The sequence below is a fragment of the Tetrao urogallus genome, assembly GCF_951394365.1.
Source record: "Tetrao urogallus genome assembly, chromosome: 13".
Classification (NCBI taxonomy): domain Eukaryota; kingdom Metazoa; phylum Chordata; class Aves; order Galliformes; family Phasianidae; genus Tetrao; species Tetrao urogallus.
This window is the reverse complement of record NC_136826.1, coordinates 7,166,705-7,226,789: the sequence shown is the minus strand read 5'-3', so window position 1 is coordinate 7,226,789 and position 60,085 is coordinate 7,166,705. Positions and strand designations below refer to the sequence as shown.

The 60,085-nt window shown below is 39.5% G+C and overlaps 3 protein-coding genes across 3 annotated transcripts; all 3 read left to right on the top strand.

The window, feature by feature from the left end:
• Positions 1-5,886: 5,886 nt before the first annotated feature.
• Positions 5,887-17,995, top strand: LOC306951268 (homeobox protein CDX-1-like; the record flags this gene model as incomplete). The annotated part of the gene is made up of 3 exons (XM_079541727.1): positions 5,887-6,325; positions 14,895-15,040; positions 17,741-17,995. 3 exons carry the CDS (start codon positions 5,887-5,889, stop codon positions 17,993-17,995), a joined length of 840 nt encoding a protein of 279 aa, XP_079397853.1.
• An 8,858-nt stretch (positions 17,996-26,853) lies between these two features.
• LOC306951458 (homeobox protein CDX-4-like) lies at positions 26,854-34,923 on the top strand (the record flags this gene model as incomplete). The annotated part of the gene is made up of 3 exons (XM_079541961.1): positions 26,854-27,292; positions 32,100-32,245; positions 34,717-34,923. 3 exons carry the CDS (start codon positions 26,854-26,856, stop codon positions 34,921-34,923), a joined length of 792 nt encoding a protein of 263 aa, XP_079398087.1.
• Positions 34,924-40,416: 5,493 nt separating this feature from the next.
• Positions 40,417-57,311, top strand: CHIC1 (cysteine rich hydrophobic domain 1; the record flags this gene model as incomplete). Its single annotated transcript, XM_079541782.1, has 6 exons — positions 40,417-40,610; positions 47,619-47,673; positions 53,978-54,133; positions 56,118-56,174; positions 56,396-56,455; positions 57,261-57,311. The coding sequence occupies 6 exons, from the start codon at positions 40,417-40,419 to the stop codon at positions 57,309-57,311; spliced, it is 573 nt and encodes a 190-aa protein (XP_079397908.1).
• Positions 57,312-60,085: the final 2,774 nt, after the last annotated feature.

Here is a 60,085-nt window from a genome sequence, read left to right as displayed (position 1 = left end):
TGGCAGAGATTGATCACATTCTGCTACGGATTTCGCCTGCTGGTATGTCAGGTGTGTACTGATGAGAGGGAGCTACTTCTCTATGGGACAATTTTTCCCTCCTATTCTTATGTGTAATGTGATGGAAAACATAGCAATGATAGCAAAGCAACAAGGTCATAGACTGCAGCAAGTGAGAATTTGCTCAAATGCAACAGCCATAGACACAGAAATAAAGGAAAGAAGATGCTTACTTTTAGGAGGCCACAGGTATGCAGGGATCTCCAGCAAGATACCTTTGCCACCACTGCTTGGTCTGGGAAGGGGTGGATCCTGGCTGCACCCCATCTGCTCACTCAGGTACACTGCATACCCCTGAGCTCCCCTGGGTTGGCCCTGCCTTCCCACCAGGTGCTCAATCACTGCTTCAAGCCATGATTTAATATTTCTGCTACACTATGGAAAGCCAAATCAATGTCTTGAGGTCCGGTAAACAATAACACTGTGTAAGCAGACCAAAGCAGTAAACAAGGGCCAGAGATTTGTTTGTATTTTGTTTTTGAAGTTTCACTGAGCAGACCCTCTGGGTTTCTTCCTACATCCAGTATTGACTTACCAAGTGAGGTTTGCAGAATATCATCTCTTCAAATACAGCAAGTCAGTAGTATGACTCAGCCTGAGGAGATCCAGCACACATTGCAAGGTGCTAAAAATTCAAAGCACAGTGCTGCATTTGAGAATAACAGAAAAAGAGATTTTCTTTTCAGTACTAACATCAGTGCTCTTATGAGCTCTTATTACAGCAATACTAAGGCTATTGCAGTCAACATATATTAGCTAATTCATTTCACAAGTGATGAAAGAAAGAATCTGTATTATGTGCTCCCTGTACAGGATCTCTTTTGTGGCATTTATTAAATTAGATATGTATATGCCTACATAAACAACAGAAGATCATGAGTGTTATCTCTATTTACAGATAGATATGGAACACTGACTACTGCCCAGGTAGCCTAAGGTAACAGGACAAATTAATGTCACTGAGAATCCCTTCATTCTACCTTCCTGCCATGACATCATGCTATCTATTAGATACACCAGTTTGGCATCATTTTTTTTATCATCAGGTATATCTAATAACATAGAAAATACATTAGAAACACAACTAGTCCTTAAAGAATACAAGATAAAAATACTACAGCCCTGCTCTTCATTCTTCACTGCCATCACTCCATAAAATACTTCTGCTAGTGTGAAGTGGGTGTGAAATACCAGCATTCTGACTAGATACCATATTACATTACAGAATAATGTAACACATGTTACAGTGCAACAGAGACCAGCCCTATATAATCACTCACTAAGCCATATATCTATCTCTGTATCAGCATATTTCAGATTTTTGAGTACTTATTAAACAGAAAATCATTTGTATAAGCCAACTTTAAGAAGCCTGCCATATTCCACAACAGCATTATTTCAGGAGGAAAATAAGGGAGGGAGGGGGAAAAAAAGAAGGATTAATTATAAAGCATGACAAAAAATGTCTGCAACATAATCCACATTCCCAAGCCAGAAATCTTCACTAGCTGTGCAGCTTCCTGCATCTGAGCATGTGACAGGTATGAGTCACTCCAGGCACTTCAGTAAGGAGCTAACACAAAAAACCAGTACGATACAAGAGTGGTATTACCCACTGTATTCTGTACAGAACAGACCCTGAACTTTGAATAAAGGTGAGCACTGAAAATTTTAATTTTATTCTTGCCATTCAGCCAACCCACCACTAGCTGTCGCCATTGCTTCACAAGAAGGCAAGAGCCAGCGTTGCAACGATGAGACGATTTTCAGACAATGCTTACTTTCAAAAATGAGTGCTGCTGCTCTTGGGGGATGGGGGCGACTCGGAAAAATTGAAAGGATCTACAGGAGGATAAGAAAACAGATGTGTAGGAGAATGCCTACATCCTACAACAGTGATGTGGCTACAATCTGAAGCAGATTGGCACAGAAAGCTTGGAAGATCTATGATATTTTAGAAGATGTATGGAATGATAACAGAAATCCCTGTAAATCCACTCACATAGCAGAATAGGAACAATCAAAATGGACTGGGGCAAGCCAGTGTTCCTGTCTGCTTTCTGACTACAAGAAGTGCAGCAGCAGTATTGGATGCAATAACCTTAAGGGGTGTTTTGCCAACCATTACCTACAGTGGCTAGCTCCATCTCATATTATACAAACCACCCAAATTCAGAAATGGAAGATGCAACTCAATAAAGCCATAGGGTAAAAGTTTGTCGGTTTGTTTGTGTTTGTTTAGCTTTTGTAAATCAGCCCTATAATCTGCTTTATAACACTTACTTCTAAATGCAGGGACATACCAATGCCATTTCTGATGTTCTGGTGAACCCCTCTGGCCAGTGAAACCTCTCCATAGCATGCAAGTTAGCTTTCCATCAAATCAGATATTCAGATCAGAATCCACCCTCCTTCTTTGCTACATTACAGCCAAACTAAGCTGAGAAGGGTACAAAAGGTTGGGATTACAATACTCTTCAAAATACAGATATAGGAAAACATATACAGGAAAGAGAGGGTTATCCCTGCATATGTGTCAGAAGAGCTACCACAGTGTTTGGTAATTCATTGAAAAAAATGTTTAATATAAATGTCTGCATATCTTTTTACAGAGGCTAAGGTTTCCAACAGAAAGAAAGCAAATATCAAGACCAAAAATGACATGGAGAAAAAGAGAACATCAAAAAAATTAAGATGTATTTTTCCAGACATTATCTTGTATGTTGATGTTATATAGTAAAATGGCAAAACTGGATCAGCAATAGGAAGGAGAATTATCCTCACCTTACGACACAGAGCAACAGTTTTTCTACGAAAGACTATTGATTTGTTTTTATGAAACAGGGCAGTAGGCTTTATTCACCAGAACAAGCAGTGTACTCTCAATACCATACATATACAGTGCTGTGCACACTTTGCAGATGTAACAACTGATTTTGGAGAGAATACTGACTTTTTCCCCCTCAGAAGAGAGCGGTGTGTTTACAGAGGACTGGGTGTACAGATAGACTGATCTCTGCAAAGACACCTGCTATTGACAGATATTCTTGACAGAAACTATGAAAAGCAACTTAAATCCAAATCTTTTTATATTTTGTAGTTGTTCAAAAGCCTGTGAGGATGTTTAGTTTTACGTGAATTGTATCAACATTATTATTTATCTATTTCAGAAGTAAAAAAAAAAGCACATCTGAGGATACAGTTCAACCAGTAGGTAAGATTCAAGCAATACAAATGAAAAAATGTTGAACTAACAAAGTAAAATGCAGCTTTCTGAAATAATACCAACTCAGGGTTCTTGAGATTCTGAAAGAAATAGTTTCCTGCTTAGTTCTCACAGCATGTGCCAGAAGAGTAAAACAATGCCATAAGGTGTAAAGTACTTTCTTCAAGCAGTGCGGAACACAGAGAAGGTTCTCTTCCATGTCAGTATATACGTACTAGTTTAAAGCATCAAAAGGTATTTGTCATCATTGCTGTTTTTTTCCTAATCAACATGAATAGATACTATTTTACTTTCTCTTACTTCATGAAGCACATTATCTCATGAAAACAGAAGGGCTGCAACTAGTGCTTGGGCCAATGACAAAATGCTACTTCTTCATTTGGTTGATTTATTGATACACCTGCATTCAGGAGGGGTACAGGAAGTACAGAAATGCTTTCAAGGATGCACCTTCAACAGACTGGAAGGAAAAGAAATGTAAGTCAGGTTCCAATAAAAAGATAAATAGTCTTTCTTTGCAACCATTTCAACACAGTCTGAATTTGAGGGCTGCCAAACAACTGCATCAATCATTTACCGTGGGTGCTACAAAACGATTGAGGAATTAAATATTCTAGTTTTGTTTGTTTGTTTTTTAAGATTTATATAGTTCATGCTGCAGGATTTAAAGAATTTAAAACCCCATTGCATTGGACAGCTACAGTCACAGGCCATCTGGACTTCCAAAACATAGTTTGATCAATAGTTTTGTTGTTTTGCTTTGTTTTCCTGGTACAGAAGAATTAAGCCATTCAGTGACAATACAACAACCAGTACCTTCCCTAGGTGTGCTGAGCTGATTAGATTTGGCCATGCTGAGTGACAGCTATCATATGCATGAATTGCAACTGAACAAGCTCATGTACACAAACACCAAAGACAGCCTGTGCCAACCTCCTATGCCCAATGTTTTTAAGATACCTGTCAACAAGTTTGCCATGGTCCTCCAAAAGCTCACAGGAAGCAATACGTGTATGAGTACAAGACTTATTGAAGTACACAGTAGGAAAATAGTAACAAAGAAGTGAGAATAGAAATAATGATACTAACAGATAAATATATTTCAGCAACTACAGTTCATTATCTTGTGAATCCAGCCTAAGGAAACCATTCTGTCACACAAAGAAATGACAGTGTTGTCAGGTGGGCAGAGTGATTCTCCCCTCTTGAGAGCCAGGAGGAACCTGTAAGCTTAGGTGTTAAAGTGCAAAAGGCACTCAAAGAAAAAATACACTTCTGAACAATGAAAAAAAACTCATTATACTTTGCACCTGTTTAAGAAAAAATATTTAACAAATCGGTTTGTTAATAAAGGTGCAATTAAGTACTACATAATTAAAGAAATAGGAATGAAAACAGAAAATTCTCACTAAGAGAAAAGGTTAAAGTCTCTCATTAAAAACAAACAAACAAACAAAAAACCACTCTCCCCTCACTCATGGATACAGACAGTCTCCTAGGGAATTTGTTACTTATTAACATAGGATTGTTCCTAAAATTTAGGAAAGGGTTTTTCATTTTCTTTCTTTTTTCTTTTTTTTTTTTTTTTTCTTTTGTGTGTGTGAGCTAAAAAGCTAGTATTTGTTCTCAGATTTCCAAGAAAAGGTGCTACTTACTGTGAACAAACACAGCAATGAGAATAGAAAACCTTTAGGGAGAACCACTGCTCATTTCAATATCACAAACAAAACACAAGCATGGAGAAAGTGACAAATTTTGCATTCTCTCAATATTCTCTTTCTGTTAACATTGTAAGCTAGAATAAACTTCAATCACTGCAGCCAGCAGCCAGCTCATGAATAGGCTTACTAACATCAACAAGACTATTGGTATGAACAAATGCTCAAAATGACTATGAGACTTCTTGTATGCCCTTTGTAATGTTAAAAGCAGTAGGAATACCATAGCTTGCAAGTGCTCTCCCACATATAGTAAGAGCTGAAGGCAAGAGGAATGCTCATGTGAGAAAGTGTGGAAGAGCTATAGATAAAGGCTGAATTAGTCCATTGCTGCCAGTTAAAACTATTAGAGCATGTTCTAACAAAAAACTACCAGGCTAGCAGATTCCAGGCTTCACCTAACTAAAACCTAATGCCTGAAGTTAGATTCTGATGTGTACTACTCAAGTAAAGCATTACTTCTACAGTTTAATAGTTATTGGTTAACTGCAATTCTACTTGAAGAACATGAGATTTCAACCTACATTCAAAAAGCATGGAACCACGATGGTAACACATAAAGGTTCTGTGAGAAAGGAAGCACCAGAACTAGCAGCAAGGTGGGGTTGCCTGCATGGTCAGCCCTTCATTTGAATGCAAATGCAATTTTGGGGCAGGCAGTTATCTGTGACATCAGGCAGGACCTTAGTAAACTGTTACCACCAGCACCTGGTAAAGCCATTGTTAATCATGTGTAGTAAAGGGACATGAGGGCTAGCATGAGTCATTTATAGAGCCGGTCAGAGCTAGAAAAGAGAGAGAAAGAAAGAGGAGGGGAAGAGATCAAACAAACAGTGTGAGGAGCAGGATGTCCCAGCAAGACAAAGCCAGGCTGTGAGCACCATGTACGTGAGTTACCTTTTGGATAAAGAGACCAGCATGTATCCAGGACCCGCAAGGTGCAGCAACAACAACCTGCCAGTGCAGAACTTTGTGCCCGCTCCCCCCTACTCAGACTACATGGGGTACCACCACGTGCCAGCTCCAGACGGCCACGGACAGCCCGCGGGAGCCTGGGGACCCCACTACGGCCCCCAGAGGGAGGACTGGAACGCTTACGGCCCGTGCCCGGGGCCCTCCGGCACGGCTGCTGCCGCGCAGCTCAGCGCCTCGTCTCCTGGGCAGGGCTCCTACAGCCCAGCTGAGTACAGCTCCCTGCATCCCGCCGCAGCCGGGGGGTTACCTCCTGCAGGTACCGGTGGCACACAGCAGGGCTCCCCCACCAGCCAAAGGCACAGCTCTTACGAATGGATGAGGAAAACGGTGCAATCCACTTCCACAGGTATGGGGGCAGTGAGGCTATGCTGAGATTTCCCTTTTTTGGGTGGTTGGTTTTGGTTTCTGTTGTTTTGTTGTATTTTTTTTGCCAGGTTCCATACGTTTTAACAACAAGACGATTTGAACAAGACTCTTGCTAGCAGTGAAATATTGGTTCAATTTTTGGATGCTGTCTTTGATCAGCTGATGATTCCTTATATATCTTCCTTGACATCCATAGCTGAAGCCAATAAAAAGCAATGGCCTTTGACAGCATTTTCATTTGAGATACGTTTTTTAAAAGTTACATCAAATAATTGCTTTTAGCAGGAGTCCAATAGATTTTAAAAGTATGTCTGCAGAAAGAAATCATGATGAAAGCATCAAATTTCTCCACCATCCATGCCTTGCTTATTTTCCTTAATTTTCAGTATAGACATGAATAGTTCAAGTAAAACATATATAGTGTTGGGGTTGGAAATCCCCTTATATTAGATATAGCCCCCATAAATCTAAGAACAGTAAAATGAAATAGATGTAGGATCAAATGCTTGAAGGACAGGAACAACAAGGAAAGACTTGCCACTCTTCATAGCAGTAACTCAAAATACACAGGAATATAAAGATCTCTGGTAGCAAAATAAGTTAATGCTATGACAGGTCGATCTCCAATAGGAATGGACGATTAAAATAAAATGCTGCAGTCATGTTTAACAAGTAAAAATAAGAAGTCTGAGGAAATGATTCTCTTTGGTTGTAGGAAGCAAAAAAAAAAAAAAAAAAAGTACAACTATTAAACACCAAAAACATCTCTGTTCCTTGTATCAACAGAAAAAAAAAGTAATGAAACAAGGAAGGGGGGAAGGAAAGGCTGAGGGGCGCTGCCTGAAAGGAGCAGGGACAGTCTTCTGTAGAAGTGTGTGATCCTCCAAGGTTCTGAGCAGTTCTGACACGCACCAACACCAGTAGGAGTTAAGGACACTCCGTACCTCCCCCAGAGATGCACACAGTATCTCAGTGTCTCAACTCATGGAGGTTCCCTTCCTTCCAGGCCTTCCTCCCTTCCCAGTTTGGTTCCCACACACCTGTAAATGTGGTTTTCAAAGCCAGTATTGAATTAAACTCTGAAGGGAAAGCAGTTATTTCAACATATATTCTACATAAACGAAAGCAACTAAGCCTAAAAATTATCTTTGCCAAAATAATGCACCTATTTTGCACAGACACAGAGTCATACCTACTCCTGCTCAATGCAGCTTTAGCTCACAGAGAGTCCATGGATGATACTTGGACCAAGAATGTTCCTTACATTGGGTGAATAAGAACTTTGCAAATACAAAAGACAGAGGTTACTGAAGACTTTTTTATTTTAAAATATATCTCATAGCTGTTCTTCACTGAATGCTACTCAAGAAGAGGGCCAGTCTTGCAAAAACTTACTGCTTTCTTTTGCGTAGTCCTCATGAATACAGTGAGAATTCTCACAGGCAGTATGATTTACAGCTGGCAACATACTTGCTCAAAAACCACTACTATTTCTCTTTTCTTTACCTACCTGCCTCTTGCTCTTTTGGATTTAAATGGCAGCCTTACAGTTTCTGTCTTTTTGCACAACCATTAGGAATTTTAATAGAGATTTTGTAAAGGAAAGAAGAATTATGTATGTTGTTTATTGCCTCTTTTTAGTCCCTGTGAAAAAGACATGAACTACTGTTCCTGAAGATAGGAAAAATAAGGCTTAGACTTACCTGAAGGCACTGAAGCAAATTATAGAAATGAAAAGTATTATTTGTTCATTATGTGTTGCAAAATAATACTTATCAATAATATGATTTCTCTATAGAAATGATGAATATTAAGGCAAGTAATTTTTGCAAGATGTTCTTAAATGTCTGCAAGAAATGCTACTCTAATTATATCCCTTTAGAATCAGGAGAGACTCCTTCTGTAGACTGACTTACTTATATACCTCTTGGCAGCAGTCTGATCTGTAACAGCAACAGAAACAAGGCCTAGAAGCAATGACATTTCCATCTCCAGGGGTTTCATGGTTATTTTCTCTTGTTATGGTGCTTCCTGGATTCATGACCTGACAGAGAAGAAAGAAAAACACTTGATTGAAATTTCTCCCACTGTCTCATACCCACATCTTCTCATATTGTTATTTATACAGTTCATCTGGAACAGAAGAAGAAATGATTTCAAGTTAAATTTACTGTATGCAACTTAAAATACAACATTGAATACAAAACCAGGACTTCACCTGGTATTAAGCAAGGTTCATGAAATATGCTTCTTAAAACTACCAAAAGAACTCAGTAGTTGATGCAAGACTGTTCTGATATAGTGGTACTGGAATGCATTTCCCACATGAACGACCCAATCAGGCTTTCATCCACCATCCTCCCTGGTGAAGGATGTATGAACGCTCCTTCTGCAGCTTTCAAACTGGAGGGAGTAGGACTTCCTCCATGTAGGTTCTAATGCCTGCTCACTGCTTCCCTGAGGGTATTCAGGATACGGGAGAAAGCAAATGCATTCTGACTCAGACCACTTGAATAAAGGAGTATTTTGTATGGAGTATGTCTGAGTATTTTCATCCAAGAATACAAGTGGAAAAGACCCTTTCCTAACCCTTATGCTGCACCTATTTGTCTCAGTTGCTAAAATACCAAACAGAAAGGAAAAAGAAACCCACAGCTACTAGCAATAGCAACAGAGGTTAGAACCATGACAACAAGAGACGGCAATTCTATGTACACAGAGCATAATTACAGGCAAATTCTTTGATGAAAAACATAAGCCTGTCATCGAATAAACTACAAATCCCCTTACACTGATTTCTGTATTTTTATGGAAGCATGCAATCCCTTGCATAGGAGTAGCCTTTACTTTTAGCCCTTGGGAGAAAACAAAATACATCTGTGTAAACCTGTGCACAAAATCTAAAGTGTGAAGAGGTAACTGCCAGGTAGTTTCAGCAGCAACGAGAATTAGGTTTCTTAAGTATATCTTAAAATCTGTACCTATCTAATTATTAAAAAAGGAGGGAGCAAGTACAGAAACGGAGGGAAAGTAACTGTAAGCAGAGATGTCAAGTGCAGGAAACACTGTAGTCATTCAGTAAAACTTTACTCTGATGATTTTTTTGGTGGTGCTGACAGGTGCTGACAGTATCATTACCAAATGCTCTGTAAATGTAGAGTATCTAGAAGAAGGAAGAAGTTACATCAAATGTAAGAAAGAGAAGCAGCACTCTTAAGGAGTCATTCTTGCAAAATGCTGAATGCCTAAAGAACACCTGGAAAAAAAAGTCCAGGTAATCACTTGCTTTTTAGTTTATACAGTCACTGGCAATGTGACTTTTCCTGACCCTGCCATCAGAAAACTGCCTGCACTTTCTACAGCCTGTGTTCTTGTGCCAAACAAAACCCCACAGAGCAGTCTGTCCAGTTGTCATTTAAAGGTAACAAAATTATTTTGTTTTGGATTCAGTTATCTTCGTATTATGAAGATGAATTGTTTACACTAACCAAGGGCAGAATTGGCCAATGAGCGTTATGACAGAACATATCAAAATGGAAAATAATTGCACTTTAAATAGAAGTCAACTGAACAGAGGGGGAAAATCCCCTAAGTCCAATGAAAGTTTCTGATTCTATGATGCTACTCTATTCTTTTCACCATGAGTTACCTGAATGTGTATAATAAGAAAAAATGATCAAGATCCAGCAGAAAATACAAATACGGGATTTCAGCATCACAAACCTCTATGTATCCAACTTGGCAATATTTCTTTCAGCTCATTGAGACTTGAGGCAGGAATGCAATTGCTACACTGTGCAGGACAGCACCCTTGTAACTTCACAGAACTTCACGTGCAGCACAGTGTCCTTCTTCAAGACATTTATTCATTTAAATTTCTTTTGTTTCACAAATTCAATTAAATTGGTGATACTCCTTAGGGTGAGTTTGGACCTTTTGTTTCCTAAATTTTGAAGTGCATGAATATTGAGAAATCGCTCCCTCACCAAAAAGAAAAGAAAAGAAAAAAAAGAATCCACACCGCTGGGCCCTGATCTCCAGTGATCCTTTATTATTAACTCAAAAAACTAACTCTACTCCCTCTCTTAAAACTGAGCCACCATAAAGATGCAGATATGAACAGAATAAATCTTCAGGCCAGAAAACTATTCCACGTTTGAAGCTGACCTACTGCCTTTCAGCCATCATGTATAGACATCAACTCCCTCTGAACAGCACTAAGCTATGCAAGTGAGATGCTGATACTTGTAAGTAATCTGACACTATTCTGTACATCTCCTGTCTGAACGAGGTAGCTGCTGGATTTTATGAATGATGTCTTGTCAATTCAGGTAGACGAAGGATATTCCTGGACAGTTAAGAGAGGATGCACTAAAGAAGGGGCCCAGGACCAGTTCTCATGCTAATTTATTTTACTTTGTAAACTAGTTGTGAGGTCTGACCGTGTTGGTTTGGTTTTGTTTTTTTTTCCTCCTTTCCTGGGCTACATTGTCTTTGGTTTTGAGGCCTATCTGTCATATTGAGGCAACAGACCCTCTCAACACTTCTCTTTGCTTTGATATGCAGCCTTGTCTCTTCCTTCTCCCTTTTTTCTTCAGGAGTTATATTGCCGGAAAGGGTGATGATTTTCACAGCAAATAAAGAGGCCTTCTCCTAGCTTTATTGTCTTCAGAAGAAATGCTCTGTGAATTTTACGACCAAGGGGAAAGCTGTTCCCTTCCCCCAACTCAGAACTTGGCCAGTCACAAAAATTGCTGAAGAGGGTGTGATAAGAGAGGATTGTTAAACTTTATCTCAAAGAAGTCTTCTAAGGCTGAAATATCTTATTTTTCCCACTTTAAAGGCAGTCTTAAATAATCGCTACTTGCAAAATAGTTGCCATAGTTTTGGCAAAACTTGCTGTTCTTAAATAGCTCAACTCAGAAAATCAACCCCCTCAACACAGAGGCAGTTTGCAAAGCTCTTTATTTTAATTCCACCCAGCTACTGATAATCTCCCCAACCACCTGCAGCTCCATGCTATGACAATACATTCCCAATAAAACTGATTCTAAGTCGTCGATTAAAGTGATGATCATCCTTAATAAAAGGTTAACACTGTCAAAAGGTAAATGCTGGCCATTTCACTCACATGAGTAAAATCTGCAGCACTAAAGGATTGGATTAAAGTATTAACCTTTATCACCGAATCATTATATTTTGTCATTATCTACCAAAGAGATCTGACAAATGAGGAACATTCTTCTGCTCTGTTTCTGGGGTGATGTATCAGTTCTACCTCAGATTTTACCCAGGTAGTACTTCTTGAAATAAAATGCATCACTGTAATTGAAATGAGCAGATCAGTAAGATTCACAACAGAGTGCCATATATTCTGCCATATATATATGTTTAATAACAGGCTTTATTGCTATTAACTTTAGAACATAAATAAAAAATCCACTCTGCCTTTGGAATGAAATGCCACGTGCAGAGCAACTCCAAGACAGCATCCAACAAAGGGAATGCAAAAGTCCCTCGCAGACACTGGGACCTCATCAGGCCTCACCGAGAGCAAAACACAATATTGCTAGCAACAAGGGTTACCTCTGAAGACCTCAGCAGATCTCTACAGCTCAGATAAGGGTTTAAATACCTAAAATCAGGAATAGAAAGCTATATCTTGAAATTTTCCATCTTGTTTTGGCAACAGAAGCACATCTGATGTTTGACTGTGACTTCTGAATGAGAACAGAGCTGAAGATAAGATCACCTTTCTCTTTTGTGTTCTCCATCTTAACAACACAAAGGAGACTAAGGAAACATCTTAAATATTTCTGTCCCACAGAATGACCTCAAGTTCTCATTTGAAGCGAGGGGGGGGAAACAGGCCAGAGATCTAAAGTTAAAATATATCAAGTAAAGTATTAAAGCACCACAGGAGACCATATGTTAAACAAACAATTTACACTTCGAATGAATGAAAACAAATGTCGTAGTGTTTCTGTGGACTGGGCTGAATAATTGCCGTTCTCCAAGACTAACATTTTCACCATAATATTGTAAAATTAGCAGCACTTTTCACTTGATTATCTGAGTAAACACACTTGGACTGATTCTGCTTTTCACTACAGTTCTACAGTGATAGAAATGCTACTGAGCTGAGAATGTCTGACCCAGCCAAGCAGACACAGCGTCCACAAGAAAATTAAAAGATTAGTTTGACAGAGTTGTTTTGGCTGCACGGAGGGGGCAGAAACACCAGCATAGGCAACAAACAAAAATGTATGCATTCATTTTTCCTACCGAAATATTCCAAGTAAACACACTGATGATCTCCTAACAGTTGGAAAATATTCATATCACTGAAAACTCACTATTAGTGGCCAGTGCTTTCCCACAATCAAAGAGCAAGAAGTACAGAAGCTGACTGACCAAATTCTAATGTACATCTTGCAAAGAAAGCTGGGAGGAATCCCAGAGAAAGCCGATCACATACAGTGAGCCAAGCACTGCCTACAGTCAGAGGTACCTTGTTTACAGCACTGCAGTGACCAGGACTTCCAGTGCTAACCAACTGTGTCCAACATCTATACCAACAGCACAGAATGGGCCATCACCTTAAGAATTTTGTCATGCACGTAATACCTTAGTGAGCCAAAAATTCTTACAATTTGACAACAAGGTCAAATCCTGGAAAAGAATTCATTGCCATGTGGTGTATGCATTTAGATAACAAGTAGTAGGCAACGTTAACTTTAAACATATTCAGCTATCCAAACAATGAAACTATGCCTTTCTCCACTGGTGGGGAAAAACACATTAACCTGTGAAACCAAATCACGGATTGAAGGATAAAGTACTTCAAGATTCCACTACAGTTTTTTCTGTACCTTGAATTCTGAGCTTTGGAACTACTTCACAAGCTAGGGAAGCGGGAAGAAGGGGCTGAGGAGCAACCAGACTTTGATACCACCAATCAGCCCCCAGCTGTTCTGTGCTGCAGAGAAGACTGGGTGCTCAGTGGTGACACATCATGGGGAGCTGGAGCTGCTCAGAGAAGGACATTTTGCCAATTCACTGATAGTCTATTGTGGTGCTCTCCATTTTGCTACTCTCATCACCAGTGCAAGTATTATAAGTTTGAAGTCTTTCTTCTTCTGAAGAGTAAGGCATGCAGACATTGTTTGACAGAAAGCGATCTGTAAGACAAAGATTAAAAAAGATGAAGCTACATCTGCAGCACAGCCAGACTGCTACAGGCAGCAAGTCCCAGTATGCCTTCTATTTTATGTATGATCCCAGAGAATCTGACTCCAATCTGTTGTTCTTGCCCATTGGACAGGAAGGCACACAAAGCATAGTACTACACATAGCACGGATCACCAACTTCAGATGCGTTCTGTCCCAGACAATTTACAGACAAGACATATACATTTGAACAAGTGTCCAGATGAAAACAGACAAGGAAGCACAAAACAAACCAACAAGTCACTATTTGCAATCACTATAACATTGTTTTTAGCCCCGAAACAATCTAATCTTTCCAAATTGCAGGAAGACCTCAGGGCAGGGCTCAGGGGCCATGATTTTAGGCAGCTGTTGACCTCCAATGTTTTGATTGCCTAAAATGAATATTAATAAGAGTGAAAAGGCTGGTGAGAAGGGAAGCATCAGCAGTCTTCCTCATTCTCGGTTGTGTTTAATGACTGCCAACATCTGTCCACACAGATGATCCTGTATGAAATCAATACATTCCTAGCTACTTGCAGCTGTGTTCACTTGCTCATGTCATTTGCTCTTACCTTTCTAAAGACCCAGTTACTGCTGAATCATGTCTGCTTCAGCTGGCTGTACCCATATCTGAAACGTTACAGCAGTGCTGCCTGAAAAGGAACCAGTGGTACAATTCTAGCATTGCTGAACATCCTTTGTTAAGTATTGCATTCCTTTCCTCTTTTTTTATTAACTGCCATTTGAAAATGTATCTCACTATTCCCTGAGGTGATCAAGGTGTGGTTAGATTGTTTTAGGCTTGAAGAAAAAATACAGCCACCAAATTGCAATAACGGCAACAGTATTGTATCGATATCTTTAGCAACGGGATCTGAAGTCCTTTGGAAGCTCTCAGTATTTTCTGTGCAGTAAAACACCCTTCACGATTCATCTCTGAATTAAGTAGTAGTCAATCAGCTTTAGGGAAGAAAAAAAAGCAATTCGACACTGGGCAGTAAGCCTGCATCAAACTGTGAACAGAACCCAGGCTTTCTGGCTCCTCATTCTTAACAAGAACAACTTCTCTTTCCCAAATGATAACCCAAGGGTAATAAAGAATACAAGAATCAGTTTATCATCTATTTACTAAGGAGCAAATCCACAAGCTGATGTATTACCCTCTTGTGTTGTAAATTGATACAACTCCACTACAGTCAAGGAAGTTACTCTGGGTAAGTGCAGAGAACCAGGTTTAAAATACCCACAAACATTTGCCAAATGTAAAGTCTGATATTTTATGTTACTGAAGTTAAAAAAATTCTAGGTTGAAGCAATGTGTTCTTCTTTCAAAACAGGTAAAACAAGAACAAGAGAGAAGTACCGAGTGGTTTACACAGATCATCAGAGATTAGAATTAGAGAAGGAATTTCATTACAACAGATACATTACAATCAGGAGGAAGTCTGAACTTGCTGCAAACCTAAGACTTTCCGAGAGACAGGTAGAGTATGGATTGCCTGTTCAGAATTTCCTTTGCATTTATTACTGCTGAGGAGGAGATAACCACATTGGTCAAGAACACAGAAATGCTAATACCTCAGAAGTAACGTGACTGAGTTCTCTTTGCAATTTAGGAACTCATACTATCCAGCTGAATGGCTCGATGGCTTTGTTTGCATTCTTTCTGAAATATCCCATCAGCACTAGTTCAAGCACATAGCTTGCACGATGGCAGCAGAGAGCCATGCAGCTGCACAGAAAAGACAAACTGAAGTCCGACATACAGTCTTGTTCTGAGAAAATATCAACCAAATCCTGCCAGGACTTTCTGCTGTTCGGCTGGGTCAGTATTACTAGGGAGAAGCTTTTGCAAATATTTTCAAGTCCTGGTTCCACTGAGGTCAGTGGGAAACCTTAAACAAGGCCATTCTTAGTAGTGGCATAGGTAGTGAACATAAGTGATGAATTCCAGTATGCTCAGGACACTGAAGATATTTAGGTCTTGGCTACCTTCTACCTTTTGTTTAAAATTCCCTACACACCTGCTAATCCTTTCTCTTTTTCCTATTTCCCTCCATTCCCTGCAAATTCCATTCCCTCTCCCACAACTTAAATCCATTCTTCTTGACAAAAAGACATAAAGTACAATTTGCCCTGGAATGACTCGGTGCCACGTTCTTCAATCACGTAATTATTGTGCCTGTGCCACCTCATGCTACAGCAAAGCAGGAGCGCAGCCCCAGGCTCTCAAGCACCTCAGCTGACTCATGCCAAGCAAGATAAAATGCCCGTCTAGATCTCCAGTATACTGCTAACGTGGGCTGAGCATGTTCTGTCCCATTTTACTTGGGGGTTTCTTAACACAGTACACTGAAGTAAGCATTGATCTTAAAAGATTCATTGGAAGGACTCCACAAATAGATTATCTCAAGACAGAAGAACAAAGAACGACAAGTAAACAAGAAAGGGAAGAAGTAATATCTAATTCTTTCTTAAGTGACAAATGATGCACTTCTGATATAGACAGGATACAAAAATAAAGGACATGGTGAGGACAAGAAAGAAGAGCTAAAATCACACTTTGGGATTACTTGCACAACTAAGCATAAAAAAATACTGTAAAAGGATAGCAACAGGTAAAGAACAAGTCCACATAAATACAGATCTGCAAGGTTAGACTAATAGCTTACTTGCACTGGATAACTGGTATACAACCTTTACATGCCTACTAACATATCTCTCTGAATCTCTGCTGCAGGTCTGTACATCTAGTTTAATAATGAAAGAGAATAAACCCCTAAATTCAAAGCAGATATTGCCAAACACAGAGGGCAATTCTGAATCAGGTATTAGTTTGGATTTTAGATAGTTCCATCTCTTCATATATTCTGTCAAATGATGGGAAAAAGCTAGATTACCACAGTGCAGTCAGAACGTAGGATATTTGAGACAGCTTTAGTAGAACATGAACATCATTGGCTACTGAAGTGATATTTCAGAAATTAAGACAACAAAATGAACTGCCACATGTTTGAGATGGCAGCCTGGCACTTAACAAACTTGGGTTCTATAAGCTTTATGTGCATCTGGAATCTTCACATTCAGCTGGAAAATGGGTACAATAATGGCTCAAGAATAAGTGCACTGAAACTGTCAGAGTCCTTGTGATGTCTTGAGGGACTTCACCACTAGATTCTTTTAATGGCCACAGATACTACCACTTTTTACAGTTTTTCCTTGTTTCTGACTGTCAGTTATTTCTCTGCCAAGCAGCTAAAAAGGAAAAGAAAACAAAGCAGTATTTCTCAGCAAACCACAGATTTTTCTTTGGGTTATTTAAAATAGTTGACAAAAAATCCCACATCAGGAATTCGTATCTAAAGACATTTCAGTTGCCACAGAATAGTCACCTTTTCACACCTGAACAAATTCTACTACATTTTCAATTGAATATTGTTAGCTTCACCTCACATCCTCACCTGTTCTGTCCCAGTCAAAATCCATATATTCTTCAATAGTTCATCTCTTCCCAAAGATTGCATTTCTGTGACAGAGCAGTGACTAAGAAATAAAGTCATAAACCGTGTGGGAAATAGCAGCAGATTTTGACTTCATCTACATGTGCAAGAAAAAGTACGTAGCTACTAAGGCACCACTTCTGTAATACTCTGAAGTTAAACATACCTACAATAACACACTGGTGAATTTCTGCTCACAGGTGTATTTCTGTTGGCTTACACATTGTAGCAAAAGAATTAATGTTCAGCATCCAAACAGGAAATCTTTTTTCCGTTCATAGGCCAATCATAGGCTCTGAGTTGCTCTGACTTACAACATATAGTTTTCAAAGTAAAGATACTTTCAAATTCTTTTGGCCACCACTGTGATGCATTAGGTTCTATTTGACCTTGTACAAAACAAAACAAAAAAAGAATCAAACTCATTTCATAAATACTTCCTAGGAATAAATCGCTAAAAAAAGCTGTTTATCAAACAAGATATTTTATTATCAGAGAGGAAGGATTATGTATTTGGAAAAAAATACATAACAGCAAGCAAAGAGCTCAGCTGTCCTGTTTGCTACTGCCTTTCTCACTGGTTCTCATGCAGTTGATTTTCTCCTGTGCCCCTTGACTACACACATAAAGAACCACATGCATTCTATTAACAACTGTAAAAAATTTCCTCTGCTCCTCTGCAGGTGAAAATCTGGTTCCAGAACCGCAGAGCCAAGGAAAGAAAATTAATGAAGAAGAAAATGACTCATTTTGACGGCAGCAATCTTGGCTCTATGCAGAGTGACTCTGGCTCAGTGAGCCCAATGCCAGCTCCTGACCAACAGACTCACTCCGAAATGCCCAGCTCTTTGTTCCCTCCTCCACCTCCTCCAGCTCCGCTTGCAATGAACGGCCTGCAGCACTCTGGGAACCTGCAGCAGGTGGTGGCCTCTCAGTAAGACTGGCTGAGGAGCTGCTGCTTAACGAACGCTATGAACTACCGGTACACAGAGCACTACAGTACGAAAGAGGACATCTGCAGCTGTTTTGCAGGGGTCCCCAGCATGACACAGTTCTGTGCACATAAGCTTCAAGTTCAATAAATCTAGAGTCACTTGCTGGGTCTGCAGGATAGTGCAAGTTCCCAGCGGCCCTGGAACTGCTGTGTGTCAGGAGTCCTAGCTGCAGAGAGCCTCACAAGAGAACACCAGAAGGCGAGCATCCCTGCAGCAGGTGGGCAGGCACAGGAGAGGAGAAGAGCCAAGGGCTAGAATGGCCACTTGTTAACCTTATTCTCTGAAAAACAAAGCACAAAAGAGGCCGTAGGCAATATGACATGGCTAGGCTGTGATAGCAGCTTCACGCGAGTGCTCTGTCCCCTGCCCCTAGGTAAAGAGTGCATTCTTTCTGCTTCCATCTCCACACAGGTTCCATGTACTGATCTCACTTTCATCGACGTTACACGCGGACCTTGATAAATGACAACCTGGCTTAATTGTCTTGACCCACTTGATGGAAAGCCTGAGTTGTGGTGGTTGCACTCACTATGTTTTAAGAGTAAAGGTCACGGATGAGCTTTAGGGGTTTGTTTTGTTTTGACAGCTATGATTTCCAGTGCTCCCTATACTGGTACAAACATGCATGCATCAATCTTACCAATCTTTCCGGAAATGTGAATCTTGGCTTAAGTTCATTTTTGGTGGAGATTGCATTTTGTGAGACAGCATAACCCCTGGACAAAGATGCAATACTTGCATTCAACTAATTTTATATTTGGAGTGATTTTCAGAGCTATCGTGATACTAAAAAAAGAAAAAAAAAATTAAAAATTTGAGAAGCTAAATAAATAGAAGACAAAGCAAAACTATTTTACCTGGATATAAGCTCTTGCCAATTTGTAAGTGGGCACGTAATACTAATCTCCTAAACCCACATCTGAGAATCTAAATAGGAGGGTTCCAATTCCCAAATGCTGATCCCTTCCACACTAAGCAGACTTGGGAAGATAATCACTACTTAAGAACAATCTGGATATCTGCTTCCTGAGTTGACTACCAATTACACGTCCATAATCTCTGCCTGCAAAGAGAAAATGTTTGAAGCACTCGGGTAATTTGGGAAATTATACTCCCCTTTGCCAAAAGCTGTTTAGAAGTTTAGGATGCTTATCCTCATGAATTTCCATCGAAGTGTCCTCCTAAATTTCTCCAACACTGTTACAAATAAGACTTAGGAACAATAAGTCATTTCGGCACTACGTTTTGTTTTTTTCTTAATTATAACAAATAGTACTATTAGACCATCAAAATGTAGGTAATGTAAAGTCACTTTGTATATAGAGAACATTAAAATAAATGACGTTTTCAATGATCATTTTCCAATGTGATATTAGCTACTGTAGAAAATGAACATTTCCATGAACATTCTGTTGCTGAATTGCAGCGTCAAGTAGAAAAGCAGGGAGATGTCTAGAAAAAAACAGAGAATGGTAAAACCAGGCTGACTCAGGGAGATGGCAGCTCTCTCTCTCTCCTTCTCTCTCTCTCTTTCTCTCTTGATTTTACCTAGAATTTTCTGGTTGTAACAAGGACAGCACGAAAGAAGAGTAAACTTAAAAGGGATGCACATCTACATTGTAAAATTCCCACACTTTTCCTTCCATTGTGCTGCTAGCAAGAGTACTTTGAAGCTTTGTGTTGGTAAGATAAGCCAAATTAGATGAAGAAACTCAATTAAATACAATTCAAAGTTCAGCAACAGAAAAACTTCTAGTGCTTTTCACGTATTATGAAAAGCAGAACATGACAAATAGCACTTATGAACAGGAGGGATTTAACATCCACACTGATGAGCACAGCCAACAAACATCGATCTCTCAAGAGAGGAAGAATCCATTGGAAATGCACAGAACAGCCATTCTGCCTACAGAGGGAAACCCTGCAGATATTTTTCATACAGTGCATAAGCATATTTTAACATAACTGATACTGAAAGAGTTCAAGAGAAAAGCAATCTCAATTTGGCCAATTAAACAGAATTAGAGTTGTATACCAAAGAAAAATCAGTAAAAACGTCCAGATTTACAATTTAGAACTTGTCAGAATACAGAAAGCAGCTTTGTTTTTTGTCATGATATACAATAATTTGATACCTAGTTCTAGCTAAATGCACCAGAACCCCAGGATTTTGCAGTTCAAGTTCATTGTTAGATTTAATCACATTTCCACGACATAGGTTGATTTTGTAATTGATTTTTTAAAATAATATATTTTAAAAACATTCTTAAAAATGAAAAGAAAATAAACCTGAACTCAACTTCTTTCTCTTTAAAATTATTTAAACATCATTCAAAGAGTGAGGGATCCGGCAAAACGACCCGTTTTATCTTGTTTACATGTAGAAGAGTTATTGAGGAAGATAAGTGACTACTTTGAAGATCTGCCTCATTTCTGCCCCAGTTTGCTGAAAGCATGCTTGCTATAGGTTGCTATGCGTTTCCAATCAGAAGTTGTTAAGTACACAAAATAAGGCTGGATTTTATTTGCAGAAGCACATGTTCAAAGGTTAAAATTTATTGCTCCAAAAGCAGTATCTATAAACCAGGGTAATACCTTAGGGATTATTAACCCTCTAGTTATGCCAGTGATCGTTTTACGTGGTTCAATGTTTTGTTTTGTTTTTTAACTTACTAACAATCTATTCAAATAAGTATTTTCCAATGTGCTTTAATCCTTTAAAAAGTTGTTCACCAAGAAAACAGTAAGCTATTTTTCATTAAAAAGCTTGCAAAATATTATTGCACAGCTAAACTAAAAATGAGATGGATCAAATCAGAGGCAAATAACTGGAAGTATTTTGGTCCAACATTTTGAGTCATGAAATACCTCTGAACGCTACTTGCTTCCCCTCCAATGCTGGGCATATCACGTAACCCATCACTTTTAGCACATCTATAAAACTAGGGACACTAAAGCAGAGCTGCTGCGAAGATGGATTGGTTGTTAGCAAAGCTCCTAGAAGAAGAAAAGCATACCATGGGCTACATCACAGGAATATCTAAGCCCTTAATCCTAATTGTGATTAAAGCAACAATCAAGGTGTATGCAACTTCCAGAGGAATTCACTAACCTTTAAACCCCATTACCCAGAAGGAAGGGTTTGGCACAAAAAGATCAAGAACATACCTGGCAGGATCTCCTGCAAAAACTTAATGCAACTAAGAAAGCCATACAGTTCAAAATGACATTTCCAAACAAAAGAAAAAAACCCTTCAGATAGACAAATAGAGTCATTCTAGGTGTTAACACAAAAAATAAAAATCGTGCTATGTGCACTGAGATGGTGCATCTCTGAACAACTTAGATGGCCTGTCACGTTTTGGAAATGGCCCTGGATGTTATCAGTGGGCCTCAAAACTGCATTGACATCACTATTAAAAAAAAAAAAAAAAGGCACTGTTTTAATGGTGAAAATGTTTCCCAGCTGTTTTAACAATCAAAGAGCACAAATAACTTTTTTGTACGTTTTGTAACAAACCATTCTGTGAAGTATGTCAAAATGGAGAGGTTTAACTTCGATTTATCCTGCATGCTCTTGGTCCTCCAGGGCAGGAGGGACTTTATACACACGACCTCTCATCTGAGAGCAAGGAAGAACAGTTAAATTTCTGTGACAGAAAGGCTGGTCTGCCAGGAACATAAGCCACGTGTATAGCAAGAATTGTAAACAGTAAAAGCGATCAAATCCTTTGTTTCCTCATGAAAAACAAAGACCACACTCAAGGAACACCCAAAGGACTAAATACTGAGCACCAAACAACCCCCACCTAGCTGTATTCCAGTCAGGAGGAATTAGTACAGTAAGTGGGAACCCCACACCGCAGGTTTAGGAAGGAAACCGAATCTCAACAGATCTGCTGATCCTTTTTTACAGCTCTGCTAAAAAGGATCAATTTAACCTGCATTTCACATACAGATTCTTTAAGACCTGCTGCACTAAGACTGTTTGCTGAGCAGTTAGACACACTTTTATTACTGTTTGTATTAATTTTGTAACAGATCTTAAATTGTCTCGATTTCAGATCAGAAGACACACTTCCCGAGCACATGCAACACTGGTGCCAATCATACATGACACATACTGCCACGGCCTTAAGGAAGGGGAAAAATTAACATTAGGAAACGAAAGCTAAATCACTGTTAGCAGCAGTCAGAAAAACAGCTATAAGGGGCCGAAGGGTAAACATGATTACCATACTCCCAACAATTCACTTTTCAATATCAATAATTTTATAGAAGGATTTGTTAACAAGCAAAATCTAAGAGTATGGAATTCAAAATTGCAGTACTGAGGAAGGCTTCATGGACATTTCCATTTCTACTTGTTGGTACGGAGTGGAACTACCAAAATCTCTCTCTTTTCTGCAGCAAGTGAAAGTAACTCAGTTACCATGGCTGATTCAGCTCTCTGAGCTGTACCACACTCATCAGCAAGGAGAAAATTTGTCATGGTCTGGCATCTCATACCCTGAAAATGAGACCTAACTAGACTGTCATATATTAAACCATCCCAATTAAAAAGAGTAAATAACATCTTCAGAATGGTTGTGTTTCTGGAAGCTCCCATGAAAGCAAGATCACTCTCTTCAGTGGTTGTTTTAAAATTTAGAAGCCAAAGCCTTCATTCCTGAATTAATAGACTGTTTTTTCCATCAAAACTGACCTCAGCTGACAGCACACTCTGTACTGACTGTCCTTTCCCTCAGATTTATACAGCTATTAGTTATGAAGATTGAGTGTGCATTTAAAGCCTGGTTTGAATACAGGGTAACATCTCTGGAATATTACATTAAATCCATCATTAATATGATAGCTCCCTAGCTAACTCCTTAGCCAGCCATTCCACTGAAACTGTAGGCATGCAGTTATAAAGGTGCCAGCAAGAAGTATTCCCAAGCCCTACATTATTGATGTGTTACTGGAGCAGTCCCCTGGAGGCAAGGAAACAAACATCTGTTCCCAGCACCTTAGCTGGGATGAGACATACTGAGCTTGTATACTTTCTTCTCCTCAGAAACATTACCCCAGAAAGTAGATTGCACAGAATTTTCAAGTGTCAGGAATATATTTCTTATCTTTATATAAAAAGGAGAGTGACTTTGTGAGGAAGCATTCACAATATGCTTATAAAAACAATCACAGGTATAAACACCTTTCATTCACACATTGTACAGGCCAATTTTAATCTACCAGTACTGCTGAAATTGCAGCTATAACACTTGCCATTAAAACACCTTACCCACATACTTGTGGTTATGCTGTTACTGCTGGCATTGGAAATGCTCTTTAGAGCAGCACCCATACTACGGTACACAGTCACTGCCTGCGAAAATAAAACCTGCATGGTTTCAATGGCTACCACTACATTTGTTGCTCTGACTCCATTTTCATCAACTACTTATTAGAAAACTAGACAATTTTCTTCCCCAAAGAGAAAATGTACAAGAAAACATGAGGGCTGCTCCGAAAGTAATGCCTCCTATTTTTATTATGTTGGTCCATGATGTCAGAGGCGCATGTTGACGGTGCAGCAGTACAGGTCGAACCTTCCTACCAATATTCCTTTACGTGTTGTTGCTGTGTGGCAGATGGCAGCAGAGGGGCAGCCTGACACAGTGGCGTCTAACACAGAAGTGCATATGAAACAAAAGGGTAGATGTGAATTCCTCCATGCAGAAAAAATTTTACTCACTGACATTCATCAGAGCTTGCTAAGCATTCAGGGAAGCCAAGCAGTGGATGTGAGCACAGCGAGGCAGTGGGTGATGCATTTCAGCAGTGGATGGCCAGGCAAGTTTTTACAAACACAGCACGCAGGCTCTAGCTTATTGCTGGTGAAAATGCATTGGTAATGGAGGTGACTATGAAAAAAAAAAAAAATAGGGGTTTGTATCTGAGAATTTGCTCTATCAAATGGTATTATCGCACACTTTGTAGCTGTTGTAGTTTCCATGGAAACAAATAGGAGACATTGCTTTCAGAGCTACCTAAGTATATTTAATTTTACACACAAGCCACTTCATTCCAACCAAGAGCTCAGGCAATTCCCCGTTGCTAAATTAGACATAATATTTGATGGTTGGAGTAAAATGAAAAACAGTCACCTTGGAGCTCAGTTCTCACTCCGTCCACCAGGGTCTCTGAAGCATGCCAGCAGTCTTGCTGCCAGTACCTTACCAACGATTCTTATTCTGCCTTTTATTGCCCACTGCTGAAAACTGTATAAATTATAAGCTTCTGTATGGATGGGACTCCTAGCCCACTGCCTCAGATCAGCTTCCCCTTTCTTATCATCCCAGAAGGGCAAAGAGTGACCATGGTGACACGACAGTTCCACAACCACTTGGAACAACCATAAGTAGCACACTCGCCCTTGCTTTCTCACCAACAACTCACTGCTGCTCCATCACAATGCAAACATGGACAGGGAAAAGGGTTTCTGTCACTGCTACACTGAAGCTGATGCAGCTCTGTGGCTCTGAAGCTAATAGTAGGGTGGATTTGAGCAGAATGACACACGGGTGGCTGAGAAATTACTCTTGGGAAGGCAGACTTTGATTAACAGTCAATTAGCTCTCAAAACCCATCAAGTCCAAAATTATGGTATCCTTAAAATACTAGACTGTGAAAAGATGTGGTTCCTTTCTAATGATCCACACAGTTCTTTGATACGAAATGGGAGACATAAGAGCCAGGCTGTGGGAGATGATGTGAATGCTACCATTTTAGTTATCTTATTCTCACTCTGGTGTTAAAAAATCTGCAGTCTTACCCAGCAATCTTATCCTTCTATGTAAATCTTTTTAAACAAAATGCCTTATTCAAAGCTTACTATTGTCAACTGATATCAAATCAGTACAGCAATTCGTGATCAGTGTATCTTGATCTAATTACTTTCTGGAAAGAATCGAAATAGATCTAAAGAAATTTCAGATAATGGAACAGGCAAAACAAGAAAGGGAAAGGAGGAGCATAAACAAAAGATAAAAGAAGAACAAGGAATGAAGGATAAGGTTCTGAGATACAAAAAATAGGATCAAGTGATAGCGAAATTGTGGTGGTATGAGGAGAAGCATAAACAAAGGAAGATAGTTAAAAATTAAGCTGTTAGTATGTACACGTATTGTATATAATAGCATCAGTATTTTGTTCAAACTGAGCCATGCTCACTGAGGCCACACGTGTTCTTTTGTTTTTACTTTTATTTTTTAAATAAGGAGCATATCAATTAGGGCTCTAACTTCCTCCATGTCCTATCCCAACATTCCTCAGCATTATCTCATGGATCAAGAAATAAATGCATAAATAAAAAATAATAAATAAATAAATAAATAAATAAAAACAACCTTAAAGACCACAGCATTTATTAATAAAAGGTCTTTTATTTTAAAAAAATAAAAATAAAAATCCTTCCTCTCTAAGTTCATAGAATCTGTTGGTACTGAAATTAGAAGAGATGTGCGAGTATAAGCAGCGCCAAAATTCAAAGGCTGCTGAATGAAGATCCACACCTTCATAAATGGAAACGAGTCATTACAATTTGCACCTCTTTTGCAAATGTATCCCCTGACAAATAGCTCATAGCAAGTAAATTAATCCACAATAAAAATCTGATATCAAAGGCACTCTACAAATTGTAATGAGGCAATTCTCAAGTCATAAAGAGTGGCCTACGTCTCCCACATTAATACCTAATACTAACATACAACAACAAATTTGGAATCATTCCTCTTTGTGAAAAAGCTCACCTGCACAGTACCAAGTGCCAAGCACCCAACAGACGCTCAGCAGGGCAGTTCTGACCTCTGCCAGAGGATGCAGCCACTTCATGCCACTGTTCCAGCTGCCACCACTGAACAAACTACACGAGTTTCAGAGGAAGGCCTTTCAGATACATAAGAGTTGTCATCAACTTGAATCAGAAGCCAACAATATTTCCAGGCCTAATAAAAAACTTTATTCGTGGTTGTTTTTTTTTTTTTGTCATTTTCTTTACTTATCTGCTACTGTCTTTGTTATAGTTTTGGCTTATTGTCTACTTCTTAAAATTTATCAGTATGCAGCAGCCAAGAGATTTCTTTAAACCACCACATACGGGGAGAGCATGAACATACTTGTGGCAGAGAGAGTTTTAATTACTCCTACGCTGGAAAAACTTACAAACATCAATAACAAGTGGGAAATTTTTGAGACAGTTATTAGTGAAATTGACTGCATCCATTAATAAGAGAATTCAGAATGAGCATCTGAGAAATTAAGAGAGTAATAGATTTACTTATTGATTGACAATATGTGACAAAAAATATATATTCCAGAAAAGAATCATTTAAACTATAATAACAATGTATGGTATTTAGACAATTTTCTTTTCAAAAAAGTCTATTTACTAAGTTCCAAATACGAGTAAGAGTTGCATCACATTACAGGAGTGGAATCACTGTTGAATATCAGTGAAGGGTAATGGCATAGATAAAAGTTTTCTAAAAGAGAAAGCACCAGAACTAGCAGCAAGGTGGGGTTGGTCAGGCCTTCATTTGAATGTAAATGTAATTATGAGGCTGGCAGTTTGGCTGACGTCAGACAAGATCTTGGTAAACCATTACCACCAGCACCTGGTAACACAGTTGATAATAAAAGAGGATGAAGTAGAAGATTCCAAGCAGTTTGGCACTATTAGCAAAAATCAAGATTATTTTTAAGCAGCAAAAGAAAATACAGAAGAGCAAGATGTTGTGACAACACATTCACATTCCGCAAGCATGTACGTGAGCTCTCTCCTGGATAAAGAGACCAGCATGTATCCAGGACCCGCAAGGTGCAGCAACAACAACCTGCCAGTGCAGAACTTTGTGCCCGCTCCCCCCTACTCAGACTACATGGGGTACCACCACGTGCCAGCTCCAGACGGCCACGGACAGCCCGCGGGAGCCTGGGGACCCCACTACGGCCCCCAGAGGGAGGACTGGAACGCTTACGGCCCGTGCCCGGGGCCCTCCGGCACGGCTGCTGCCGCGCAGCTCAGCGCCTCGTCTCCTGGGCAGGGCTCCTACAGCCCAGCTGAGTACAGCTCCCTGCATCCCGCCGCAGCCGGGGGGTTACCTCCTGCAGGTACCGGTGGCACACAGCAGGGCTCCCCCACCAGCCAAAGGCACAGCTCTTACGAATGGATGAGGAAAACGGTGCAAGCCAACACTACTGGTAAGCGCATACTAAACTTTCCACCTCAAAAAGAACTTTTCTGCTATCACTGATCTTAGAAATAATTAACTTTACTTAAAGCACATATGTTGGTGGATCATCCATGACATTTATTTAACCTACTACTGCTTAATACAGTTTTAACTAAATTTGCACTAGTTTCACTTTCACCCCATAAAGGTTTTATATGATTACAGTAGAATGGCTGTTGTGTTTACACATGGCTACATCTAACTCACGCCTGAGTATCTTTGTTCTAACAAATACAAAGCATTATAGATGAAAACTGACACCTGAAAACATTGCTTTTAGCAGTTAAGTGCAAAACCACCGCATAATCATTTTGTGCCACAAGGTAAAGATCAATATACAAGCTGGCTGATCTTAAACCTTTGCAGACTTTTAAAACTTTAAAAGAAAATTATGTGATAATGCAATTTTCATCTGTTGATCCTGTGATATTTATCAGATGAGAAGAAATATCCCTAGACAAGTAATCTGACTCAAATACTCAGTGTAGTCTATTTTGTTTGCACACCACGTTATCTCTACCAAAGCTTTTGCTTCATTCACATTCAAATCAAAATCCTGCAGCTTGTTACTATTAGACAACTAAATTCATTCTCTTCCAAGTGTCATTCCTTGATGTGCCCGTTTCAGTCACAGGCCACGTGCCAGAGGAACTTTTCTGTGTATATTCCCAAGGTGTAAATAGTGTGTAGCAAGGTTTGTTAAATCCATTGTTAAGGTTAAAAGTTGTAAGTGCATGTCAGAGAGCATCAAAGAAAACACTCTAAAGAAGTAACTGCAATGACAATTGGAGCAGCTCTAGAAGACAGAAAATCAGCAGTGCCACTTGAGAAACAATCTTTCCACTCAAGAGTAAAATTAGTTCAATAATTGTTTCTCAGTTATAAAGTAGACATGTGCTGTTACCTCCTTGCTACAAAGTATAAAATGCCTAGAGGACATTAAGGTGTCGCAATCTGTAATTTCCACTGGAAGCCTTCAGGAAGGTCTTCAAAGCCAGGCAGATTTCAAGTCTATCCCCCCCAACTACGTATCCTCATGTAAATCCGCAGTAACTTCATTAACATTATTGGAGTTTTCCAGGTGTAAAAGTGATGCAAGAGCTAAGGTAGACCAGAAGCAATTGAGACAGTTGCAAAACCAACAAGCCAATTCCTCCTGCCGCGTCACTAAAGTTTAAACATGCTAGGGTTTTTTAAAATTAAAACACACAACATCTAAACCTTAGCTTTACACCTAATGCACAGACAAGGAAGACACTGCAAAGTTCCACCCATGCTCAATTTCATGAAATGCATACAAAACTCAGGAAAGCTGTTATGTGTTTCAGTCCATCTCTGGTCTGAAAAGCACAGTTTACACCCATGCTGACATACTTCACGAACAACACTGGACAGGTGAACTGGGGGCTGTGCATAGAGAAATGTCCTGAGGCTTTACAGTCCGGGAGCCCAGTCCTTTGAAGTGTTACAAACAGCTCAAGACTTCACTGAATTTGACTGAAGACAGCAAACCTGCTTAATGCAAAGGGTTTGGGAAAGTAAAACACAAGCGTGGCTATTTTGCAAAACAAGGAACGTACCAAATTACATTTGGCTCTTCAGCAGTGCTTGTATTACAATGTTAAAGTATAAAAAGTGGAAAAATTTGGCACCAGAAATTTCATGAAATTAAATTCCAAAATTATTGCAAAAATAAAATTACGCAAGTAACTACATATTAACTTGTCAACCCCTCCTCTAGAACATAAAACCTTCTTGATGCCACTAACCACTCTTTGAAGCACACTTGCTCTCGACTGGCTCCTCCCCTTCAATCTTACTGCTGACCAATATTGCTCTTTTTCTAAAATTTCAGGATTATTTAGCCCTGAGTTTTACAAATCTTTATATACATACCTATATCCTTAGCATCACTTACAGTGCACAGTCACACAAATTTATGTGAGCAGCATGGAACAAAGAAATCCAAGCACACCTAATTAAATGAGGGAGCCTACTAAAATACTAACGCTGGGAACTATTTCAAGAAACAGAGCGTTAATTGGATTCTTTCCCTCTATTTACTCTGACTCAATGTATTTGGCATTTTATACAAAAAAAAAAAAAAATCAGGAAGGCTGAAGCAAAAAGTTATCCGAGCAAGAAAACCCGTAGGGTACAGCAGCACCACAAAGACAGCAGTGCTACGCGCTTACAACAGTCCAAATCTGGTTTGAAATTTTACTGTTAATGTATCTTCTAAGTAGAAAACCGTAACTGCATGTTCAGAAGAAACATTTTTCTTAAACATACAGACATTGCAAATGCATTTATCAACAAGAAAGAGAAAGTTTAAAAAACAAACATTCAAAGCAGACGTGGTAAAGGTATCTCCACATACAGGCTCCAAAACTGAGAAAAAGCACACTTTCCATGTGTCCTAACAACTGCAATTATGCAAGACTAAAACTTTGGACTAAATCATATCTAAACCCTGTAAGCTCATGTGTAAAATGTGCAATTCCATGAGAACAAATCTTCAAGGCATGAAACTTACTAAAGAGACCATATCTAAACAAAGGCCAAGAACTTTAAATCTTTACATTTATACAAAATTTCAGCTGGGAATAATTCTTCTCAGAAAAAGAACGACTTCAAGGGAACCACGGAAAAGGACAGGAGTTTTTTTTTTATATTTTGCAAGACCAGCTTCAGGTTGCTCAGTGTTTTCTGTTTGTTTGTTTTTGTTTATTAAAGTACACTCAATACTTTTATGTCATAACAAGCACTGACATCCAAATAATTCAGATTACATCACAGCAGAAGCACAGTTAGCAAGACAGAAAAGCAAGAAAAATGGCCAAGTCTCTGCTCTAACACTAATTTATTTTAATTTGTAAACTAGTCGGGACATCTATTTTCCACTGGGCTACATTGTCTTTGGTTTTGAGGCCTATCTGTCATATTGAGGCAACAGACCCTCTCAACACTTCTCTTTGCTTTGATATGCAGCCTTGTCTCTTCCTTCTCCCTTTTTTCTTCAGGAGTTATATTGCCGGAAAGGGTGATGATTTTCACAGCAAATAAAGAGGCCTTCTCCTAGCTTTATTGTCTTCAGAAGAAATGCTCTGTGAATTTTACGACCAAGGGGAATGGGCGAAAACTGCTCCTTTTCTCCACCCCTTCAAATCATGGCTATATTTGCTGATTATATTGAATCCGGAATAACCCTGTTGAATTTTAACTCCTTTTCAAAGATTGCCTTCTAAGCCTTTAGTTTACAAGGAATCTGAATATCTATGCTCTTGTTAGCATTATAACTATCATCTAGAGCAAATATTTCAAAGCCAAGAAATTGTAACTTCTAAAAAAGTAAACTTCAACTTAATGAATGTTTTCACCCTGCAAAATTAAGAAGGAAAATCCTGTAAGCTAGAAATCAGAGCAGCACAGAAGTTAGGAAAACACCCTTCATTTTCTGTATTTCAGAATGTCTTAACCTATGTTTCCTTCATATAAAAATATCTCAGTGTATGTACGATTGCCCTGAAGAGAACTGAAGAAAAAATAATCGATTTATTTCTGTCCTTTTTTCTTCTGCTAAGATGAAAGAGTCTGACATTTGTTTAGGGCTTGTAAATTCCAAACCAATTGGCTTGTGTTTCTGAATGTAAAAGCAGTTCTTGATAAGATCTCCTTGTCGCTCTTTTGTGTGGCGTGTGCTTCATCTTAACACCTCAGTGGATTTTAGAGAACCACTTTAAAGGAGCCTTTGTCTTACAGTTTGTCCCAGAAAGCTCACATCAAAAAAGCAGAAACCTGGGAAGATGAAAAAGAACAACTACCTACTTGGCTGTTAAAAGGGAAAGAGGGAAGAAAATCAGTTGAAAAGCGATCTCTGTTACACTAGACGAATGTTTAATTGTGTTAATCGTGTTAATACTAGACGAATAATTGTCTTAAAAAGTGTAAGAAATGAAAAATACCTTCTAAATTTTTGCTAAACTTTTCTCTTAACACTATTCATCCAATCAAAAGAAAAGCATGTTACAAGCTTTTTATTGTCTAGACTTATAAGTTGTCAAGGGCACTCAGTTTCAGATGGAAACTCAGCACACTGAGTAACCCCAGCAGAGCAGTACATGCACTCAGCGTCTTGCAAGATTGCACCTTACTGGAAAAAAAAAAATATCACATTATTATTGAACTTCTAAGTATAACGAAATGGATGGGGGACACACTTCTAGTGGATGTTTCTTTGCGTCACAGAAGTGAGCTATAAAAGCCCAGATAAAAAGTTAGGACGTGGCACAAACAAACAAATTGTGACTGAGAGTCAGTCTTGAAATTCTGTGATATTTATGTATACGTAGATTTAAATAGAGGTCACTTCCATGAACAACGACATGAAATCTGGAAGTCAGATATATCCAGTATCAACTAAGGTACTGCTATGAATTTAGGATGCTTCAGGACTTTTTTTTTTTTTTTTTTTTTTTTCCCCATAAGAACTTTATATTTAGATGTATGTTTACAGGGAGAGAGAGAGAGGGAGATAGGGAAAGAGAAAGAGGTTAAAAGATAACCAATGTGCTCCCAGAACATCTAGGAAAAAATACTTATTTACTATGCATCCCATATTCCTTCTCTGTAAGAAAGAAAATTACCTCAGAAAACAGTCTTATGCAAGTACTCTGTAGTTTTAGTAACCGTATGTAAATTGTTTGAAAGGTGTGAAAGAAAGATGCTACAGAAAATCAACTGGAATGAATGAATAACATTTCTTTCTCGAACAGGTAAAACAAGAACAAAAGAGAAGTACCGGGTTGTTTACACAGACCATCAGCGACTAGAACTGGAGAAGGAATTTCACTGCAACAGATACATTACAATAAGGAGAAAGTCAGAACTTGCAGCAAACCTTGGACTATCTGAAAGACAGGTACCAGAGACTAACCACCGCCTGCACCCCTTCACCAGACACGGCTGCTGTCAGAAGATACAAACAGCATTCTTGTTCTGTGTGCAAGAGTAGCGCCAGGGCAACCATGATAGTTTGCGAGTGTATCAGCACGCAGTGAATACACCACACAGTTACAGATAACACATAGGGTAATTTGACTGAAACCTCTGCAGTTACAGGTAACTAAGCATTAGGAGTTCATCTGTAAAAGAAGTATTGAAAAGTAGTTATTTTTACTTGCAAAATAGCTTTCGAGGCAGCTAGGAATTAAAACAGTTTGGCTTAACATTCTCTTAGCTAAGTCCTCAATAGTTATGACATGCTCCATTTTATTTTGGCACGTGCTAAGGAGCTTTTACAGGTGATTTTCAAGTCAGGATTTCATTTGGCTGTCATATTCACAGGTCTACAAACACACAGTAAGTTTTAGGCTATGAAATTTGGTGCCAAATGTTTATATCTGTTACATATAATAGACTATCTGCTCCTTACATTTTCAAGTGCATACTTAGATCAATTGCTTACTCGGAAAGCACCTCCGCATTCCAGTTAAGTACCTAATTAAGCACTGTCCTGAATAAAGACAGCCTCCTGAGCCATCCTAGTTGTGTTCATGCAAGGGTCAGAGGAATTCAGAAGGGTTTACTAAAATCACTGTATTGGAGAGCACATTTATGAAACGCCTGCAAGTGTAGCAACTGTTGCATCCAGTCCTCCTTATGTAACAATTTCAGTGTTCTGCTACAGTTGGAAGATAAGGGAAGATTGGTGGTACTGAATAAAGCATCTCAAACCTTAGCAACCAGACATTGCCCCCAGGTAAATTTAAGTAAGAGACCTTTCTTTTTAGAATTTTACAAACTATTGTATACATACTCAATCCTTTAAAATATCCTCCTTTTTTGCATCAGTCTGTGCAAGGATGTGGAACAGAGAGGGATCATTGAGGCTGGAAAGTGTAAGGATGAGTAGGCAAGTAATAGGATTTTAGGCTCAAGCACTGGGTTTTTAGAGTCATCTCGTAGTGCAGCGATGTTCAATCTCAAAAACCAAACAGCACACAGACTAGACTCCACAGACTGCAAGTGACATTGGATATTAGGAAAAAGTTCTATATTGAGAGAATGGTTGGGTACTCACAGCATGGGGCAGCAGTCACAGCACCAATAAGCCATAGGACAACGATCACAGGCATTGTTTAAGTTTTAGGTAGCCCTGCGTGAAGCTGGGAGCTGTACTCAGTGATCATCGTGAGTCCCTCCCAACTCGGGATATTCTGTGGCTCACTAAGCAGCTCTGGGAAGTAACTACAAAAACAGTTCCATCACCAGAGCACTTCCATTTGTTATACACTAGGATGTAGCTCTATTGGACAATTTTCTGAGAACTGCAGTTATAGAAAACTCAACCCTCCTGTTCTATTGCTACAAGCATGTTACAAACGTTCCAGTGATTGAGAACAAAGACATACCTGGAGTAACCGCAGCGTAAAACCAGCAGTTAGTTTTATCTAACTGTTGCTCTTAATGCCATCCAATTGTTGATTGGTAAATTTTCTTCAGGTAAGACGTAATCAAAACATGACCTATTTCTATCAGCTGCTGACACAGCTAAGTGTTTCTTACTGTCATTACCTGTAAGGCAATAATGAAATAACTACTTGAAAAATAACTGATTACCTACAGCAAAGGTAGAACTTTCTATGTAGCACTGCATTCACTGTATCTTAAAGGATGTAACAAAAACAGTGAAGTCAGAACAGGAAATTAACATTAAGGAAAACAAATCAAATTTTCTGTTCATTTACACCCTCACAGAAGGAAAAAAAGAAAAAAAAAAAAAAGGCTAAAATTGGGTTTCACATAGGTATGAGTCTTTCAGTATAAACAATCAGTTTGAAACTCATCATCCTCAAGTAGCACTGACATAACTGTACACAGGACATACCACAGAACCAGCTGCCTATTCAAAAAATTAAAAACAAAAGAATATGCATCCATACACAAATCACAACAGAAGGAAGAAGAAGCACTCTCACTATTTAGGTTTGAATTAATCTTTACCAGAGATGAAGAAGAAACCTTAGAAAGTATTTTCTAATTGAATCTTCCTTTAAGTATGGCACACACGACTGTCCAAGTTTAGATGATGAACAAGGTGGATGCTGAGTATAAGCAAGAAATTTGTATCCTATGTTCCTAAATAAGACACAGCAAGGTCACTTTATACCACATCTAAGAGCAGCAAATAATTTCCTATTGATTACAATGCAGACAGTGAATACAGAGTAACTTCAATATTTTCCACAGCACAAGTCCAGCATGGGTTTTTGGGAGTTGAACTGGGGGTGTTGGTTTGTTTTGCTCACATTTATTTTTTTCATTGCTACACTTGCTGTAAAAAGTTTGACTACTTTAAACTAATCAGACTTATAACTTATAACATTGCAGGTAAAAATCTGGTTCCAGAATCGCCGAGCCAAAGAAAGAAAAATAATCAAGAAGAAAATCTCTCAATTTGATGGCAGTGGGGGCTCAGCTCAGAGTGACTCCAGTTCACTCAGCCCAAATGAAATAACAAGTTCCCTGTTCCCACCACCACATGGAATAAATGTATTACAGTCTACTGACATCCATCAGGTCATAGTTTCAGAATGAACAGTGAGGGAAAAAGAAAATAAGAAGCTCGTTTTGTTTTTTAACTCCCTGTCTTGAAAACTCAGCTTTGCAAAGGACCACTCTTGTGTAACTACCTTCAGAATACTCATTTACGCAGAGGACCTGGGACTATTATAAAAATATTTCAATTAAAGAAATCTCAGGGAGCTCGTGCTGCTGCTAGTACTCATCACTCACAATCTTTGGAATAGGAGATGATTTACTTCAGATACCGAAGCAGAAGAAGATACTACTGGAGATTCAAGTAAACATAACTCGTCTGCTCACGTATGGTCAGTGAAAATTGTCAGTGAATTGATTATAGAGTAATATAGCATAAAACGTTAAGATGCTGGATGTATTTACTTTGTTACATTTTATATAATTAAACAGTAGATTTTATAAGTATTCACACTTAACGTGTACTGAAAATTAAGCCATTTTTTGTAAACAACTTTTTAAACACTTAAATTCTCAAGAAACATAATGTTACACTTGGTGACACATCGCACCCAGCAAAACAAAACGAGTGATCTTCGTACTCTATGAAGCTCCATCCAAGCGTGCCGATCTCCTAAACAACAGATACTTAATATCACACCAACCTGCTAAAATTTGTTCACTTGTAAGAAATGCAACAAACTGTGATGCACATTAATAAATTCCAAATAGTTTGGAAGATGTAAATATTACTTGTACTTCCACCTTCTATGAAGGCATGTAATACCATTGAAAAGTTAAAGGACAAACGTAATGGAAAGAGAACTGTTATTACTGTCACACTACCAAAAATTAATAACTTGATTAATGTCTCTACAGCTTTCTCAAACAGCAGACGTGAGCCACCAATTTTATATGTGACACTTATTTCAGGTTAAAAGGCAAGAAACACCCCAACGTAGCAGACTTTGCATTTCAAAGCTGTTATTGAGCAGCTTAGCATTCACTGTCACAGCAAGCATGTACCAAAAGTGCACTCCTGAAGGAGGACAAATTTGGGATAAACATGCTCACAGTGCAGTTAGCTTTTATTGTTGGTCCACACTGTCAGAGGAGACAGCATCAGTATCTAGAAGGCAACTGATGAAGACTTAAAAACATAGCAAGAAAGCACAAAGTGCTAGAGATAGAGACCTTTCAGTAGTCCCACTTATGAGCATTTCCTAATACAAGCTTCACTGTTACACAGAATTAAGTGCTCCAGAGAAAAGCCTTCCTTTCACTGGAAAGGTTATCAGAGAAGAAAAATAGAAAGTACTGTTATCTGGCATATGAAAATTCACTCTATTTCAACAGCATCAAACTCTTGGTCTCAGAAATAGTAGATCAAACTCTGCTTAGTGTCACCAAGCACAGATAAAGCACTGAACAACAGGCAGAACTTGTCAAAGCCTTTATTACCTTGTTTCAATACATCAGAAAACTTAAATTTCCCAATTATTTAAAAATAACTCTCTTGGAGTAACTCTGTAAAAATAATTCTGTCATGAATTACTAGAATAACTTCTCTAAAAGGCATTCTGTGGGTGGTTCTCCAATGTATTTCTATTAATCACCTACCCATGTGGCTGAAATAAACAGACATACATTAATGTAAAGAAACCGCAAGTGGTAAAACATACAAATATAAATATTTGTAAAAACTGAAGTCTGTGAGAATACGAGACTGTGTTTGGGCATCTGCAATGAACCTGGGGTATTCTCAGACTGCTCACTTGGTTACAGTGCGTGTGCTTCTGCGTGAGCATTAGAAAATAGAGCAGCATGTCATAGGGCATACATACAAATACTTCTGTTCACATGAACAGAGGTGTATCTACTAGCAGACTTCTGGACACATACAGGCTGCTTTGCTCTTCAAATAAATTGGTATTTGCTACATAACAGGTCTGGGGAAGGAGGGATTCATAGTTCCACCATCCTCTCTACCTATGTTTGCTGTTGATGCATGAAGAATGTAGAATATTAAAAAAAAAAAAAAAAAAATCATGAAGAAAAAAAACTGTCATACTTGACACTTACAGGAAACAAAAGGACTATTATCTTACTAATCAGCTCCAACATGGAAAGCCCTGCTGCCACAGAAGGGTAGGTGACAGCATTTCTGAAGGTATCTGTGACAGAAACAAAAAGTGAGACAAAACTTTCTCTATTTTCTAGCTGTTTTTGTTTTCTTTTCCCCAAATTTTACTACAAATGGAGACTCTAAGCAGCACCACAGTGATTTGGCTTCATTAACTAATGAACTAATTAACTTCTAAATATGAGTCTGGGAAGAAAAGATGTACAGATTTATTTAATCACCGTAGTTCTTATTTTACAGTAGATATCAGAAAGGATCCTATTGGAATATACTTAAAAAAAAAAAAAAAGAGTAATTCATAGATCAGAGCATAATCAAATCCAGATTTGGCTACTACTAGTAATAATGCAGTAGCAGAAATAAAAACCTGGATCATAAAGTTGGCAACTTCTTGAAACTAAGATTATTATTAAAATTATCTACCTCTACAATAGGTATTTTCAGTGCAATCACCAAGTAATCCAAGTCAAATCATGGATCTGAAAGCTGTTATTAGCTGCTGCTTCTCTTGTGCAGTTGAGATTAAAAAGCATCTAAAATGCCAATCAACTTCATTCCATGAACTGAAACTCCCTAGAACTTGAGATCTTCCCTGTGTCTCATATCAGAAACAGAGCAAATAAACATGAAACATCTAAACTTAGTGAAAACTCAGAATACCGCCTATGAGTATCTCATACAAAGACAAGATACAGAACAGCAGACCAGTAGAAAACTGAACATTTTATCAGGCAATTTCAGACAGCCAGTGCAACTTTCTCTGAATGTGGTACACATCTGTCTCAGGACACTGGAAAGTACATGCAGGGTTTTAGTAGCACACATTTTATGATTCATTTCCACGTTAAAAACTCAATGGTTAAGAGGCCATTTTGTTGAGGAAGAAATCTGGCCTAGGTCTTCAGAAAAAGGCCAACAAAGCAACATTGCGGTTTATGTAAGCTTTATGCTAAATGTACTTTGCAGAGGAATTCAGAAGCAATTGGATATGAAATAGGTCATTTTAAAAACTATGTATACAATGAAAAGCTGACACAAGGAATAAAAGCAATTCAGAATTTGATAACAAGTACCTAGAAGAAGTGTTTTGAACAGAGTCAAAAGCTTGACTGTCACCAAGCAGGCATTCAGCACTGACTGCACTGAAGGCAGCAGCACAGCAGCACAACTGTTCATTGGGCAGCTGGTTGGTTCAAGAATTTTCAGGGGCATAAGGCTGCCTGCTAATGTGACACTATTCCTACAGCATTCAGTTTGGCTTTTAAGGGCTCTCTGCCTCCAGCAAAACAAAACAGACCCTGGTACTTCAGCACACACCAGTACATGGCCACTGACCTTTGTCCTCCACACACCTAGCTCATCGTCCACATCCAACGCAAACACCTTTCTATTCAGTCACACGTGTGAATCCTGTCCAGACTCTCACAGAAAGATGATGGCTCTAGCACAGCCAGACCAGTTTTTATATTGAAGGTTTGTGTTTGGACATTCCTATATGCATTCCAACACAGAGCTACTGCTTACTGCTACAACCTATTCTTTAATTATGATGTGAACTCTGTGCTCAGATAGGACCATATACTCCACCTTCCTCTCTTGATACAAGAGAAAGTGCAAAAATCAGATTGGAAGGTAAGAGAAGTCACTAGCACCCCAGCACACGGGCTTTTTGTTGTCGTTGTTTTAAAGCATTCAACAGATACAGTGCTGGAAAATGCTTCCCTAATAAAATAAGACAGCATTTTAATCTACTCCATGGATTACTCCAAAACGCTTCCTGGACTGTCCAACTTCTGCTCAGCAACAGCAAACAGCCTTGAACTCAAGTGCCTGTGCCCAGCTCTTTTCCATAGGAAATGCTGCACAGGACCCCCTGTTACATCCCCTGCAGTTATATTTTACACATTACCTTCTTCCTGGACAATTCACCAAAGCTGCCAAGAACGACAACAATAATTATTAAAATCTGTAGAGTTGATGCATGCACCAAGCCTGTAATTTCTTATAGTGCAAACTCAGTCATGATTGAAAGTTGTAAGTCTTTGACCTTCAGTTCAGTGAAGGCAGACACTCCATTTAGATGACAACAAAATAAAAGCTGGCACATTATTAGTAACCTGTATAAACCTTTACTTCAGTGGTTTCCAGACCTTCTTCCCAAGGATTACAATTAGTAATCTTGCATACACAATAGAAGATGAATAGAAAAAAAATTAGATTGCCAGTTGTAGAATTATTTTCACTTTCTCAACTTGTTTCTAAACAAAACATCTTTTTTAACCTGATCAGTGTCAGGGAGGAGTGTTCTGCCCCATTTACTTTTTCTGTAGTAAATCACTTTGACAGACCCATTCGATCAGCACAGAACACACAACTCCTTTTCTTTGTAGAGCCATTTCTCCCAGTTACAGTTTTTCCTCACATCAGGACTTGCTCTAGCAGCAGCTGCACACACGAGGCGCAGCACACAGCACTGCTGATCTGTACCTCATGCACTTCTGCATGCAGAGGCAGTGAAGAGATCCAAAATCAAATCCAAATCCAAAATCATTAGCTTTTTGCTAATGTCCAGAAAGCCCTGAAAAATACTGAAGACAATTTATGAGGGAAGCTTTTCCCAAGAACAGCTGATGGGAACAGAAATCTTTCTCCTTTTTTTTGCAGGTAAAGGACATACATGGTGAGCTCTCTTCTTTGTGATACACCAAGTCCCTTTGCAATACATACTCTTAAAAAACAAAACCAAAAACAAATAAATCTCTCAGAACTGTGTGTCTACTATGGCAGGTGGCTGCCAGCCCCAGAACCCTCCTGGGGGCTCTTCTCCAGAGCACTCCTTTTCCTCTCAACACCCCATTATTCTGCACGGGGATCGATTTCCAGAGTGATCCAAAAACCAGAAACCAACCAACCAAAAAAAAAGAAAAACAGGCAACCAAGCCTCGGGAAAACTGCGTGCCTACGGAGCTCAGCCCGCTGCACCTCAGCCCCCAACCAACAAACCTGCGAGCGCTGCGAGGCAACAACGGGTAAGCAGACAGCTGAAAACGAAGGGGCAGGAGGAAAAAGCCTGATCTCTGCTGTTTTTACTAAAAGAAACCCTACAGAAGTACACTTGAAGCAGGGGTCAGGAGTCAGCGCAGCGCGCTGCACTCTCCTCAGCAGCGCCTCGCGCCCCTGGAAAGGGCGGGAAACGAAGAGGCGCGAGATACGCGCCGAGGAACCGCCACAGCACCGCTCCGGTACGCGGCGGCGGCGGCCGCAAGCAGCGCGACCACGTGCACCCTCGCGCACAGCGCGCACAGCGCGCACGCGCACCCGCCTCTCTCCGCCCCTGGCCCGCGGCGCTCCGCCCCCTCCCTGCGCACTGCGCAGACGCGCGGCGAAGCCGCGTCGGGGGTGGGGTTGAGATGAGCGTGCTGCTCCCCAACATGGCGGATTTCGACACGATCTATGAGCTGGAGGAGGAGGAGGAGGAAGAAGAAGAAGACGAGGAGGAGGAGGAGTCGTCCGAGCCTGAGCCCGTGGTGCGGAGCCAGGAGCTGCCGCGGCCCCGCGACGCGCCGGATCCCGTGGTGGTGCGGGGCGCCGGGCACATCACCGTGTAAGGAGCGGGGCTGCGGGGCGGGAGCGAGGGTCGGAGCTCCGGGGGCAGCGAGGGGCAGCGCGCCTCCCTGCCGCCGCGGCGGCCCCGCGCCGCCCTTCGCCGAGGGGCGGCCGTTCGGGGGGAAGGCGCCGGCCCCCGAGGGCTGCCGCGGCTCGGGGCGATCCCACCGGTGAGCGAGCGGCCGGCGTTGAGGTCCCGCGGCGGCCCCGCGCATGCTGCCCACCTGCAGAGCGGAGCTGCGGTCAACCGCTGTCCGTCGCGCGGCCTCACCGCCGCGATCGCTGGCACGGCGGGGCCGGGGAGGCCCGGCGCTGAGCTGCGCTGCCCGGGGCCGCGGGCGGCCGCGCTGTCATTCGCCGACCCCAAACTTTCTCCCGAGTTGTGCTCGGTTTAAGCGTTTTCCTCGTTGCAGTGCATCGCGAGGCGCGGTGTTTGCTGCCCGTTTGCCGTAAATGTGGAATGGCCATTTGGCTTTACTTTCTTGGTTTTTTTTTACTATCCCCGCTCCAGCAAGTGAGGAATTAGCACAACAGAGTGCACTCGTACCGAGTTGTTAGTGGTTGCGCTCGATTATATAACGAGAAGGGTGGTACTGAAACTTTGATATTGCTGAGATCCATCGAGCTTGTGTTGCCTTGGGTCCATCTGGATTGCATAAAAGATCGCATGTTTCTCTCTGTTGAATAGGTGCAGTGTGATCTAGCTTTCTGCAGCAAAGGCACTGGGTGAGGAAAGCTCTCATCCTAGGAGAACTAATGTTGGAGTTGCTGTGTCCGCCATGTAAGTCTGAAGCAGTTTGCTGAGCTGGTGCCATGGGTGGCTGCTGCGCTGCACCGCAGTGTGCCTGCTGTTCTGAGCCCACACAGCATGTGGCCTGTGTGAGGGAGAGATGTAGCTTATGTGAAATGACCAGAGTAGCATATGCCCGCTTTATTAGCTGTCTGTTTTTAAGTTCAGAACTGGAAAAAAAAAAATCACATACTTTGCTTTGTTTGCTCTGAGGCTTTCAGTGTATTAGGAATGTTCCTTAAGGTTCCTTTGTGGCTTCAGCATCTTTTGGAGATAGGCAGGAACACCTCCAAGAGCTGTCAGCCAGTGATGTCTACATCAAAAGAAAGCAATAACTGTAAATGATGTGGGAATGGTGAGCTAGAATACAGCCCATGTAAGTACCTGGCCTGAATTCCTACCTGCCTTATTTTCATTTTCTTCCACTCCTCCCAACTTCCTTCCTGAATCAACTATGCCTGTCTGATGGTACAAAACAGCTTTTCTTTTATCAGTTCCTGACAGTTCCTCAAAATCTCTCTATACTAATAAAAACAATCAGTGGATGCTATCAATGAAATGTAAATGGGCTCTGGATGCTACAGTAAACAATCCTAACCTCTTTAATAAATGAGACAATATTTGGCTTCCAATAGATTTTTTATTGGTGTGCATCAGCTCTGAAATTTTTCCACTTTCACACAGATGCTGCATCTTTTGGAATCAGCAGGCTTCAGAAGCAGCCTGCTCTACTTATTGATGTGAGACATGTCATGCTTTAAGACTTGTGTTTGTTTTCTGAACCTGTCTGGAATGTTGCTAATAAAAACTTCTGTCCTGACAGAAGTCAGAAACTCCATTTAAGTAAAGAAAAAAAGGAGAAAAAAGAAAAGCATTTATTTTTAAAACAAACCATCTATTATTTTGTTTCATATATTTTCTGTTCCTCACCTGATGATGGCTTGCTTGAATACTTACTTAGAGAAGGATATTCTCTAATTCTAGGGTAATTTTCTGGTCCAGCTTTTCATGTACAGTCCTCTCAAACATTTTCATTTTTAGCAGATTAAAAATACATGTTAGTTTCTTGCATAAGAGTTGTTATGACCTTGTCAGTGAGTGGCTGACCCTAACAGAGTTACCCTGCAGTGTCCAGCCATACTAAAAGTAAATTCCAGGAATCTTTTTAGCAGGATCTTGCTTTTTCTACTGTTTGCTAACCTTTCACCCTTGTGCATGGGAAGACTGATTGAATAAATTGTATTTGTTTCATTTCTCACTGAAGGAGCATTTAGGAAAGCAGGTAGCAGAGTTCATGCTCATCTTGTTCAACACTCACTGTAGAAGATCCTCGTTTTAGGGAAGTTAACGACCCACTTAGTTTTAAGTAAGCTTTAAAATTTTAGTGCAGAGAAATCACTACAACTTGGTGAACACCTTTTTTTTCCTTCTGGAATTCCATGTAAGGGGGTTTTCTGTTTCACTATGTAAGTTAGTGTTACTCTGATGGTGTATTGAAGTATCTCATCGTAAACATCTTGAATGAAAACTGAGTCAAAGCAACAACAGTAACTTCCAAAAACACAGCAGGAAACTAACCGAAGAGTTTCAGTTTTACTGATGTACTGGCGCATGTGAGGCAGTGACGTGAGACATTGAGCCTCTTTTTGCCCTTAGCGTTCTGCTTGTGATTCCTGCTCAGGTCTGTGAACTTTCTAGTGTTGGATACAAGCTAACTTTTGTTCTTCCATGATGTTTCCTTTAGGAGTGCCTGAGGGACCTAGGATACAGGTGCTGATGAAAAGCGTATTGTCAGGGAAAGGACAGGTGCTCTCAGTTGTAAAGAGAGAAGATATTTAGTTGTCTTCTATTACTCCCATCTATACATCTTCTGTGTATTTAAAATTGCAAATGACTTCAGCCTACCACTAGTTCTCAATAAGTTCTCCAAAACGTTATCCATGAGGAGGGATGCCCCTTAGTAGTTCATCTTCATAGGCTTCATAGGAAAGGGTCATAGACTAGAAAGAAATTTCAACTCAGGGCTGTTGATGAGTGCTTTCTTTATTCAGTGACATTGAACAGAGCTGAGGTGGTGCCTCTGCAGAGGAAGCGTCTGGTGACCCAAGTTCATATGTTCCAGATAGGTTAAACTTACACTGGATTAGGTGTGGGGAAATGAGCCATGCAAAAAGGAAACTGGAGAACCTGTCACGAGAGAGCTGGCTAGCTTGCATGGCCTTATAAGACTGATGACTACCTATAAACACAGTACTGGGTAAAGCAGGAATGAAAGACTATTGAAGTCAAAAGGAAAAAGTTCAAGAATCTGTAAATATGTCTGTTCTAGATGTAAGTGCTTTCCAAAATGTTTCTGTTCCAGTTATGGGGACAGGAGACCTCATTTCTGATAATGCTTTGTAAAGAAATCTATAATGTGATCCTACTGCAGCTAGGATCTACAGATGATGATTCAGAACTTTCAGGCTTTAATGTATGAGCTTTTATTTACTACATCTGCCTCTGGGAAATTGCATTCCCTCCACTTTACAAATGGGGAAAATGAGATGATGGGGCTTCTGCTGTGCCATACTTTAAAACAAGGAACGAGAGAGAACAGAAACTGAGGTAATCCTTGTTCTGTTCCAGTGTTGGTGTCCATTAGGCAATGCTTCCTTGCTTTTACAGGTATGTCATCCAGAGAGAAAATTCCAGCTAAAGTGTGTGGGTGACTTCATGTGAATTTCTAAATGTTAGACCTTGCACTTTACACTGAGAGTGCTCAGAAATAAGTGACCACCAATTGATGTTTGAAGTAATTGAACAGACTGATACTGCAGTTTATTTTGCACAGCTATTTTTAAAGCATACTGGGTTTTACAGGATAGTGGAGGCAAAATCATGTTAGATCAATTATTGCTATGAATTAATTTATTGTGGAAGGACTAGGCTATTTCTTAGTTAAAAGTTCAGGTCTTAACTTTTTTTACATGAAGTTTTTAATAAAGCTTCAACGCTTTTTTGAAAGTGCTTACACAGCTGTAGAATTCTGTGGCATTCTGCTTTAACCAGAACTTTAACCAGAATTATTACCAGAAACAACTATTTGTTGTTTCTTGAGTGTAACCCATCTAATAAGGTTTTAATCTTTCTGAACTCCGTGGTGTCACTCCATGGTGACTCAGTGGGAGGACAGCAACCCCTGGAGATGTCTCTGTGAAACTGCTGAAGGCCACAGTGCTGCTGGCTGCACGCAGTGTTACAGCATGGCACGGTTCTGTTTGCAGCATAGCCGAAGCCTCTGGAACTCCTTCAGCCATTTGTGGGCGTCAGTGTAAAACAGATGCATTTCTGTAACTGAGGCTTCCTGGTCACATTAAATCTGAGTGGACTGTTACAGCAACTAATGCAAGTTCTGGTTTTCTAAATATGTTTCAAAGACATCGTCAGCCTTCAGATTTAATTCAATAACTTACACTGTGTTCTTGCCATGTTCTTAACAGTTCTAAACCAAAAAGCACTCATTTGTTTTATTTTCTTGGGAAATCGGGAGTACAATGGGAATTGTAACGAGTAGATGTGAGCAGTGAGATGAAAGATGCTGCCTGTGGCTCAGGGAGTTTTTGAACTACAAACTGTTGAAGGTCTGAAGAGAATTCTGGGGTAATAGTACGTAAAGTTTGCAGGCTTTTTCCTTCTGCCATTCTCTGGGCATTTGCTGCTGGTGCTGTGAGAATCAGTGTTGTGATCTGGATGGGTCTTTGGCACCATTAGAGCAGTTCTAGTCTGTGATGTGGATAAATAATTCCATAGCATCACAGAATATCTCACGTTGGAAGGGACCCGTAAGGATCATTGAGTCCAACCCCTGGCTCCACACAGGACCACACAGTCTGAGAGCATTATCCAGATGCTTCTTGAACTCCAGCAGCTCAGGGCCGTGCCCACTGCCCTGGGGATGTTCCATGCCCACCACCCTGTGGTGCAGACCCATTCCCTAACCCCCTGCCTTTCCCCTGACATAGCTCCACGCCGTTCCCTTGGGCCCCACTGCTGTCACAGAGAGCAGGGCTCAGCACTGCCCTCCGCTCCCTGTGAGAGCTGCAGCTGCTGTAAGGGCTCTGCTCAGCTCCCCTGGGCCCAGCAGACCCAGGGACGACCTCAGCTGCTCCTCACACACCGTCCCCCCCAGTCCCTTCCCCATCTCTACAGCCCTGCTTTCCAGTAGCTCGTTTATGATAAGTTAATTACATTGCTTGGTTGCTAAAGGTTTGTGATTGTTTCATGTAGTTTTTCAATAAAAGAGTCGGTGTTCCTCAAAACAGGCTCACCTGGGTTTTGTAGGGCTGTTAGTCTTTTCTGGTTTTTTGTTTGTTAGTTTTTAAGACTGAAAAGACCAACTTGGAAAATTTCATCATAAAAAAGAGAAGTTACAGAATGTGGAGACTGGCCTGCAGGTTACATTGTCAGAAAATAAAAATGTGTTTATATCAGCTACCTCTTCGTTTGCTTAAAATCATACTGTGTTTACTTCTTGTATATATAGCAGTGATTTATCATCATGGCTTTCCAATTGACTCAGACATGCTGTAGCCAATGCTGTGCTGCTGTCCTGTTCACTCACATTCACTTGTAGAGGATTTCCAATGAAAATCTGTTGAAGGAAACACAAACAAGTGGCAATTGGTCATAGTGCTTAGGATAGCTGAAGAGACAAAGGTTGAGAGACAGCTCGGCGAAGGTCTAATCTTTGGTGGTTTTGTAATATTTACACAGATAGTGTGCTAACATGCTGGTTTTTACAGGTGCCAAGGCTCTGACTTAAGTTAGCAACCGAAGAACTTGACGCCAGTATTGCTGACAGACATCTTGATTAGCTGACTGGATTTCTGAGAGCAGCGCAGATTTTAATGCTCCTCTCACCCTTCAAGTTTATTTTTCACTTGTCTGTACTGCTAAGCAAGTGCCATCGCTGGGTTTGGGTAGCTGAGTTGTTTGTGGGTGCACGTGGGCTGTGTGCTGTGCAGTGGAGGGCGCTTACTCTTGGGCAGTGTCAGTGTTCGTTTGGGTGGCCAGCAAAGAACGTTTCGGTGTTGGTTCAGAATGCTCTCTGCCCAGAAGGGTTTGTTTCTAGGGAAAATATTACAATACCAAATATACATGCTCATCTTTCTGGCTGTGATTCTTTTGTTTTCTGTTTGTTTCAACACAAATATTCAGGAAATGGTTTATCAGGGCTGGCAGAACTTGGTGTGCAGTGTATTTGACTTTACAAGCTTTACAGGAAACCTTCTTTGAATAGACACTGGAGCTGAGGGACCAGTTGCTGTTGTTTTATTACTGAATTGCAAAGGTTAGAATTCAGATGAGATGGAGAGGACAGAAGATCATAACGTTTTATTTCACAGAAACTCGTGGGCTTAACATTAGGGTTTTGTTAATTTCTTGCCTACGTGTATGCTTTAAATACAACAAAGCCAGCTGTGCTTTCAGCATCCTACTGGCCTACACAAGTAGCTCCTTGACATGGGCAGTTGGTTCAGTAGATCTGGAGCTCGGAGCAACATGGGTTTTCAAGCAGAGCATCTAAATTCCGGAAAACGTGTCGCTGCCTGTAGGCTCTGCTGGTTGTGCTGAAGATTTGCTGCTGGCAAAGTAAAAAGGCTTCACTGACAGGAGCCACCAGGCACCGTGTTAGCTAAGACAGTTTTCTAAAGCTCGTGGTTGCTTGAAAGCACTCCATATGTGGGCCCTTACATGTTTGCATGAAGTAGTTTAACTCAGATCAAAGCAGTTTTTAAGAATTGTATGGTTATAAATTTTCCAAAGCAATGAATGGTTTCCTTATAAATAGCTTTATTTGTTGCATGTGAATAAATTGCATGAGTAAGAAAAACAGCAATGGAAAGATTAGCTGATACTTGCAGGCTCTTGTTTTTTTCTTTAAGAAAGAAAAAATTGAAATGACTGCTATCCAATTGTAAAATATTTTTTTCTGCTTTTAGTGGCTTGAAGGTATTGAAGTAAAGCAACAAGCTATATTTCTCTTTTTGTCATATGAATAATACAGAAGAGCTTATATAAAAATGGTTTGAAAGCTTAAAAAACAATGTACATGTAAAGGCAAAAGAAATAGTTTTCCTTTTTTATAAAAAAAAGCATCTATTGCATTTTTTTATTAAGGGAAACAAAATAAGTTAGGTGGAATATATTTTGTTTGTCTCTTTTGTTTTCAAGGTTTGGCTTGAGCAACAAGTTTGATACAGAATTTCCCTCTGTTCTGACAGGGAAGGTAAGTGTGAGATTAAACTGTTTTTTTAAATGGAAAGCTCCAGTGCCTCCAGTGGTTTTTGTGTTACAAATATATGCCTATGAATCCAACACAACTGGTTGCAGGCCAGCACTGCGCTGAAGGCTGCTAAATTAACTCTGTCCTTCATGAAGTAGCTGGTCGAAGACCAGTCCCTACAGCAAAGATAGTTTGCAATGACTGTAGTCTTTATTGACATTCTAAGCACACCATGATACTGTTCTCACATAGGCAATCTGTGTAAAAGCAAGACTTGCACTCCCTTGCTTCAGAGGTGCCTGCAGTTTGTGCTACATCCTGTGCAAATTAAACTATTTCAGGCACTAGACCTCATTTTTCAATATGTCTGTCAAGCGTTGAGTTTATTTTTAGGCAGATCTCTAGAAGAGAATTTATTTATCTGAAGCTTAAAGGAATTAAACATGGTCTCAGGTCTGCGAGTGAAGTAGGTTTTCTTAGAACTTCTCCTGAAATTCAGTAATTGTGTCATTCTGAAAATTTGTTGGGAAAGTCTCATCGTTTCTCTGAGTCTTGTTGTGTTGCTAAATGCAATTTAATAAGTATTCATTTGTATTTATTTATTATTGAAAACTTGTAGCAAAGTTCTTGACTTTTAAATTCTTTTCATAATTCTGGTTTGGTTTTGTTTGTTTGTTTTGTTGTGTTTTAGGCTTTTTTCCCCAATTCTTTTCATTCAGCTGTTTTAGTACTCAGTGCTTTTCTCGTCCTTCATTTTGTCATGCCCTTGCGTATCTCTTCCAGAGTTTGTGAGAAAAAGGTACTTGGCTCTTGCTGCTTTCTCTAAGGACATCCCACCTGGCTGCAGCCTCCCAGTCTCCCCAGCCTCCTGCAGTGGCTGTTTTTGCAATGTGCCGAATGCAGCTGAGGCCTGTGGAGGTTCCTCCCTCTGGAGGCATCCTGGTTCTGCCAAACCCATCTGGGATTTTTCTCCTCCGAGCATAACGAACAAAGTGCTTGTGGTGAATCTGTCCAGCATTTTTGACAGCAGTCCACTTGTTGGCTGGTCAAGCTGCTAATTTGGTTGTTAAAAGACAACCTGTAAAGTCTGGCCTTGTTTCAGGATCTCACTGGCAAAAAAGGAAGGCTCACTGACTTAACAGTGCCTGATGCGCAGACTGGCAGTAACACAACTTGCATCTCACTGCTTTGCATGTCTGAAGTTTATTTTCTGTAAAGCTCTTTCAGATCACTAAAAGCCATGGAATGCTTTTCTGTTCTTTTAATTAAGTGGTCGTTTTCTGTAAGAAAATATATTTTAAAAAAAAACAACCACTACCCCACCCCAAAACATATTCATTTTAATACAAACCTTAATGCCTGTCACATTTCCCACTTGCTTGACTTCCTGTTAAATAAAGAGTGAGAAATTGATGTTATTACAGGATCTGAGTTTACAGGAGCAAAAGTTTAATTTAAACTTCGGTTTACTGCTTGGATTTAATTTAGCAAAGATTGAAAAGAGAGAATGTTCTTTTACCTGACACGTGAGTGTCGACTTGGTGCCTACAGGAGCACTGCTTATGTTGGGAATTTTGATAATCCAGTTACTTTTTTTTTTTTTTCCATGTGTGGATTGATGGGTTTTGAGGAAAATGACTTTGAAAATAAATCCAACTTTCACCAATCAGATGAGATAGTAAACAAATCCTTCTTAATGCTTGCCACGCATGCTTGTGAAAGGTGGTAAAAGCCACAGCTGTGGCTTGTTGAGTTTTTAATGCTTTCATAAAGTGCCAGAAATGAATAATCTGCTGCTTCCTCTGGTTGTGGCAGTCCATCACCTTTACCGCTGCTGAAAATGAAAACTCAGATTTTTCCAGTAAGTGTTCTTCAAATACCCTGATTAATAATTCACATCAGGCTTTGTGGTCTGCTGATGTACCGCATGAAGATCTTTCTTCTTCTTCTTTCCTTTTTATGAAATCCATTTATGAATAGTGTGGTGGCTGTTTATATTAACCGTTTTCTATAAAAAATGTTTACTGTAAGACTGCATTAAAGCCATCGCTGGATGGTTGTCATACTTGGAGAGCGTCCATGTAATATTAAGCTTAATGACTTTGTTGACCACTGTGAATTGATGCTAATAATATAATTCCTTTGCTAGTGGAATCTAAAAGATGAAACCGTTACATGGGATTGATAGACTTCTCCATTATGCTGTTTTCTTCTAAGAAATTCAGGATGAGGATTTAGGCTTTTAAACAAAGGATGAAATCACTAACTTTTTAGATTTATGCTCTGTGTAGTCCTTGGGAATTTATAAAGTTTCCTGACCCTCAGTTTGGTTTTCATCTGCATAATGGCTATAGCGAACCTTGCACTAATTTTATTCTTTATTATCTTTTTAATATGAAATATCCTTCTTTATCCATCTTCTCTTCTTCTTCCTCCTCATTTCTGCGGATTCTCAAGCAGTTGTAAATTAGCTTACAGCTAAGATGCATGTGAGAACATCTTAAATATTTAACTGGTTGCGAACGTTTGAGGATATAGCATAGGCAATAAAACAATACGGAAAATATCAGGTCAGATATTGGCTCTAGTTAATTCCACTCGATTGACTTGCCCTTTATCTTGCAGGATAAGAAGCAAGTATCAGCTGGTGTATAAATACAGAGCTTAGCTTTCAGGAGTGTTTGCAACAAAATTTTGTAAGAAAAGATTTGATTTACAAAATAAAGGGGCAGTAATTAGCTTGTAGTAATTGGTTTTAATTTAAATTCTGGCCACAAATTCTGCATGCTATGGTTTTATAGGGTTGTTCTTTTAAAACAGACATTTGAAATGGGTTTTAAGGCAGCTCTGTTGGTAGCTATTCTGAAATGAAGTAGAACTTCTGGTGCTAAAAGTTTAAGTGATTCCTTTGCAGCAAAGAATTTTAAACCTGGCTTATAAAAACAGTACTTCCCATGAGGAAGAGTTCAATAGCAAGCAGTGCTCCAGGTGACAAGATAGTGATGGGGCCAGTGGGCCTTAAGGAAAAAAAGTGGAGTTTCCTGCCCTGGACCTCAAACAATCAGGATCTCATACAGAGATTACTGTGCAGTGAAATGTAAGCCATAAAATGGGCTGTTGCTATTGTGATCCCATTGCAGTGTGTGATTGATAGGGTTTGTGATCATGATTGAAGGAGAAAGATCAGGCCTGCTGGGCTCTTGCTCTCTTCCTGTGTTTGCAGATTCTCTTACATCCTGTTGTAAAATATTATAACACTCCCTCCTTCCCTTTTATGTCCTTTTTCCCCCCCTTGGAGACCTAAAAGGAGCCAGTATCTCTTTACAAGGTGTACTGCACAGCCAGGAGCTATGTGTTTATCTCATTCTTTTTGAGACTCAGAAATTCTACAAGCAACATTCCAAAACTGCTCAAAACTGTTAGTGAGCTTTCTTTGCTCAGGAGGTGCTCTGAATTGTTCTAAATACTTAGGCATTTTCTATTAACTTTTCTGTATCTTTATCTGCATAAAAGACAGGATTTAAAATTATGTCCAAAAATCAGCAACATTCTTTTGTAACTGTTTTATTCTAAAATCATTTTCTTACTGAATAAGAACAATGTCATTTTATTTGTCATTCTTTGTCACTGTAGCAAGACTGAGCTGTAAACCAAAAGGAACAAACTGGTTTTGCTTCTTTTTATCACACAATGAGGCTTATCTTGGTCCCTGATGAGTTTAGCTTCAAATGAAGATGCCACTGACTGACAGAAGTATTTTTCGTGATGAGGTGTCTGCAATGGAGAAATGCATCCAGCAGTTTGAGTTGGCTGAAGAAGTCTTCAGTAATTTCATCTTGTGCTGCAGTGAGGAGATACGCCTTTATAGAAGTAGTTGGTGCGTTAGCAGCTAGTAGCTGTGCTGTGCTAATCTGAAAATAGCCCAGGTAGAAATCTGTGTTTCTTGGCACCCAGAATTTGTTTCTAGATTACCATGTGCAGTGCTGTGCTCATGACAGCATATATGTTCTTCTAATGCAGCATCATGCTGTTTGACAATGGGACCAGTGGTCAAGAATCTAGTTGACTTCTTTTGTGTTGGAAGATATCAATTATGGTTATAAAGTTTGTTCATGATATACAGAGAACTCTAGGCTGCAGATCCAGTGTCTACAGTAGTGCACAGCTGTGTCTGGGGGTGAGATGTGTTGTTGTCAAGGTCCAGTGAACTTTGTGAGTGATACAAAAGGAACCATTCTCTTTCCTTAGTGGACTTCATATCACGAGTACTAATGGAGTCAAGAAAAAATAAATTATTACCTTTCAAATAAATAGATAGGCTGATACATGTGTGAATTTCAGAAGACATACTGAAGATGGTCCTGTTTTTGTACATATGAATGCTAAGAACATATTTGCATGTGAACTTCCTTGAGCATTGTGAGCTGTGGTTTGTTTGTGCATGTGAGTTCAATTCGCTCTGAATCACGTCTGATTGCAGAAGCTGAACTCCTGTACTCCTGTTACACAACCAGTCCTGTCACACTTCACTACCAATCTTGCTCCCATAGTGGACATGAAGTGGTCTTACTCACATGCATCAAATATTTGGGGTTTCCTAAATATAAGAGCTGCCACTGGCAGAGATTTGCAAAGCCTTCCGTTTTGAATGCTTGAAAGCAGAGGCTAATTTTCCACATCACAATGTAATTTTTTTCTCTTCTTCATTAAAAACATCCCAATGCTGTTTCTTTTTTAACTGGGATATTTATTGTAAAATATACTTAAATGTAGATGTGCTATTTAGTCGAAAAAAAAGCTTTTGGACTTGCTTCATTTGTACGTGTAGAAAAAAGAACAAGATTGACTTTTCTATACTGAGGAAACAAAGGCAGTCTGTATAATTGCAGAATAAGTGGTTGCTGTGTAGTTATTCATTCCTGCTATAAAATGCTCACACTGTTAACTGATGTTCACTGTAGGTCTGGCTAGCATACAGACCCAGATGACCTCTGACTGTACTGCATGGTGATCTGAATGGCCAGGAAACAGATGCTCTGTGTGTTTACTCCCTTTCCTGCAGTGCTTTAATCTAGTTAGCTCTTGTGATAGGCGGAGGTGGCAGAACCAGGTTGATGCTGCTTCCTGGCTGCTGGGTTCACCTCTTCAGAGCAAGGAGGCACTGCCAATTAACACCTTTTTTCCCTCGTTTGTGGAATCAAATGAACAGTCAGGCTTGATGGTTGGAAGGCTTATGTAGGAGTTCAATAACTTGGTATCCAGACCAGCTCTAGGCAGGGGCTTCTTCAACATGGCAAGTAGGAAGGAAAGATTTTTTGTTATTATTATGTTAAAGTTGTTATCCCTGGCTGTTCAGGTCTGTTGAAGTTGGATCTCACTGTTCTGCTTTGTGTGTCCAACCCTGGGCTTTGTTACGGTTAAGAGTGCCATCCTGGAGTCAAGTTAGCTGTAAGACAGTGCATGGATCCCTACTCGTTATTTAGGCACTGTAGGGAGATGGTGGGTTTGGAGCATGTGAGTAGGCAATAATACTTTAAGAAATAGTGGGCTGAGTGTACTTAAAGAAGATGTGTTTCAGCAGCTAGGCTTTACTAAAAATCATGTACAAGGTGCATTTCTTAGCCTTGGATGTAATCCAGTTGCTGCCTTTCTGGGCTTCCCAGCTTCGGAAGAAGCCACAGGTAAAGTTGCAGCCCCATGACTGTGTGGGCTGTGTCAGGAATTGGTTTGTGGACAGCAGCCCACCCTCACCCAGGCACAGTGTAGACTTGGTATGAAAATAAACTGGACATATCATCCTTCTTTAATGTGACACACAATAGTGTTTTTACTAGGAAGTAACAACCTATTACTCCTTATTCACTTGGAAACAAGATAGCCATCATTCTTCTTCTTTTAATTTCATTTTATTCCTTCTTTTTTTTTTCTTTTTTTTCTTTTTCCTTCTTTTATTCCTTTTTTTGTGGTCAGTGTAGCCAGGATGTTGCACTGCTGCGTTCCACTTCTTAGCCTTGTTAGGGACCACTGTGTTATCAAGCCTATTGCTCTATGGTATGATAAATATGGATGAGGCTGTTCATCTAAGCTGCACTGGGCTTTTTAACGCAAATTTTTGCAAAGCTCACACCATAAATGAATTTGTTACAGGAAAATGACTTTTCATGCTCCCTGTGTGACCGGTGTTTTGGAAGATGGGGTCATGTTGCATAATGAAATATGTTGCATTTACATTTTAATCTATAAAGGCAATTCTTGAGAAAATACGTCTGTAGCGGCATTCCACTGAAGTTCAGCACTTCTGTTACAGGTTGCCCCAGAAGAATTCAAGACCAGCATCAGTCGTGTGAATACCTGTTTAAGAAAGAATCTTCCTGTCAATGTAAAATGGCTGATTTGTGGCTGTCTGTGCTGCTGCTGCACACTGGGCTGTAGCCTGTGGCCTGTAGTGTGTCTTAACAAAAGAGTAAGTACATTTTTTATTTGTCTTATTTTCTTGATTTTGCAATTTCTGGTAGCATTAAGTAATGTTGAATAGCATCATCTCCATTCCAGAGCCCTTTTCTTTATCTCACATTCAAAAGCTAATTCAATTTTCCACTCCTTGGAGAATAGAAGAAAACTTTTCTTAATGAAGCAAATGATACCAAATTGCCAATTGAATTGATAGTCAAGGGTGTAGCTAATCTTATCTCAGTTCAAAGAAGAAAGTGTTATATAGGAGAACCTACATTTCCAGGATATTTAAAGCTGTAAAAACTGAATCAGTGAGTGCAGACTGAGGTGTTGATCCTCAAAAGTTGCCTGAACTAGAGTGAGTATTTTTCTTCCCTCCTCTCACACAATTTTTTGCAAGCAGACAATTTGTATTATTATTATCTCTAATAGATACCATAATGTTTCTGAACTGTTATTTATTTGGCATGCTTTACTGTGTTACTTCTATGAAGAGCAGTCAGAAGAATACACTTGATACGTAGAGATGGAATATTTGCAGTTTTAAAAACATATTTAATATCCCTGTGCTATTGAAGAAATAAATGCCCGTGTGAGGTTGTTGTATTAATATCATTCTCAAATGTATAAAGTGTGTACATGAATGTGTGCGTATGATTTGGTCACTCTGTGAACCAAAAGTATACGGTTGTTCTTAGTCTCTTGTGGAGGACTGAGCCAGCCAGTACCTGAGCACACAGCAGCCCTTTGCTCACTTAGTCTCCAACAGGACTGGACAGAATTTGAAGAGCAAAAGCAAGAAAAACCTCAGGTCACAATAAAAGTTAATAAACGAACGGAAAAAAAAGAGGAGAAAAACCCAAGAGGTGCAAAGACAAATCACTCCCTACCTCCCATCAACTGGGCCATGACAGCCCGTTTTGTTGTGAGCATGGTGTCATGTAGCCCTTTGGTCAAACTGGGGCAGCTCTCCCAACCTCTTGCCCAAACCTGCGGGAGGTAAAGTTATAAACAGAGGTCCGTGATGCTGTGCAAGCACTGTTCAGCCAGAGCTGCAACACTGCTATGCTACCAACACTGAGTCATTAGATCTAGAGTGCAGCACTCTGCAGGCTGCAGTGACGAATTTAACTCTGTTCTAGCCAGTCCATGTATGTTCATTTAGGAAAAAAAAGAAAAAAAAAAAGGCATGATCCAGAAGCTGGAATCTGAAATTTAAACAGTGCAAGAAACAACGTGGACTTTTTAATTCTGAGGATAGCTTCATCACTGGAATAATTTGCAAAGAGTTAGTGGATTCTCCATCATTAAGTATTTGACTCAGGATTCGATATCTTTGCTTTTTTTTTTTTTTTAATGAGGTAATGTAGCTCATCAACCATTATTAAGTTTGTGAACAAAATACCTGCGTGGAACATCGCGCAGGAAGTAGAGTAGGTTGTCACAGTGCTCCTTCTGGGACAACAGAGGAAAAATAGTTGAAACTTCAAAAATATTTCCTTCTCCCACAGTCAGTAAAATTCTTCTTACTTCCTGAAGTGGGTTGCTTTCTTCAAAATAAGATCCGCTTTACAGGTGTAAGGACACAGATGTATCTCCTATCCAGGGTTTCACCTCCATTTTTTAATGGTTGCCATGATCTTATGGAGTATTCTAAGTATTGTGGAAGCTCTTTGTAGCTGTAAACCATTGTAAACCATTTATTATATCAGAATGAAGACTGTAACTGAATCATATTTTAAGGGCCCTTGTAGAAAAAGTAGAATATGTCCAGTTCTGAGCGTTGTGGTTTCTTGTTTGTTTGTTTTCTGATGCTGAGGAACAGAAGTCCTATCACTTCAACTTCTCATTTACAATTGTTCAATTGCTTGGTTGTACTTCTATAAAACTGATTTATTTAAGTGATTCTTAGTCCAGGAATGCAATAATGAGGTTCTTCTGGATGAAGCTGGCTACTGAACCATTCATAATACAGTTTTGACTTAATTTTTTAGACTAGAAGATCAATTCAGAAGTTATTAGAATGGGAAAATAACAGACTATATCATAAGGTAAGAAAAGTTGGAGTGCTTGTTTTCTTCACTTTTATGTTTTTTTGCATAATTGGCATGTAGGAATTTTACTGTCTCATTATAATTCTGTACTTTGTAGAAGTTAAATTTCACTGTCTGAAGTGTTGCAGATCCAAGTGGTTTGATTGCTTATGCTTGTTACATTAGTTATCAAAATAATGTAGTAGTATGTGTTAATCCCCTGATAATTACTTTCTTAGCTTGGTTTGCACTGGAAGCTGAGTAAAAGGAAATGCGAAACTAGCAATATGATGGAATATGTAAGTATTATTCCTGTTATTTGTTTGGTATTCCACACCCTTTATTTTATAGTGAAATCTGTTAACTTACCAGACTTCAACCAATCTGAATAAGCTCTCATAAAAAAACAGCAGTTGTTTGATATACACCTGTGAAGGCCAGTTTTAAAGAGTGGCTATGTCATATATTAACATTGAGAAATTGTCACTGCTGAACTTGTTTTCCATTTATAACAATTCTGTGTTTGCACTACAGGTACGCTTCGATCAGTGACTGATAGCAAGGAAGGCCCACTGGGTTTCCGTGCCCTAGTGTGATTCTCCCAGCAGCCCATAGTTCTTTAGCTCTTATCCTTTTGCTATTTATAGTTATTTTTGGGTCAGCATTTTGGTACAGAAATATTGCGTTTTTTTATAGCAGTGTTTTGTTTGCTTTTTTTTTTTTTTTTTAATGAGACCATGGATTTTTATTTATTTATTTTCATTTTGGCTCCTGATCTCATAAAAGATTTAACCAAGATATTCCTTTAGGAAAGTGGAATTTCAAACATTCCTGTTATCCTACTATTCTCTCATCCACTTTCATGTATAACAGTGAAGACTGCTTAGGCTCAAAGAGAGAATCACCCCCAAAAAGTCAAGTGTTGATAAGTTATGTATTTCAAACTAACCTGAATCTTCTTTGTTCTCTGGATAAAGTTTCCCTATAAAATAATCTTGGACAAGTTTAATCCTACAAACAGCTAGTGTTGCATGGAAAGTTATGCTGAAGATTTGAAGTTGTTGATTACTGTGTTCTGTTCTTGTCTTTTCCCTTCTTCAACAGGTAATATTAATAGAGTTCTTACCAAAATATCCCATATTTCGACCTGACTGAGGAACTGCATTTGGTCTTTCATGTTACCTGTCATTTTCTACCCTTAGTGCCTTGTAGATGATTTTGGAAAGAAGATGGTCTACTTTGCTGTGATTTAAAAGATGTTCTTCAGTAGAGTATCTTCCTTGCGATGTTATTTTTTGTTTGACAACAATTTGCACATTTTTTTAAATGTTAAATGAGGCTTCTGTGTTGCACTCTGAATTTTTAACATTAACAAAAACTGATATAGTTGCCACTAGGAATCTGACATCAGTGCTGCTTAAACTCGTTCTGAGCATGCTGCCTTATTAATTTCTACATTTAGCATATATCCTCAAACATGCACCCTGATGCTGTGTCATACTGTATTTCATTCTAAACGTTGCATTCCTATAAATCCTCAGTAGAAATGTCCAGGTAAGCGTCTAGTAGTAAAGATTTTAGTGTCACTTGCTTGCATAGGACTTGCAATTAACAGCACTGGTTTTGTCCTGCACTTTGCAAAATCATCATTTACATTAGGGGGTTAATTCTTTTACCCACTATAGATTTGTAAATATTGACTCTTTGCATAATGTAAAGTGTGGTATGCCAAGGTTTACAGAATGTAAGATAGCTCTTGTTCTATTACCAACAGTTTGACATAGTTTTATTCATTACCATCCCTCTGATTGTATGGACCCATTCACGTACTGTTTTTATGGTAAAGCCATAATGAGTTTGTACATACTGTCAGATGTGTAGGGCTCAGTTGCACTTTTGTTTAGTAAATGGATGAAAAATGTGTAGCATTTTGTTTGTTTGTTTGTCTTTTAACTACTTCAGGTGTTATTTGTGGCACCTGAAATGGGAACCTTACATACTGTTCATCTTTTGAAAAAATTACATTTATGGGGAAGTGGCAGCTGCTATTAGCAAAACATCCCAAAGCCCACTTTTCACATTTAGAATATCTGGAAGTCAGTTTCTGTGGGTCGTTCTGTTTTGTTTTCGGAGTAGGAAAAAGTGTGCATTGTAATTGCAGAGAGTCGTTACTAAGGAGAAGAATTGGCAACAGCCAAATGAAAGTTGAAGTAACTGAATATCTTTATAGCACAAAAGTACTTCAGCATTTTAACAGTTAAATGATATGGCAGCCCTTTCTAGCAGAAATAATTTTTGCTTAAATCAGAGCAGTATTTCGGAATGTGCTGATGGGAGGAATAGATCAGCTGAATGGGCTCACATGTATATTTTGGCATTCAGGAACAGTCTGAAGAGCCACAAATACCTTGTGGAATTCAGAAGCATTTTTGGACTCCTCCCTGTTTGCCTGATGTCAGGAAGGGAAGTGACTATAGAAAAACTTACTGTAATGGCTGGCCTAAGCAAGACCATTTGTTCATAGCAAATGAAAGAAAGAAGCAAATGACAATGCATTGTTTGCCCCTTCCCCCCTCCTCCCCCCCCTTTCAAACTAGAAATAAGAGGAAAAAAATACCAGATAACTGATTATCTGTAAGTTGTGATGAATATAATCATAAATGTCTGCAGGCATTTCTTTGCATCAGCTTAACTCCTTGCAGCATCACAGGTTGCTTTCTAGTTTCAGACTGACTTAGAACTTCCTCTGAATGTATTTGCATCTCTTCAGTGTGCAATATTGTGTTAAAATACAGTATTAGTAAAGTCATTACATTCTAATAGCTGTAACAGGCCAGATACCCAGTACCCAGTGTTTACAGAAGGCCAGTTTTATGTAAGTTGTTACTTGGAATCAAATTTCTTGCTCTTCTAACTGTACAGCTGAGTGTCCCATTCCAGTGCTTCCTGACCTCAGGCTGATGCTTCAGGCTCTGAAATCTGTATGGTTAGTGCAGAGATTTTGTTGGACCAGTAGATTGGTAATGAATAACTGATCAATTGAATTTGTAATTTAATTTAATGAATGAACTGCAGTGTTGTGTGAATTTAACTTGAGCTATACCTTGCAATTCAGATTTCTGTCATAGAACCATGCAAAGTATTCTCTCCATTTTATTTTATTTTATTTTTTAGGATGAGTGTTAACTGGAAGCAGAGAACATACTTAATGGCAGAAAGAAACAGTGAAAAGCAAAATTGACATAGCACAGACAATCTCCCTTAGAAATAAGTGCATGTGATATAAGTGAAGGGAGCTTAGCTGGAGAGAACAATAGAAGTATATTACAGTTGTGCCAGAACTTTGTTAGCTATTCTCTCTGTAAGAAACTCAAGAAATCTCAGCAGATTCTTAATTTTTGCTTTTATGTGACCATATTTTCAAAGTGTTTTTTTTCTAACCAAGAGAAGAAAGAGGCAAGCGAGAGTTTCAGTAACTGCCAGTGCTGAGTGCTGAGCAGCCCTCCGTCTCACTGTGAGCAGTCCTGTGCTGAGTCTGTGCTGATACCATGGGTGGAGTTGAGAGTTCTTCGACTGATCTGTCTTGTGTCAGTGAAACGCTGTGCCAAGCACAGGGAACACCCTGAGTTTCCCACTGAAGCACAGAGTATTTATTTTCAAAGTTTACATTTCAAGTACATAAATTCTATACGCTTTTACTTTGTCCTAAATTATTAATTGTATTCAAACCATGAAATGGTCTTTTCCTCTTATGTTTTAATAGGCACTTAAAAACGTGGCCATAAAGCAACTAGTGGAGTATGAGAGCTGAAACAGAAGTTTACAGCAAGCTCCATGTTTTAATAGGAAGATAAATTTGCATTAAAATACAAAAACAGCATGCAGTATTACATTTGCATCTGAAAGACAGGTTTAATAGCTCATTTAAA